Source organism: Haemaphysalis longicornis, unplaced genomic scaffold (genome assembly GCF_048455015.1).
Source record: "Haemaphysalis longicornis isolate Haplotype H1 unplaced genomic scaffold, Haemaphysalis longicornis Haplotype H1 scaffold_12, whole genome shotgun sequence".
Classification (NCBI taxonomy): domain Eukaryota; kingdom Metazoa; phylum Arthropoda; class Arachnida; order Ixodida; family Ixodidae; genus Haemaphysalis; species Haemaphysalis longicornis.
Window position 1 is genome coordinate 21,098,157 of NW_027526225.1, and position 71,629 is coordinate 21,169,785.

Sequence of the window (71,629 nt, forward strand, 5' to 3'; positions counted from 1 at the left end):
GGTGAGAGCTTTTTTTCACTTTCGTTGTTTGTTTGCATACAATCATACGTCTAGCAAACGCTCAGCGCTTTTAAAGCATTACCCGGCGCGGTGGCTCAGTGGCTAAGGCGTTGCGCTGCTGAGCACGAGGTCGCGGGTTCGATTCCCGGCAGCGGCGGCCGCTTTTCTGATGGAGGCGAAAAGCAAAAACGCCCGTGTGTGCGAGATTTCGGCGCACGTTAAAGATCCCCAGGTGGTCAAAATTAATCCGGAGCCCTCCACTACGGCGCGCCTCATCGCCTGCGTTGCGTCGGCGCGTTAAACCCTACAATCAATCAGCTTTTAAAGCATTTCAGACTCGTAAGTGCTGTAAGCACTCATTTAGGAAATAAATGCAGAAAAATTGGGAACTTGTCAGATGAGTTCCAGAAAGGTATAAACCAGGATATAATTATTCCGTTGTTGCCTGTCCATAAAGTAATGCGTGTAGGATGAGCCAACGTTGGATGAACTACGTCAAATCGGGCCTGGGCGTATGCTTTGAGCCAATCAGGACTTGCTAGAAACGAACACGAAATGGACATCCCGCCTCGGAGCAGCTATCTTTTTGTCCATGTTTTTGCCAGAATGAGCAGTTCCTCGTAATGGTTTTAATTTAGTGCATGTTGTGTCGTTTTCACTCGTACCGCCCATTGGCGCTAGCAACAAATTGAGGACTAGAATGTGGCGCCATCAAGCGATAGTGGCGGACCGACGCAACAAAATAACCAAAAAAAGGCAGTCATCAAGGTAATAGAGGCAATGGTCGAACTCGAGACTGCTCGAGATTGCGAGATCGACGTGAAGACGTGAATCGCGTGCGCTTGGTGCGTTTGTGCGACTGCTCCGTGAGTTGCTCAGTTGCTTTGGCCATAGCTTTGGCACACGATAATAGAACGGCTGGATCTCCATTCTTCCTAGACTCCTTTCTCCGCACACTCGTCAGTCAGCAGTTTGCAATTGTTCGCGTATAGTTGCGCGCGGTAATTTATGCTGCGCTAACTAGGGTATTTGCGAGTATTTAGAGGAAGATAGGGAGGACAATGACTTCCGAAGACGCCGAAAGCAAAGGTAAGCCGATGTGAACTTGTAATCAAGTCGTGACACTGACTTTTAGGTTTAGTCTCTCGCACATCGCTAGTCTGCGCAGTGGTGTTGCCGCGCGTCTGTGCATCGAACGACCTATCATCGCCTGGACACTTTTGTTGTTAGTTCATCTATGCAATTATACATTGAGCTGTGTCTCGACTACCTGGGCTTTAATTAACTATCCCTCAGGGCCCGAAAACGAACCCCAGGCGCGCTTCGGCCGGGAGGGGTTTTCGGCAGCGCTTTGTGTTGCAGTCGTTGACCATCTTTGCTCCTTGCCCACCGAAGCAGTGCTGTTTGGCGTGCGCCGCTGTGTTCGATGCTTGCCTAAATCTACTTGAAAAATTAACACCGTGGCGTTGGAATTCCGGGGGAATTTTTTTCTAAAAGTGCCAGTGCTGCCCCCCAAACGATCAGTTGTGGTGCTGCATTGTGTATCATATATTGCGTCCTGCTACTGTTTCATGCTTTCGAACGCCTCGAAGACTTGGAAGTCAACGTCTTGGACGAACTTCTCGAGAACGCCGACGACGACGATTTGGCGGCGGAGTTAAACAATGAAGAGAAGAAAGTTGGTGGGTACCGCTTTTTTCGCTGATCTGGCCTTGCAAACAACCACCGGTAGTCGTTATTTTTTATTTTTATTTTTCACGTGCCTAATCGCGTGTCAGTTTAAAAAATTTAACATTTCTGTTTACATACAAGCGAGGCATTATTTACCTTCACGACGAGGACGATGAACCCATTCTGAGCTACTGATCAGTTCCGGTGCATCGTTCATTACACAGACCTGAAAATTCTCGGCCATCACGGCCACATCTCAAAGCCTTCAATGGAGTTTGTAAGGGTGACGGCGTTGGGCATGCACTGTCGTTTGAGGCGCCTATTTTAATTCACGGTTTACATCACAGCCCAACCTTATTACTGACCATTCGTCTCTACTTGAGCTGGAACGCGAGCGCGCATTACAGAAGCCTTGTGGAAGCGTGCTCGTTTTAATGGAGGCAAAATAAAAGTCTAGAGCAAGCTTTTGGAGAGGTAATTTACATTTTCCCAGAAACTATTCTCCACTATTTGTTGTCGTGTGCAAGAAAGAGATCATTGTTTACATAACCACCTTGTAGGTAGCTCAGGGGGGGATTTGTAAAGAAAGCAAAATCAGCTGGTTTTAAGAATGCTGTCTTGCTACCTTGTTTGGCTGTGGCAGGGTTTTTGTCATTTTTGTTTGTTTCCATGCCCTGTGCTCAACATTACTGAATGGCAGGACAGAGACGCAAGTTTCCGTTGAAAACAACTACAGCCCATGTTGAAAACAACACTAGCAGCGAACAATGCCTTTACGGGTACTGAGGGTTCCAATGTAATATGTCGAAATGTGTGGGTGCACTTTCACTTGCATATGCGTGTGCGCACAGGTGTCAGCCAGCAAGAGTGTGCAGTGATGATTTTTGATCACTTACTCAGCATCTCGCGACATTTGCCTTTTTTTTTTTTTACTTTTCTGCCCACAGGAAAAGCAGTGATTTTGGGTTGTCAAGCGAACAATATTTTCCCTTTCTAAAAAAATATGCAAAGTATAAGTGTATGGTATCGAATTGTGGAAGAGTAAATTTCTTTTGCGCTGGTAATTGTTTTGAAAAGGAATTTTTATTTGAAAAAGTGGGGTGAACACAAAAGAAAGGAGCAAAAAACATCAGTGTTGCTCCACAGAAACAATACACGAACTTTATGACATACATTTTGTACATATGCTGTTAGTGCAAACTTTCTGCTATTATCAAATGCCTAGCTGTAAACTTTCTTGACTTACGGAAAAGTGTTAGCACTGGTGTGCTTTGTGCCCTTGGGCAAAACAGTTCCTCGAAGCATAGGTTGGCCGCACACGCATCGCAGAAGACATTGGTTTTCTGATCCACTCTTTTTTGTTTGTCGCACGATTTACAGTTTCGATACTTTTGCATTTTCTGAGGCTTGCGTGCTGCTAGAGAATTAAAAAAAAAAAAAGAGGCCATTTTGTGGCAACTTGCCTGCTACTATCCCTTGTGATATCACGGTGCGTTAGCTGGGGAATTATCCTGCACCAATGAAAGCAATCCAAAGCTAGAAAGGATTGTAGACTTTCAAAATGAACTTATTCTGGTGGAAATTTTGAGTGTAGCTTTATCATTGATATCGCGATTCCATCATTGGTCTGGATGCTACAGACATCGAGACTGCAGTCAAGGTATTCGTCCTCATGCAAGTCTAGAACGTACAGGCATTCTTACCTTTATATATACCGCAACACCACCCACTTGGAAGTCCGCACACTTGTCGCATGTTCCCAGTGTAACTACCGACTTGAAACAGTGCGTTTGTCGGCGTTTCCGAGAGACACAACATGAGTATCTCTTAAAGCAGCGTACCATGCCCATCCACCATCCTGTTGTGCCCTGGACGCTGCGAGCTGTTGGAACCTCATAATAAATGATATGCAATCAAGGACATTGTCCTGCTGCTACAAATATACCGCGGGAAGTTTTTGCACATGGACATGAAAATCCCACCGTACCGTGGCCATATACAGCTTCGCTGTAAAATTAACATTAAACCAATGAGCATTTGCAGTGCGCCTGGAGGGTGAATGCCACCTCTCGAAGGATAGTTTCACTGCGGTCGCTAGGAAATTTCACTCATTGCCTGGAGCCTATTTACCATTAGGCTGTGGCTGACCATGCTGGCTGAAGTATTGGCCAATGAAGTGAGTCTGGGTTGTCAAATTTTAGCCCGTGATCTCCTGCGTTAAGGCTGCTGCGTTGACTTGTGGAAGAAAGAAACTTTTGGGTGTGTTGCTGCGTAAGGGAAGGGCCTTACTAGCTTTTATGGAGTCACTATGAGCCCCACTTCCTATTCCTGTGGGGCTATGCCTTTCGTCTTGAGAGTCGCCGTAACCCACGTCCCACTTTTGGCCCCAGAAGTCGGGTTACTGGAGGTTTGAAGTTCACTCATGTAATTGAAAACAACTCGGCCTAGCATTTTCATTTCCTGTTCCGACTGTTGGGAGCAAGCAAAGCAGCATGTGTTCATTGTGGCCCCCTCGTAGTTCAAGATCTTGAATGCCAGACAAAACAGTAATCTTGACGAGCTTTGTCTGGGCGGCCTTGTTTCCACTTGCAGGGAAGAAGGTGCCTCCCACCCCAAGCACTCCACCGTCTGCCAAGACGGCTGCTGCTCAGGCGGCCAAGAAAAAGCCGGCTGCCAAGCCTGCGAAGAAGCCGGCTGGAACGGACGGGGTGCAGAAGAAGCCCGTGCCAGTCGCTGCAAAGGCCTCGGTGGCCAAGCCTCCGGCAGCTCCCAAGAAGAAGCCAGCTTCCAGCACGGCTGTCGTAGCGTCCGCTCCCGTCCAGGCCCCGGCGACAACATTGACTGGCTCGGCTACAAGCGCCACAGCAGTTCAAGCCAAGGCAGGCACGCAGCCAAAGCTGGTCAAAAAGATACCTGTAAGTGAACCCCCAAGGGCTGAGCTAGCAAATCCCTGGTGGGGACAAAACAGTGCAACAAACAGGCAGGTAGAGGGCAGAATAGTCAGGCACTGCCTTTTCTGCTCTTTCGTTTGGCAGTGTCTAGAGTGGCTCGCAGCGACGCTTTAGCTCGGTGCGAAAGGCATGGCTGAAGTGCTGTCCGATGGCATTTGAATTTTTAAGGCTGGGTCAAGGTAGTCCACAGCGACGTCCCTAGTGGCATAGAGGTTCCGTCCTAGCGCAGTGACATGAAGGGGGTTGGTTTGAAACTGGCGCTTGGCAGTTCTTTGTTCCTTCGTTTTAGTTTCTACTATAACCTTAATGGCTTGTGTTACTTTCCGGGTTTCTAGACTATTGCTTTCTGTTCGTTTGGTTAGGGAGAGTGCATATGCACCAAATGCACTTTGTACTTGTGTGGCCTTGGCATACTGTAGTCTTGCAGCCAGATGTCCTTGTAACCAACTGCTGGCGGCACTGCAAATCATGTAATGTAGTTGAACCCTCATGTAACAAATTTCCAGCGATGAATTTGCTATGTGTAGGGTTATTTCCAAACACTGATTCATTGTATGGAACTCCTGTCAACTGTGATGAATGGGTCGTTCACTTTGCACCTTGTCTTTAGCAGCTGGTATACATCTCTGGTAAATGCCACTTATTCTTGACAAAACAGCCAGTGCGCCCTTTTACGATATGCCATCAGTGCATGTGTCATTGGTACAGTAAAACCTTGCTACACGGGACACTTGGTTATAAGAGACATTTGAATGGAGACTGGTTATTTTTCCCATGTTCACCATGTTAGCAACATTGCATACAAGGAACCTTGGTTAACAAGAGACGTTTCCTGGATCCCTTGAGTGTCTCTTGTAACGAGGTTTTGACTGTTCAGCAAGCACAAGAAGACGTGCTTGTTGAACAGTCGTGGCCTTTGGACGAGTTTTGACGCACGCAGGCACTTTGTTTTCCAAGCATAATGTACTCGTGGTGGGGGCGGTTGAATGCATGCAAAAGTCTTCTTTCGGTTATTCGAGTAGCGAGGATATTTTGCAACAGAATGTGATGCATGCATGGTTCCCAGCTGCTCGGGCAGGCATTCTTTGTGCCCGAAAGCAATCATGATCTCGCCTCCTTGAAAGATTGGTGAGTCATGCCATTTCTTGTGTTAACGAGAACTCGGGTAGCAGTGTTCTTTTTTGAGAGTCAGTCCATGTAGTGGCCACACGCCTAAAACTCTTCAACGGGTACCCCTTTCCCTCCTGAACCACTTTTCCCCTGTTAGGCCCAGGAGCCGTCCTACTACAAATACTTCTCATTCGTTCAGGTGCGGTAGTAACACTCCCAGCTCCAGAGCACTTCACAATCCGCATTCCCCCCCCCCCCCCTTAATTCTCTAAAAGAGAGAGGCTGTTTTTTTTTTTTGTTTTTTTTTTTTATGATAAGTCACGTGTTTATTTATGACCTGCCTCATTTCGTATTCTGTCATGAAGCCCAAATTGATGTGCAGACTGGTCAACTGCACCTTTGTGCCTGTTTCATAATTCTTGTTCTGGTGAAACCAAAGGGAGTGTGGCATTCTGGACGAAATTAATGCCCCTTGGTCGCCCCACCACGTTGAAGGGAAAGAGGTGTTGATGTCTGCGTGCGTTTGCCTTCCAACCCAGGCCAAGGTAGCTGCCAAGGCCGCTCCCACGGCTGCCGAGCGAGTCACCGTGATGAAGGCCAAGCCGGTGGTGTCGGCAACGGGGGAGCCCAGGGGGTCCAACGAGGACTTGCTGGCGGCCGAGCAAACCACGCAGAAAGGTACTGGCAGTTATTCATCAACCACTGAAGGCTGTAATTGATTCCCGGTTGGCAGAAACCAGCTGTTAAGTATTTTGTACCTTTTGCTCTCTATGTAATCTCTTCTCTGCCTTAAAGGGAAGGTGAAGCAGTTTTAGAATTAAAAGAAAAGTTGACTAGCAGCAAGTACACATTGAATAGTTCCCGCGTACGAAATATTTTCGCAATACATGCGATAGAAGCGGCGCAATGCGCAAACAAAAGTGGCCCGATGCCCCGCCCCCATCTCGCCGGACGATGCCAGAAGACCGAGAAGCGCGGGCGAAAACCGGCTGAAAAACGTCATACCTGGACTTCCGGCCGGATCGGCCGCCTCTGCCATGCTCTTTTCGCCATGTTTCCTTGTGAATGATACTTGTTGTTGTGGTTGATAGCACTTATTTGTAGAATTTTCGTGTTCAAAAAGTATGCATGAACACCAAACGAGGCATACGTTATTATGCCGTATTCCTAAGCAGGATAATGCCACGCCGGATGTTAGATAACATACGGAAGCGACAACCGAGATGGCTGTGCTTGATGACAGAGAATATACTACAGTCGAACACGGATATATCGAACACAGGTATATCGAATTCTCGTCTATATCGAACTCATGAATTATCCCCTTGAAAATTCTGTGTAAAAGTATAGGAATTCGTACGTTTATATCGAACCGTATTTTTCCCTACATTGGGTATATCGAACGCCGCGGGAGCTGGAAGGTGCGCTTCGGCGGTCGCTGCACCCCCGATTAAGGTTGAGGAGGATGTGGAGCATGCGCGGGCATGCGCGGGTATGGCGAAGACTGGCTCGCGGAACTAAACCCCCCTACCGGAACGAATTTGCGCTTGCCCGGATTGAATTTGCGCTTGCGCTTACCGGCCGCCGTAGCGTTAGCGGACGGAGCCTGGTATGCTGAATCTCTCTAGGCCCAGAAGCCCGAACGCTGGGAAAATGTGGCAGTGCGAGTTAGGGATGCCCCGATTGGGGCCATACATATGATGAGAGGCGCTTGGAGCGCATGAAGAAGGAGACCGGGGCTAACTGCTTCCGGAATGCAGGCTTTATGATGGCCCAACTTTCCGAAGCTTGCGAAGACGGCGACGACGACGACGGATGCATGGGCGACACGTTTCGTGAGTTGTCATCCCTTTTCCCGGCTGCTGTTCCAGCCGGAGTGTCTGCCGACAACTTCGTGAACGCTGACACCAATGTTCAGGCTGTTGCGAGCCTCGGTGACGAGGATATCGTAGCTGCGGTCGCATGAGCCCAGGCCGATAGCTCGAGGGGCGAAGATCGTCCGGACGAGGAGGCGGCTACACGATCGTACTCAGCGGGTGAAGTGGCCACTGCGTTCAGCTTCATTCGCCGTTGTTGCGATGACATGGAAGGACCTGGGCTGTCGCACCTGGACAGGCTCGAGAAGATCGAGACCAGCGTCTTTAATTTCATTTCGAGGACGAAGAAGCAGGCCAAGATCAGCGATTTTTTTTCACGGAAATAAAGCGTCCGGTTGCGTCGTGAGTGCGGAAATAGTTGTCATTTATGAATGCGCCGATCGGTAAGTGATCGCCCGCCATAGGTGAGGTCTCAGAGCCCATATTTTTTATATCGAATTTTTCATATATCGAACTATTTCGCGATCCCCTTGGAGTTCGATATATCCGTGTTCGACTGTACACTACGTTAGATACTTTGTAAAACGCTCCAGTGCATTTTTCTTATCTTTTCTTCTCTTTTTTTATGCGATGGACGTGAATGTTCAAATTAGATGCTAGGTTTAGGAAGGATGGTGAATAGTCCTGTACTTTGGCCTGGGATGTTTCTGTTTCATTCAATTCCAGAACCAAAGTCACATTTGTTCAGGAACTACCTGTTTCGTCAAACGCGTTGGTTTTCTTTCCTTATGGGCTTAGAACAGTGTTCAAAACCCCAAGCCGATAATGCTGCGGAGGCACCAGTATGCTACAATGTTTTCAGAATAAGTGCAACTCAAGCAGTAAGACGCCACTCATCGAAGTGCAGCTAGCGATCGTGGAGGCGCCTTAGCGCTGCTGCCCAAATGGCGCGCGCACGCGCGGGCGCGCATGTGGGTCTGTGTATGGGTATAAGTAACGGGGCTGGGGTGGGCAACAACGAACAAAAGAAATTCGGAAGCAGAGTCCGCTTGTTGGTTTATGCGTTCACCGGCGACATATGTCTCGCATATGAGTTTACAGCGCATGAACGCTATTTTTTCGCGCAGTGCACGTACGTGCTTTTTGCTGGTAGATTGTTTATAAAACGCCGCTTATTCTTCGGCATAAATGGTTTCGTATATAGTAACAAACAGTTCAGGCAGTACCTAATATTAACATAAGGAATAGAAACCCCCTATGCTGGTTGCCTAATTAAGTATTTTTACAGAACCCTCTAGCCGACGCCGACGCCACAGTCACTGCTTCGGGGTTCTCGGTCGTGTAAAGCAAATTTAAGCTCCAAGATAATTTGACCAACAGCACGGGAAGTTATAAAATAAACTTGCAGTCATGGGCGAACAATAAAATGCGAGCTAAATTGCCGAAAAGGCAAGCACCGCTGCCGTGCGATCGTTCCCAATGCTTCCGACAACCCGCGCGGCCGAAGGGTGTTTTCCTTTGACGTCATGACGGGCGCAACCAATCAGGGGCGTCAGAAGACGAAAAGCGCGCGTCTTTCAAACGGGACCGCGCGTTTTGAAAAATAAATGCTGGTTCGACTCGTGCGATAAAATTCAATGTGATATTCGGATTCAGCGCGCAAGAAACTATATAAACGTGCCTGTAACTCAATTTTTTTGGAAAGCGCTTCAGCTTCCCTTTAATGCTGTGTAGGGCCCTGCACTGCCCTCTCAACTAGAACTTCCAGAAATGCAGGCCAGTTTCTTCATTATTGCCGAGAGTAATGTGGCATCCTACCCATGTTCATCTAGGACCACTGAAGCACAGTGGCTTTGAGGAATATCAGGGGCGTGCAGTAAAGGCAATACAAAGAAAAAACCCTTCTGCCTCCAGGGACAGAACAGCAGTCAGCTCCTTCCAGAGAGAAAGAAAACTTGTTATAGTCAACCATAGTGGTGGCATGGTTGTGTGGTGGCATGGTTGGAGGCACGTAGCCGTGCGTATTTTTGTTTGTCAAGCTTCTAATTTCTACTCGGGTTAGCAGTGCTGAGCAGCGTGGGAATGCAGGTCGAAACAAGATTTCTGATGTGGTGGGAACTGTTACAATGTTCACAGCAATTGCAAAATGTTTCTTAAAGGGGCCCTGAAAGGCATTTTGAGCACACTAAATGAACTAGCGCAATCGTTAGATTGGGTCGTCAACGTCAGCTGTGCCAAGTATTACCCTTTTACGCGCAACGGAAAGCTCACACTTTTGTTGCAAAGTTTGTCGCTTTTTTCTCACCCTTCCCTTCGTGTTTTTGGACGCCGCCATCTTCACATGTCTACATCATCGATTCCCATATGTTCGTCATGAGCTAGACATCCTGCTATTGGGCGGCTTTTTCACGCACTTCCGGCAAAGAGATGAGTCGTCTGCTCAGCGTCAGCTCGCCGGCTGATCTGCCAGCGGAGTGGAGTGCTTTGACATTTTACGACAAACGAAACAAGTGTAAACAAACGCTTAACCGTTCGTATTGAATGCAACACGGCCATAACACGACATGGATATTCTCTTACCAGAGTACGTTCCCTAAAGAAAGCGTTGAAGCCCCGTGGCACTTCTTTCGTGCAATTGCAGATAACGCCCTGAGCCGAATGCCCGGGTTTGACGGATACATTTTATTCAACTTCAAAACAAACCAGAGATGCGTTTCAAACGAACACAACGTGCTGCAAGTCTGAACCGCGATTGACAGACGATCGGTTGCTTCCTCCTGCCCGTCGTAAATTCGGCACTCACCTCGCGCCTTGTTTGCGGAGACGAACAGCAAGTCACTGAACTCTGGCATGCAAGCGAGAAGGCTTTTAGCCAGGCACACTACACATACCCCATGCGAGGTTGAGTCGTTCGTCGTTCGAGAAAGATAATCCAGACCATGGGAAGCACTATCCACCCGCAGAAGTACAACATCGCATTTCATCGTGAAACGAACGCTACACACAGGAGGCGATGCACGCATACACACAGCTTCGGTCGCTGCATTGTCTTAGCTGCAAGCTTCGTTCGGACAGTCAGCAATGCTACGACGATACAGAGCTGCGTGAGGGCGACGTGCTAACCACTTCACGTATTTAAAAACACAGGGGCAAAGAACTTGGTTCATCGGAAGCAAAAGATCTTTCCTCCGTTATTGTGCCTGAAATATACTGGCTAGTGTTGCTAGTGTGCCGAGGGCGGGCCCCAGGCGGGCGCCGGGAGCGATGTACGCGGCCGGCTGCCGCTTGGGACACTGCCATGCAGGAGTGTGCGCGTTCGTCCGGCCCGAGCAGATCGCGCGGTTGCCTCCGCGCTGCGTAGCAGACGGCAGGGGCATAACTTTCCAATCCCGCTTGCGACGAAAGCGAGCGAAAGCGACGGGAATTCTGTCGCGCGACGAAAATTTCTCCCGACAATTCGACAAACACGATCGTCGCGCGACAAAGCGACGAAATTCCCATCGCTTTCGCTCGCTTTCGTCGCAAGTGCGAACGGGCCTTTATGCGCAATCTCCGTCCCACATAAAATAAGCTCTTGCTTGTCGCCTGAGCATACGGTTGATATGTGACTACGTTACACTGTGCTTGCGAGTGTATTTAAACGATGTCACTAGGTTTGAAACGTAAGCGCTCGGCGTGCAGCTTTGTAAACGCAAGCAGCCTCACGTACGCACGCTATTTTGCTGCTAATAGAGAGTTTTAGTACAGCGTTTGTGCCTTTGCATACGCTAAACGCTAAATTTTTGCGTCCCGCTACGTAAACATCGCGAGGGGAGTTTTAGTAGAACCGGTAGAACGTCTCATCAGTTTTGCGTTGCGACATGCTAATGCATATGGCGCCATCTGTTAAATGTTTTCCGAAATGACTCGGCGGCTGATCTGCTAGCGGAGTGCCGGAGTGCCTGAACATTTTACGACTATCAAAACAAGTTCAAACAACGCTTTCCCATCAGTATTGAATGCAACACACGGGTGCAGCTTGGCAGAACACGGATGCTCGCTGCTCGAGTGCGGCGTTGGTTTGCTCTGCGCCTTCCCATTCATCGCCACTGATAAAGCAATCCGATCCGGCGCGTTTTGTGCACGGGTTCTGTGTCGGTTTAAAATGTCTTTTTTTCACATGCCGCCGGTAGTAGGAATTATAACCGCCGCAAAATAAGACCCGGCACCAGCGGGCCCACATCTGAGACCGCGCTTTTTGGATAAACAGTGCGCGGTGCACCAAAGGGAACGAGCGCACGATTCTCCCTGCGCGGCTGCGAGTTCGCCGCCGATACCAACTGCAGCTACGTACACCGCGAAAGGGCAAGGCCAGGCCGCACACATGCGGCCAGGTCTTTCGTTTGCTTTTCCAGCCTTTAGAGGAGTGTCCATGGTGTCAACAAAGACGAAAAAGCCGAAAGAGCTGGCCCGTAGCAGACGGCAGCCTGTGGGAGCGCAATAGCGGAAGTACGTCACCGCTGAGCAGCGAAGCATCATGGGAGGGGAGGCCAACAGAGAAGAAACAGTTGAAAGGAGGAGGAAATACGGCGTGGCGATAATGCGCGGTTTTCGATTTACGGTTTCTCAGCTAATACTCATCGCTTTAACAAAATTCTTGCAGGAGGAGATTGCTAATACATTGCTTTATTTGGTTACATGTACATCCATGCATCGGCGGAAGGCATTTCAGGACCCCTTTAAAGGAACCCTGAGGACAAAATACGAGTTTGTTTTATTCGAAAGATTGCGTGTTTTATAGTGCCCCCAGCGCTTGTCCGGCAGCAAATGATGCCATATTCACTGAGAAATTAATCAATTTAGGTAAAAATTTTGATTCTCCCTCTAAATCAAGCGTTTTCGGGACGTCAGCAATGAAGTTATAAGCGCATGTATACAAACGAACTTGCACTGCGTAATTCGGCTGCAGCGCTGCTTGCCGTCATTCTTCCCAGATGGCGCTACCGTACTCGTGCACGGACCGTTGTCTGCCATTGTTTTTTTTGACCATATTTGCACCGGGCTTGTTTTTGCTACTGTAGAAAATAATCATTTCGTGAAATACGGAATATCCTTGATAAACAGGGTCATGTAAGACGTCGCTTACACCAGTCGGCAAGTGCGTGTAAGACAACTTGAAAGTGGCGGACTGCTGTGCGGCTAAAACAAGCATGGTGTGCGCAGTACCAACAACAGTACGCATCGGCACTTCTATGTTTAGGTGTGCTTTCGTAACTACCACTGTTTATCCCCCAATATTTACTGCTATTAAAAGAATGTGCCCTAAATTTAAGCGCAAATAGCTCGTTTGGCAAACTTCTAAGCTCTGCCTAATTTGCGTTTGCTTTCGCCGGCATCCGCCAATTGCAGAGCTGGCTGGTAAGCCGTCATTGGTTCTGTTGCAGGAAATGAGCTAGTGGGTCGCATGGCCATTTCTTTTTTTCCTAATTGTATTGCTTATTTGAGCGGAGTGTGTGTTAAAAGTGGTGTCAGTATGATTGTAACGAGGCAATCTTTCGAATGAACCAAACATGTGTTTTGTCTTCATGGCTCCTTTAAAGGTGTTGTGCCACCAAATTTTAACTCTGTAAAAAGCCTGCTGTAGGCTTCCTCTGCATGCAACGACCCTCAACACGAAGTACTGGGTACAGCAAGCACTTAATATATATTTTAATTCGCTTCTAAAAATTACCTAGATGCTCTTCTGGAAATCGGGACCCATCGCTAGCGCCACTAACCATGACGTCAGTGAATTGCCAGCATAGCAAAGTTTGTGACGTAATACAACGTTAGCGACTCGAGCGACGTCAACGTGAGCTCCAGTTACCACAGTTTGTTTGGTCGCTTGGTCGTATCGATACACTATGCCGATACGACGGCGACGACGACGCGACGCCGTCGAGTCGCCAAAACATCGGCCAACTGCCGAATTGCCAGACCGCGTTGTCACACTACGCCGACGGCGACACTAACACGTCGGCCGATGGAAAGTCGCCGTAGTGTGACTGACTCGCCGACCGAAGACGCCAACAAAACCGGTCGCCTCACTGGTCGCACGACGCATCGTCAATTGACCGAGAAGCGAAAACTGCGCCCCGACAACATTCGTGCCGCAATGAACGCGGCTGTATTTTGTTAGTTTCTGGAGGGTAATAAACTCAGTAAGTTCCATGAAGCTCATACAACTCAACACTAGCGCTAATACGATCCGTATTTTGGCGTTTGACGCTTCGGCTATGCTCTTTGGCGACGCCGCTACCCCGGAATGCGTGTGCGATCGGCTCACCTGTAGAAAATATAAGGTCAGTTTCGTGCAGAACAGTTACGTAGGGTAATTTGGGTAATAAGAGATCAGTATCGGCAAAGGTTTTTAACGTAAAACGTAAAACCAAAGTACGGCAAGCACTATATCCCTTCCGTGCAAAATCGCAGTCGCAGCCGGGCACACTTATTTTTGCGAACGCTTTCGCAGAAGAGCAGAGTTGATGGCGACAAGCTGTCGCGGGGGCTTCGCGGAACCTTGCTGCGTAAGCGCTATTTAAGAAATTTGAGTTTAAAAGCCAGGAATTCTGTAAACTAGCTAGTAAACACCGACGTACGACTCCAAGGATGGGCCTCCATCTAGCACACCGGCATATCGCGGTGTGAAACCGTTTGTTCGCTGGCTAAGTGGTCTCGCGCGTTCCACCCGCCCGCTCAACAATGCGGGTTCGATTCGCGGCAGGGGCTTTTTTCATTTTTATGGTTTGCATATCCATGGTTTTCATTTGTCTGCATCCGAGGATGCAGACAAAGAATCCACGTCGGAGCTGTCGCGGCTTGACGTGACGAGTTGGCGTGTTTACTTCCGTGGTGAAGCACGTATATGTGGGGGAGCGGACGCCGTAGTAAAGTCGCAATGTACCGCAGCGCCGCATGGTAGACACACGTGGCAGAGCCTCCTCGCAACACTGTGACGTCACTGCTTGAATCGGCGCCCAGAAACCGAAACCGAATCCTGTTCACATGAATCGTGCGATAATAAATTTTTTACTCAGAATATGTGCATGTGAGAGCATGTATCATGCTTTCTAACGAATTATAAAACGTTTGTAACAAAGAATGCACAAGCAACAAATTTGGTGGCACAACACCTTTAGGGATTAAAAAAAATGCATTAAGATTGGTAACAGATGTTAGGGAGTGGATTACTGGTGGTAAAGCTCAGAAAATTGCGAAATTCGCATTTTTTCACACTGGGATTCAGCTGTGAGAAACGAAAGCATTGTGACATAGGAAGCGCGGACAATGTTTGCGATGAAGACGTGCCCCCCTTCCACACACACACACACAACACGTACACTATTTTTTGTCTCTTTTGCATTTTTGCATGAAAGACTGCCTTCCTTACTGCACTTTTTATGAATACTGACAAGGCAGTGCTGATCTATGGACAGGGGTGGTGATCAAGAAGACGGTGGCCAGAAAGATACCGACAACATCGCAGTCCCCGAACAAGACTGTGAAAGTACAAGTGGCAGCTCCCAAGGCCACGGCTCAAAGAGTTCCGGAGGTTTCCGTTGGGGTCAAGGTCAAGACGGAGAAGGCGGCCACGACAGGTGAGTGGCAACTGTTAGAAATGCAAGTTTCTTGCATGGCGTGCAACCCAGTGGAAGCTGCACTAGTGGTCTGCAGCGAAAAATAAAAAAGGATATCACTTCACCTCACATTGTGGCTCAGTTGCGTGCGCCAGGGAATTGCACGCATCTGAGCCCGAAATGCAGCCCGAGATCATTTTTTGGGTGGATTTTTTTTATAAAAGCAATGTTAAATATAAGGAAACAAAATAAGCACAGACAAATTTTGCTTTCTTCATGCCTGCAAGTAGAAGCAGGGGTGGCGAAATAGTTCACGTCGTCTGCTGGAAGTTCAGACACACCCGTCTCGCAGCGTTTTGCTTTGACACGTGTGACCATCTCAATACTGAAAGCGAAATACCATCACATGTTGCGGCAGTAAACGTACACAAACCTTGTCTGTTCATATAACGCTAGCCTAAATTGTTATAATAATTCGGTGCAGAGTACTTGCAAGTTGATTGCTTTGCAGGAAGCGCCTAGTTACGCGCTCCAGCCTTGGCAGCATTGCACACTGTATGAAACGGAGTAGGGAGACGGAAGTGCTGGTCCTTCAATTCCCCACTCCCTCCGCCCTGAAATGGCATGCCAGGAGATCGCGCAGGAAACCACGCTTTACTAACCGGTTTTGTGCTTTGGGCTGCGACTAATTCTATTTGGATGTCTTGTAGATTGTTTTCTATTAGGGCTGAAACGGTAATCATTAAGAACTCCATTATGTTCTGTCCCCTGCTATAAGTTGTTATAACGATAATACTGTCAAACCTCGATGTAACGAACTTCAAGTGTACGCACACCACGTATTTTCACCCTGTGTGTAAAGAAGTTTAATGGACAACTAGGCACTAAATTTTGGTTGTAGAAGTAGATTTTGGGAGACGCAAGCGCCAAAATGGGGTCTCGATAAAACGCGAATGGCGACGCAAACCGCCGAATGCCACGGATGCAGCGAGCCACGAAGTCGGTGAGCGAGCTCCTTGCTCACAAGCTGCTTGCCTACAAACTGCGTATGGCATCGTCGCTGCCGCTTGCCGCCGCTTTGCCCTTCGTTCGAGTTCGCTCATGCTTTTCTGGTTCCATCGTTCCAGCAAGTGTGTCGCAAAGCATTTGTGGGTCTTTATAAGCCTTGCGTGCATGTTTTTTTCACACCTGCGTCCACGATTTTGCGCCACCAGTGTCTACTGCCTCAGCCAGAAAGCGGCTCGTGCCACGCGCTGCACCGGGACGAGCCTGAACACTTTTACCATTGAGGAGGCACGCACCCTATGGCGGGAGCTTCGAAGCGCTCGGAGGTCGCGGGTTCGATTCCCGGCCGCGGCGGCCGCTTTTCTGATGGAGGCGAAAAGCAAAAACGCCCGTGTGTACGAGATTTCGGCGCACGTTAAAGATCCCCAGGTGGTCAAAATTAATCCGGAGCCCTCCACTACGGCCCGCCTCATCGCCTGCGTTGCGTCAGCGCGTTAAACCCCGCAATCAATCAATCATTCGAAGCGCTCGGAGATGCCGGCTGGCCCCACCAGAGATTATTAGGCGTAGCACCGCAGAGGATATTTGAGGGGTGCTTTCGTAAGTGGCACGTTTGATGTGTTACAGCGAAAATATCGCCCACATGATCAGCTTTTTTCCTACATGAACAACTTCGTTTGCCCCTCGTGTTGCAGTTCAGCAGTCACTGGAGCTACCCGCATTGTGCGGGCGGTCTCCGCGGTTGCGTCGGCGTGCCTGGGGCTCGCGAGGCGCGTTTTTGCTTGGAGAAGCACTTTCACACTTATGCCCACATGGATGAGTAAGCCCCGACAGGAACAAACAGTGCGCCAGCTGTCTATGCACGCCGTGTTTTCGTTTGCAGAACTGCTTCATTATAACCGTGAATTTCAATGTAGCAAAATGCAAGGAAGCAAAATGTGAATATTTCCAACTTTGTTACATCAAGGTTTGACTGTATTGTACAGTTGTTACTGCTGTGTTGTTGATAATGACAGTATTATTTTCTTGTTTATTCGTCTACTTGTTCTCTACAAACCTGGACACCTTTCTTTTTTTGGTAAATGGGAAAAGAACCGGATGGAGGTCGTCCTGCGGGTGACAATATCATTTCCATTCCTTGTTTTGTTAGTAACGACTCTTGTTGGCTGCAGAAGAACGAGTAGTTTGAACGTATCGGATACAAACCCTGCCTGGCCCCCTTCCGACAGCCCCCAGGCCAGTGCCAGTCTTGCCTGTCGTCGCGGCGACCCCGAACAAGGTGCAGCCACTGCCAGACGACGACCCCGACAGACTGCACGTGACACCCACGGCGGAAGAGCTGCAGGTCGCGGAGGAGCTGCCCATCGTCCCTCCGGCGCCGTCCTCTCTTCGCTCCGTGCAAGGCGGCGCCGGCTTCGTCGCGGGTGGCCCAAGTCACGTGGCCGGTGGTGTCGCGGGCGGGAACGGGACGGGGAAGCCGGAGTACAACTCCCGGAGCGAGGGGTCTTCCTCGAGTCACGAGAGCTGCTCGTGCAGTTTCGACTCCAGCAGTTCCAGGTCACGGTCAAGGTCGCGTTCAAGGTCGCCTTCGTACACGGGATCGTCGTCGGGGGTGTCTGAACCAGGTGAGCTTTTTTGGTGTGTGGGGGATGAACTAAGCAGTCGGTGCTTTGTCAACGACGGAGTGGCTGGCAAGCCGTGGATTTTCGTAAATGATCCCGGGGGTGACAAAAGCAAAGCAGAGCTGACCAGCAAGTCCTGTTTGCAGGAAAGGACAATGCATGCAGAATTCGATGACGGCAAGGAAGCTACTTGGTAAAGGGAAAAAAGAAGCGAGTGTTACAGGTTAGGAAACAAATGACAAAAACAGTAAACCTTGAAATTGATACATGCAGGAATTGGAAAGGCCTAGTGGTGCTGAATGCAATGCTAGGCTACCTAGTGAAGTTGCTATACCTGTGTGTGCATCTTTGTCCTACGTTCAGAGCTTCGTCATGGCACTTGTTTACTCTGCGTCTGCCATGCACCTACGTTGCTTTTGCAGGCAACACTGAGCAAGTGCGTTCATGAAACACCCATGACCAGGGGACACTTTCTGGAGGTGCTAGGTTGTGAAGGCGCTTCTTCCAAACTTACTAGAAAACATCTCTTAACATAAATTTCCCTAATGGTATGGCTTGCGATCCAGCTCTTCTTGCAACTATTTGCACTCATTACAGAATGCCTCAGCCTGCAGAGCAGGGCTGGTTGGTAGACAGATCCTCAACATATCGTAAAAAATAAATAACCATAACGCCTTGCATAATTTAGAGCAAAGCAGTGCATTGTTCATTGTCTGGTCATGGAGTCTGGAGCGTCTAAATTAACCTTAACTTGTGGTGTTCACTCCACAGGTTCACCCAGGCACCACGTCTCGCGCAAGAGGCGCCACTCCCCGATCGTCTATGACCGCAAGAACAGGAGTGTGGAGAGTACGTCTATTTTCCTTCTCACTACTTTAGCTTCTTTCGACAATATAGATGAGTGGGCAGGTGGGCATAAGGTGGCTTACAAAACTTGAAGCGGTGCCAACAATGATTTTGGGAGGGGGGGGGGGGGGGGATGTTGAACAGTTTTGATACAAATCCGTTTCCCTGCGCCAAGCTGCTCCAAAACAGTCTGGAAAACAGATTTTGTCACTCACGTCATTTTCAGTGGGGAAAAGTGATTACAGTCTACGCCCGTTACAACGAACCCTCTGAATCCGAAAAAAAACGTCCGCTATAGCCGAAGTATGCAGTATCCAGCGGGGGGGTATGAGCTCTACAGTGGGTACTTTGACCGATATTGCATGCACAGTACATACACTTTGTTCTTTCTACACGCCTGCAGCACTTCTGCACAGTGTTCGCGCGAGTGCAAAGAATAGCGTAAACACCGTTTCCAAAGCTTAGCACCGGCACTTCGAAAAGGCCTAGCGCGTGCGGTCAAGCGCGTAAAGCCGCAAGATAAGCTGAGCAAATAAAGCAAGAATATAACTAGGCGCAATTATAAACCAGCTATAAAACATCAGTCGTGCCCATCAACATTAGCTAGGCTCTTTTAATTCCCCTCATGACGAGGCAGGTTGTCCCAAAACCGTTCGTCAAACAAATCAGATCGCTGCCTGACGTTCCCTCAATGTAGCTCCCACATTTTTGGCAATTTTATTCTGGTCATTGAAACAGCTGTAATAAAATAATCTGATGACGGATGACGGCTGTAAAATCGACCAGTTGGACTGCGCACGGTTACCGGCAGATTGCACACAATGGATGGGGAACAACCCCTACTTGAGGCATTTCTTACCTTTTTCACCGAACGGAACAAGAAAGGTGCATGTGTGGGAATAATAAAAGCCGAACTTCACTGGACCCGAGTTTTTTATTACATAAAAAAACTGACGAGGGCAGACGCGCCTCCGAGTGCACCACTTCGAGTATTCGATAGCCCTGTTTTCAATCTCACCGGAGTCACGTTTATCGGCAGCGGCCTTGTTCTTGACGGTAGAGCGGACACTCTGCTTAGACAGGCCTGTACTTCTGGCGATGTCAGCCTGTTTTTCCCCATGTTAAACACCGTTAATTACGCTTAATTTATCCGACAGTGAAATCAGCTACCCTGTCACTCATGCCGCTGGTCGCACAAAAAAAAAAAAGCCACTGGCACTGGCTTGGCTTGGCTGCGCCAACGACCAGGCTGCCAGCAACATTGCCAGACATAATAGTTTTCTTGCCAAAATAAACAAAGAAAAAGCACATCAGGTGCCGGCCCCGCGGAAGTCCGCTATAAACGTTCAGTCGAAACAATTTTCGCCTAAAATTAAGTCTGTTGTAGCCGATAGACTGCTCTAGCCGGGTCCGTTGTGAGCAGAGTGGACTCCATTTAAAATGCATGGGGACCGGACAAACCAACAGAAATGGTCTGTTGTAACCAAAAGTCCGTTGTTGCCAGATCCGCTGTAACGAGCGTAGACTGTACTCTACAACATAATTTTGCGGCACCTACAAGGCGACGCTGTTTTTAACGGTTTCGTTGATTAATTTACCAATCAGTCTGAAATAAACACACGTCAAACAATATCCCAGAAATAGTTTGTCGAAACTCACATTGGTGGGTTGCACACGTTATACAGTTAAACCTTGATGTAACAAACCTCTGTGTGATGAATTCCTGGATTTATGAAGTTTTCCATTTCCCCATTTCCACCTTCATTGAAGTCCATGTGTTTGCGACCTCTATGCAACGAAGGAGTTGGGACGGTTAACCTGAATGTGACAAATTCGCTACGCTGATGAGTCAAATGTTTTTTTGGCCTTTTCCTGAATAATCGGCTCGTTAAATGCACTAATTTAGTGAATTTCGCCTGCACCGCAATCTCCCGTGTGTTTTCCACGTGTGAGTGCGGTGTCAGCTACGTGCTTGGCTGCCTGTCGCCGTGTCGTCTGAACTGATATCTTTTGTCTTTTCAAGACAAGCTCGCAATTTTAATTCCAACAGTTTTGAGTGCAGAAAGAAGCATCAAGTTCGCGAAAAGGCACCCTTTCAGCATAAGTTAGGTTCTCGAAACGCGTTAAGGCACCAAAAAGTATCGAGAAGCAAAAGCGATACTTTGTTACGTTTGCGAATTCGGGGGCCGTGTAGTAGCAGTTTTTCAGTGTGAAATGCATCCTTTAACAAGGGTGAGTTCAGCATCACTGACGTCTAGCATTTTGGTTTCGTTTCTGCTTCATTCGTGCGAGCTTTAACTCTAAACCTGCTGGTAACGAAAACCTGGATGTAACGAAAAAATGCGAACTTTCGTTTACTTCGTTATATCCGGGTTTAACTGTATTATGCGTGTTTCTAAAGTTTTCCCATCAAAGACCATTGCAAAGTTTCGTATAAAAATACTTGTCATCTGAGGCGACCAACACTTTGTGAAAGTTGTTGGAAAAAAAAAAACAATATTCCGAGCGCTGTATCGGAAGTCAAGTGGGTTGCTGCGTTTTCATTTATAACGTTTGGGAGCACTGCAATCAAGACGCGCGAGCCCGCATGTCACGTGGTATTTTTTTTTTTATTTCGCGGGGATCTTCGGTACACTTTAAAGCACTAATACCGAATGGATAGAACGACAGAAAGTGTTTATTCTGAGGTTTTGAATACCACTCTGCAACTTTCTAATTGGGATTTTTGGCCTAGCTTCATTGGTTCGAAAGTTGGCTAATTAAAATTGACTACAGTGGAATCTCGATGATACGATTCTGAGTGATACGAATTTCGGTATGATACGAATTTCTAATAAGTCCCGGCGAAATTGCATTGTTTACAATGGGAAAAATTTCGGCTGTTACGAACAGACCTGCGCGGCCCGGCAGATGATAGGAACGAGCCGGCGAGGCGCCCGACTGCCGACCAAGCAAGCGACGGCGACGTACGAGCACTCGCGCCCCTCTTTGTCACTGTTTCTCCAGAAACGGCCGGGTTGTTGTTTTCTGCTCGCGAAACGCGCACATACTCCGCAGGCGCGCTGGCGCCGCTGCGAAACCACCCACACGCTGCGCGGGACGCTGCCGGCCGCGGCAACATGGCAGCGGCTTCGGTCGCAAAGTGTTGCGGGGCGCTGGAGCGACCGCTTCTAACCGCGCTTTTAAATGCCACTCAAAGCATTCACGAAGTTTCTTGTGCGGTAAATGAGCTAATAATGCTGGCAAAAACAATGCTATAGAACATCATCCGCGTCGCTAGTTAAAGCACCCATGAAATATCTGCCGGGGTGCTAAGCCTAAACATCTCCAGCGGAGCCAGCCGGCTGTCACGAGCGCTTCGAAACTGCCGCCATTGGGCGCACACCTTCCCATTGGTGCGGGCGCGGAATCACCGACGCGGGCGTGAAAATATCGCACGCGCAACGCTGACGCACACGAATCTCGTGCTGAAATGCTCCTGTAGTGAGCTTGGGCACCGCCATGCGAGGAGACGAAAGTCCAGAAAGGACCGCTCAGCGACATGGAGGTTAAAAAAAAAAACCAGATAAACGTCATGGATTTCTTCACGAGAAGTAAGAAAAGAAATATAAACGAAAACTTTTTTTAGTGCTCAATTTTTTGGTCTGTTGGTTCATACGAATTTCAGATGATACGAATATTTGTCGCGGTCCCGCATTCGTATCATCGATATTTTACTGTAATTATCCAATTAAGCAACATACAAAAAAGCAACTTGAACTACATACATGCATTCTGTTGTTGCATCATTTTAGAGTGCACAGAAATATTTTTAAACTCTGCCTAAAGTTGGTGAAACACCCTGTGTGTGTGCAGAGTTACTGGATAGAGGAGTTGCGAAACTCCCCATAGGCCCCACGTATCAAAAAGTGGCCCTGAGATTGGTCCACTGCTTTGGATCTTGTTTTACAGTGGCACCATCTTTTGGTGACAAAACAAACTATACAACTTGCTTCGCCGCTCGATGACCTGGACGAAAAATGGTATTTGACTGCTTACGTAAATTTGTTATGCCAAAGGAGCCCAATGTGTTGAACTATGCAAGTGTTTTATATGCATACGGAGCAAAAGTAGTAAACAGAAATGCGACCATGGGGTCAACCGTCGCTTCCGCACTGTCGTCTGCTGCGCGTCCTCTTCGGTCTTCTGGCCACAAAAAAATTAAGTCGCTTCGACGGCTTTATGCCACCTGAAACTGATTATTTAGAGCCGCTTGATCGGCTACTGGATTATTTTTTGGCATACAATGAGCTGTAGGTCAAAGGATAACTCCGAATTTGGTACTTCAGTTCGGACCTATGTTGTGCCGGAGTGCCCGCACAAGCGTCGAGGCAGATGCGCGGGCGCAGAAACAATCACCACCTAAAAACCGGAGTTAAGATAGCAATGAATAACTTAAGAAAGCACAAAAATAAAGAATTATGCACTTTAAAACAAAATTTAACCTTAAATTGTCAGTTTGAATAATTCTTTTGTTTTTTGGATAGTGCATGCGGCGGCCGCAGTGGCGCCATGGTACGCACGATCCAGGCACGGACCGTTTTTTGATGCGGAGTTTCGCAACTGCCTACATTGAAGAGCTCTGGTGTGTGTGTGTGTGTGTGTGTGCGCACGCGCCTGCTCTCTATTATGGCTTATCTTATAGCTCAAGTGGTTCACGATCATGTGAACGTGGAATTTCAATCTCTGATCTCGGTTGCCTGTGAGCATGAAGCCTTTTGCATTTGTGCAGCGTAGTCGTGTGAGTAAAGCGTCGTAACTGGTGGTCCTGACATAGTCTTGCACATGGAGATATTAGGTTGCCTTGAACTTTGAAGATCTGACTGAAAACGGCTTGCCTGGTGCGTTTTGCAGGGACGCCAAAGCGGCCGCGGGTCTCTTCATCTGTCGGGAGGCGCGGTAAGTTGATGCACTGCAAAAACCTCTCTAGACTGGATTTTCTCTGGTCACATCAGGTGTGCGGGCAGTGTTGTACGTTTTCACTATGTATACAACACTGAGCCGACTTTCTGCGAGTCTTATGAGCTGGCTTTGCCTCAGCTTAGCATTACTTTGTTAATTAAGCATCAGGTTAGGAGTTACTGAGCTGTATCGAATGAGCAACTTTTCAGATATGAGCTGGCTGCTTCGAACGTAATATCAAGAGTGATAAAAATATTTTGCGGCGGTTGTTGCCTGCGTTTTGGTAATTTTTTAAAATTATTCATGTTTGGTATTTGCTTTCTTGCTCAAAGTGATATGAATATGATATGATATGATATGATATGATATGAACCAGTACAAACAGAGTGCACCCAAAACTGTTGCACTCGCTCAATCTGTAAATGTCTGCCTTTTTTTTTTTTTTTTAGAGCGTCGTTCTTTCTATTACTTTGAGCACGTGATGCTCAAAAAGTTTGTTCATCATTTTAGTATTTGGCGTAAGTACGCAAGCAATGTGTTTGTACATTTGCATGAATCTCAGTCACGCTACCTAGTGTAGTTTTCCCTAGATTCAGGGACCTCTACTTTTGTTAAGGGATTTGCAAGCTTGAAGCTTGCAATCGGAACTTATAGACTTATCAGAACTTGCAGTGAAGTACGCCTGAGGCGTGGTTGCTTCAGTCTGTTTTACTAAAACCACGTTGTATGTGATCTTATCTCAGTGCCACATCTTGGCGAGAGAAAAAGTTATCACTGCTGCCTTCTTTGTCCAATGCCTGTCTTGCCTTGCAATGCAAAAAGCTTCCAGCCAGACACATGCTGTATAGGCCAGAGCAAATTACTTCTTGCGTCATCCAAACAAGCAGTCCATAAGTTGTTCCTAACTCGTTCTCTCTCTCTCTCTCTCTCTCTCTCTCTCTCTCTCTCTCTCTCTCTCTCTCTCTCTCTCTCTCTCTCTCTCTCTCTCTCTCTCTCTCTCTCTCTCTCTCTCTCTCTCTCTCTCTCACTTCTCTCACACACAGAAGAAGGTAAGCAGTAGGTGCTTGGCAGTGTTATTTTTGCACGAGGACAACAATAACCGTAATTAACATACTTCATTATCTCAAGTGCTGTTTGGTTTCCCCTTCCATTGCTCTAAAGATCTACGTTGCCTAGGAATGCAGCTGTTGTTAGCATTACTCAAATTAAACAGCTGAGCTGATGTTTGAACGGGGAATTCAGCCAGAGTCTGGTGCCAGGCGCTGCACTATCCTTTTTTTTTTTTTTTATTAACGTTCTAGTGCACAAAATTTGCCAGCACTTCAATATCAAAATACGGCTACTAAACCTCGTTTAAATAAAATACGTTATAAGTCTAATAAACATACAAAGGTTATTGTAGTTTTCATTTACAATACTGGCTGTATATGGCGAATGGTTAAAAAAAAGTAATTTTGGCTCCCACTTCAACTTTGTTCAAACAAAATTTTGCTGCATCTAGTTCAGCCAAGAAATGGCTACAGTACTGCTAGTTCAGTGACTCCAAATATGCTAGCAGCAGAAGTCGTATTTACGTTTTCCTTGGATGCATGTTTGTCTTTTCCAGAACGCTCCGAGCACGCGGACGGGCACCTGATGAAGTATTTCTTCCGCAATGCCCGTTTCTTCCTCGTCAAGAGCAACAACCACGAGAACGTTGCGCTGTCGAAGGCCAAGGTGATTGACTGAAGAGGGTGACCTCTGTTTATTCTTGTGGGAGGCATGATTGCAGCCCCAGCACATAGTAATCAAGGAAGACACAGGCATCCACTGGAGCACGTTTTAAGTTTTTTTGCACGCTGTCTTCCTTCCTCAGGGTGTGTGGTCGACCCCATTCCAGAATGAAGCCAAGTTTAACCAGGCCTTCAAGGTGAGTAGCTTGGCTGTGGTATCGTTTGGTGACTGCTTTGTCGCAACTTTATAGGACTGCTGGCTAGTTGAATCGTGGCAGATGAAGACGTGAATGCCACGCAAAAGACAAGGATGAAGATAAACAAGAGGGGGGACAGGACAAGTGCTTGTCCTGTCCTGTCCTGTCTAGCCTACGTGCTCGTGTTTCGCGCAATGTCTTTGCTTTCTTGTGTTCTTCACGCTGACGTGCCTTTTTTTTTTTTTTTTTTTTTTTTTTTTTTCACTCCCTCTCGACAGGAGTGCAAAAATGTCATTCTCATCTACTCTGTGAAGGAAAGCGGCAAGTTCCAAGGTGGGTGGCTTGTTCTACATCGCACAACTTAACCTTCCTTGCCACGTCTTGATTTCTGGGTCATCTATCGAGCATAGTTCTGGAGGTGAATTCCATTGGTCGAGCCAGATTGGAAAACCAAATCCTCATGTAGAAACAACGTCCTACACGGAGACATAATATCTGTGTCAAGTGAAACGAAGTTACGCTTAAACAAAAGGCCTAGTGAAACAGCAAAAAAAAAAAAAAAAGCATGCCACCAAATCTGGTGCACTAAACAAAATCTAGTGGGCAGTGCTGTGCTAGCATACGACTCTGACAGTCATGCCTACGCTGCTTGAAAATAATTTGCTGCTCCAACAGCGACCGCTCCACATTTGATTTCACATTTGTTAGTGAACCCAGTTTTGTAACCAGCGTTCATTCCCCGTAAAATGATGGGAAGTGATTTTGGAGATCCCCCCACCCAGCATGTTCTGCATGCATGACTCGCATGACGCGTGGTTTTGGTAATTAGAGTGGCATAGCTTTATAGTCAACCTTTGAGACTTCTGAAACCATCTAGAAATGCTTTTTAAAGCTAGCGCAATTGGCGTGGCACAGCATGCTTCGACCGGCAAAGGTGCACGAAAAATGGTGGAGAAAAAATGAGAGGGCAGTCATAAGCATTAGTCTGTCTGGCTAGTATTAGAGCTACCAGTGATGCTTCCTTAAAAGTTTTGGTGAAATTCAACCTCTTAGTCTGGGTGGCTTGGTTCTAATTGACCGGTGAAACACGGATTTGCACCAGATAAATACGCATTTTTCTTTGCTGAGCAGACACAGCCGTTTCAGAATGACGAATAAGGATCACCGGTAGTTTTTTAACCGTGCAGCTGTTGGCGCTGGCCGTAATGTGTGCAACGTCTACAAAAATTTGTGGGTCATAGTTACTCCCCCCGTTTACCACATGTGTAAGCACGCGCCTCGCGTGGAGCGTCCGGTGTCATCCAGGCTTGCATGTGTCCCGCATAAAATATTAAGAAAACAGTTCACGTGCGTTCGTGCCTCAAAAGGAGAGCACAAGACACTCGCTATAGACTCCCAGTTCACAGAGCCAGTTGCCGCCGGTTGTAGCGTGTACTGACTCATTCCACTTTGGGAGAAATGTGAAGGCGTGCGGACAAAACGATCCGGGCTCTCCAGTCATGCGTGAGGATGACTGCCACTACCACTGTGAAAAGCGATGACAGAATGTTTAAATAAACAATTTCTTGTTCTGTGCTTTGGTGTGACAATCGCTTTGTGCTAAGGGTTCAGGCTTCCATTTTAAAGTTCAAATTAAGAACCGTGCACTAGTTGGTCGTAGTTTTCGTCGCCACGTCGAGCGTCTTGCAAAAGCTGTGACGGGGACTTTGTCACGGGTTTCCAGCTTCGTTAATCCAGCATTTGGATTGACTCGTACCTGTATTGGCTCTGTTGTGTTTTGTGATGTTGGTCACTCACCCTGACGAACCCCCACGTAATTTAAATGCAGTAGCATGTGCATGCTGAAGATGTGATCTCGGCTCTCGTTTGCTGAATTGAGAACAGAGTGCGTGCAGTTCACCTCCATATCAATGGCTTCCAAGCTCTGACTGTGCACTTTAAAAGTGTCCGACTCCAGGGTGGGCTGGAAGGCGAGATTAGGCATTTGCGTTGTGCGTGGTTAAGGGGGTACACTGGTCTTGAGGACATTTTTGTTATTTTTTAACCTATGTGCTTGAGATTTACACATTGAGTGTGTTTCAACATCCTGAGCACGAATATGCAGTCAGTTTTCGTCTATGCGGTGTAAGTTTAGAGTTGTGCAACATGTTATGCCACTCCGTTTCGGGCAATTTTTTCATTAGTGGTATCTACCTGTGAAGTACTCAAATAGCTTTTATACCTTTGTGCTCTAGAAGGGCCAGGGAGTGCAACTATACCACAGCAGTAATTTTAGCATTCTTACTGCAAACGCGGTAAAATTCGTAAATGTCGGGTCATCAATTCACAATGTTTTTGTAAAGCTAACTGCATAAAATCTTGTGCCAGCAAAAAGAAATTCTGTACTTTTGTGGCTTTATTGCACTGTTCAGTTCATAAGCTTTCGAACGCAGCAAAAATGATGTAAATCGGACCAGTACACCCCAAGACATTGTACCCAACAGCTGACCATGTGGGAAACAAATTGGTTCTGAGAAAACAGGGCACGAAGTTTGCAAGCATAGGCAAAAATGGTCATTTAGGTGACTTGAAAGTTCGACAGCTTTGTGAATACTTATGATACAGCTATGATATTTTGCAGGTACATTCTTTGGGACCTGAAGACTGCAAATAAAATTAATACAGAGAATTTATTTTTTGGCAAATTTTCGGTCCTGAAGACCAGTGTTCCCCCTTAAGAGGAGGACGGAGGAGAAAGAGAGGTCTTGTGCTGAGAAGGGTTGGCCTGCACGGCTTGGAAGGAAGTCCGTGGTCCTCTGAGCCAGTGCTACCGTATAGTACGACCGACTGCTTTCTTGCTGCCGTATTTGCACGGGGAAACTTAGGGAGGTGCTCCCTCCGTGCAGGCTTTGCTCGGCTGGCGTCGGAGTCCAGCCACAGCTGCCCTCCAATCCAGTGGGTGCTTCCACCGGGCCTGAGTGCCAGGGCCCTGGGTGGGGTCTTCCAGGTGGACTGGATCTGCAGGTGAGGGAGGACCACTGCCCCTGGACTCGGTTACCACTGGCAAGGTTCGCTGTTGCGTCGTAGCTTGCGTCAAAGGGAAGTAAATGCAAATCAGCGCACCCAATTTGACCCACAGCATGGCTGGAACATTGCTGAGTGAATTTTAAAGGCAGAGCACTTTAGGGGCTTGCCTTTGTCGTCGTGGCTCGCTGTAACGGTCGATGTCGGGCGACTGCCAGAATCGGGTGGTGCAGCGAGATAACGGACCCGAGTAGAGTCCGGCGTACCGGCGTAGGGCATTCCGCAGAGGCTTCGAAAACCAAGCGGTTTAAATAGTCCTCTAACTGTTTGAAACTCGTGAACTGCTGGCGCCCGTTGTTTAGCTCAAAGAAAACTGCAGGTACATTTGAGGTAAAATATACGTAACTAACTGGCAGCACCTGCGTTCGTTTAGTTAGGAACGCTCGTTGGGTTGGTTTTTACGATAGTAAGTAAAAAAAAAGTGGGAGTGCAATGCCGGCACCTGCGGGAGGAAAAGCAAGCACAAAAAGAACAGAACTCCCGCTGGCACAGTTTCAGGCAGGGGGTGTGCGAGCACTGCGAAGGCGGGAAGTTCGAAATGCTGTGGGTGGCAGCAGTGAGTGGATAACGGTGCTGCAGCCCATTATGGCGAATCGCTGCTCTGCTCTTCCGACAGCTTTCACATTGAGTGGAATGGCTTTAATTTTTTTCTCGATGGGGATTCTGTGAGGGCACAGATTTTAAATGCTAATTGTGTGCGTGTGTGGGTAGATCAAATGGGGGTCCACCATGCTTCATTGCTGTCCGTAGTTTTTTGACTAGACACTAGGAGAGGAATTTAGTTTTAATGAGGACCTCTGAGGAATCCTTCTCAAGAGTTACCGCTAGTACTACTAGTTGTGTCGTGATCTGAAAGGGGGAAATTTCAAGGCAAGTCCAGGCACATGGACATGGTTTAGGGAGCTTCCTTCCGGGAAAGCAGTAATGTCAGTCTATTGCCAGGATGCTTTCCACAGCTGTTGTACACCCTGTGTTATGCCTCCGTGCATGTGGATTGCTGACTGCCTCTCTCCCTCTCTTTTTGGAGGCATGAGCTTCCGTTCACGCAGACGGCCCACCTGTACAACCCGTGGAACGACGGCAAGCAGGTCAAGATTGGCCGCGATGGACAGGTGAGCACAGATTCTATTGTGCCTGCCAGTTTCCCAAACTGCTCTCATTGCCCTGCTGACGAAATTTCACTAGCCAAATGCTGGTTCGACTTTGTTTGTTTGTGCTTTTTTTTTAACCAAGGTAGTCAGAAGAACGTGACATCTATGCGATCTGTGAGTCGGAATTGTAAATGTGAGAAAGGAGAAACGTACTGTGCTGGCTTGTTTTTTATGGACTCGCTTTTCTTTGGCACGAAATTGGTTCGATTGTGTTCGACAACACTGTACAGCCCACGACTACTAAGGTAAGCTGTGGGGTGAGGGGCTCCGTCCCTGCAAAGTAACAAAATACCAGCAGGCCCTTAATTAAGGAATTCATCATGCTGGAGGCATTTGTCGTGTTCCAGTAAGGAAGTACCGTTCTATGTTGTGAAGGATTCATCCTCCATACTATTGTTATAAGTGGGACTGGTCATACTGCTTGGGGAAAAGAGTGGCACTTCATCTACCCTCATCACCACAGGGAGGGAGGATCGTTGGGAGGAGCATCGTCATCCCACCGCCAAATTCCGTGACAAATATCCTCTACTGTTTCCAGCACCAAGATGTAGGCCACTTCGTAATCAGTGGCAAGATGCGCGAGATTCAGTGCTATGTCACGAGCAAAGGTTGTTCCGCGCCGATTGTTCAAGAATCTCGTGGCAAGTCCGTTAGCCGCTCGGTGCATGCCATTTTTCGTGTCCTCGTTTCCAACTGCTCTTATTCTTCATTCTGTACGGGGTGCATGCGTGCTGACCCTGCGGTTGTTTCTTCCTTCCCGATTCTCCCTCCCACAGGAGATTGAGCCCCAGGTGGCGGAACAGCTGTGCCGGTTGTTTCCACCTGACGAGCTGATCGACCTGCGCGGCATCCTGCACCGTAGCAGCCGCTCGTCGCACCGCGCCCACTCCACCCACCACCGCCGCCGCTCTCCGTCCCTTCGCTCGGTGTCCCCTGCGCGTCGCCACCACCACCGCTCCAGCGGGGGAAGAGGGGGAGGAGCAAGAGGAGGAAGGGAAGAGGCCCACTTGCGTCCGGAGAGGTTAGGCCCACCGCCCGGACGCTGCTTGTTGCTGCGCCGGACTGTGCTGTGTGGTGGCCTCCCCTGCTGCGGTGGGACTGCTGCGGTGGAGGGCGGCTGAGCGGAGAAAGCCGGACTACGGTGGCTGCTGTGCGCGTGTTTGCCGAAGCCTCGAGTGGCTTGCGCGGGGGGAAACGAGAGGCCCCGGTGAGAGGGAGGGGTGTGCGACGACGGGGGCAACCTTCAAGGTCTGAGACCCGGCCCAAAGGTTGGAGCTACGTGGCCACGGAGGAGCGAGAGGCCCTGTTGTTGGATACTTAGCCTGGAAGGGATCGGCATGGAAAAGTCTCGGAGAGTAACGTCGGGAGCAGTGGGAGCTTAGGACATCTGTAAACAAGCTGTTGGCCTCCTAGTGCAGGCTGTTTCGTGCTAGATCCAGGTTATAACTGTGTGTTTTGAAAGCAACAAACAAGGAAGTGTCGCTTAGGGATTCCTATGGCCAACTGTCACAGTATCGGCTGTCGTAAGCTTAAATGCGACACTGCATTGTGTAAGGTTAGCTAAACTGGAACGACGAGGGTAGCGTGGGACATTTTGTAGTGGCTAGTACGAGGATCACTGTTTGCTCCTTTTTCTCTTCCTCTCCTTTAAAGAGCTGGTGTGTTGCTCTGCCTGCATAGCCTGGACTGTAGGGGCAGCGAGCGGATTGGCACAAGCCCTCGCCCAAGCTGCTGGGACTCTTTACCAGCGACCAGTGCGGTCTTCAGAGCAGCGCGGCGAGGCGGGATGGCAGTGCGTGCGGGGCGGGGGTGGTGGGGTGTGGTGCATGGACTCTCAACATCGTGTGGCTCCACATCGAGCAAAGATTGGAGCAGCTCTATTTCCGGACTTCCGCGGTGTGCGCATCAGCGAAGGGATTACCGGGGCCATTGTGTGTTCTCGTGCTGGTGAAATGCGCTCAAATCTGGGACTTAAGGAGAACTGTTTTGTGTTTCTGGGGGGAGGTGGGAGTTCTAAGTTGCGAGTAGCAAGATGCAAGAATGCCATCCGGTGCAGCATTTGTGGAAAACGGAGGCGGGCAAGCGCGTGTTGAACTTTTTTTGTTCTCAAAGGGGACGTCCATAGTTGATCCGCACCTCCTTTGGGTTGGGAGGCTGGGAAAAAAAGGGAGAGGCCCTCCCTTTTCCTGTGTGTGCCGCCCTTGGTTGGAACTGTTTAGAGCACCCACTATGGGACTGTTCTCTGTCGAGGTGTGTGCGCGTGGGTGAGACGCCCCGAATCTGCGGAACTTTGCGCAGTTTGTTTTTTGCAGTACGCGTGAGTACTCTCTCTGCCTTGCTTCGCTTACTTGAACTCTTTGTTTCGTTGCCTTTTTTATGCGTATGCGTCCTTGCCTGGTAAATGTTTCTGGACACCCTTTGCTCTGACGTAGGTTTGAACGCATGCGAGAAACTTTCTGCTATTTGAATAACACGGTTTAAAACGTGTAGTGTCTGTTAGGAAAAATTAGTGCTATCTGAATAATGTAGCCTAAACTATGTAGTACCTGTGAAGGCCCAACCACATGTACGCGTATAACTGATGACTCGTGCAACGACGCAGACCAGCGTAAGTGCGTAAGGAGCCAGCATACTACGGCGTACGCCGAACACATTGCTACGCATGCACCTCTTACGCCCAAGTCAGAGCCAGCCAGACATCGATGCAAACTTTCGGGCGCACAGTGTTGACATCGAACTCTGCCGGTGATGTTATCTGGCGGTCAGGTCACATGAAGCCCGTTCTACATGGTGCGATTTTTCCTGCGAATTCACAGCGGCAAAATGACCTTTTTTCGTTGCTGTGGCAAAATGCCAAATGTTTGGAACGGTCGCGCATCCCCCGCGAACACCGCTCATGTGACTCGTATGGCGCAGAGGGGCCGGACCTGCAGCCAATAGGGACACAGCCAGGTGAACATCACTGTGGTGGCTGTACCATAACATCATGGCATCATCATCTGCACACTTGGCAACCAGATGGCGTTGCTTGTATACGCGCAGCGTAAGCGTGGGTGCACCGAAACAAACGCACGCGCGTTCACAACACACACGATGTCGCACGCCGTTTTCATCGAATGCTTAATCAGTATTCGCTCAAGTGGCGGACATCACAGCAGGGAACAAGTACAGAAGAACCCGAGAAGAACCGACCGAGGTAAACAGAGGTGTGCTAGGTGCGCACACCAAGCGAACCCAGGGTTGCCTGCTGTGTTTGTTGTCTTCTCTGCTATGTGTGCGTATATTGATAAATAACTGGCGATTGTTGTATGAAACCGCAGATAAACTCATATTTATTGTATAATGGTGTGAAAGAAATTGCCCAGAAAGTAAAATAAAACCTTTTTTTTTTAATCGGAACAAGCTTTGCTCGCGACAGACTTAATTCGGTCTGCAAACAATGTGCCTTTCAAATGCGAAGACCGTGACGTTCGCAGGCCATGTAGACGACATTTCCAGGCATTGCGAACTTCGCAAGTGCGAATGTTCGTTCCACCGAATTCGCAGACGAAAAGCGTACCATGTAGAATGGGCTTGACACGAAAGTAATTGGTAAATAAGCCAACTTAACTATTATGTGATAAAATTAAGTAAAGTAATTTGTAAAAAATGGAGAGCAGACAACAGGAGAAAACGCAAAGAAACAGGCAACTTGGGAGCAAGGGAGTTTACGCTAAATGTTACTCGCCCTCTCCGGTGTCGTCGGTCGGCGTAAAGATAGCGGCGGATGTCGCCGCAGGCGTGCGTCGTTGCACACGTACATCGATTTCACGCGTGCGTGTGTTTGGGCCTCCAGTACTGACAGCTGAAAAAACACGGGGGGGTGAAGCGGGTGTAAAATCTGCAGCTTGTACAATAACCTTTGCGGTCCGCTGCGGGGTGCACCCGACTTAGATGTTCAACGTTAAATTTCGCGGTTTTTCTCACAAGGCCGTTCTGGTCCGGACATTTTAACCCACTTTGCAGACCAGAACGGCCGGAAAGTGGGTACAAGGTCTGGACCGCGAAGGGTCAAAGGGGTTCATGCAGACAAAATACAAGTTTGTTTTATTCGAAATATTTTGTGTTTTATGAAATCTTCACTGAGAAATTACACATTTTAAGCCAAAACTCCAGCTCTCCCGCTAAATCGTGTGTTTTCATGACGTTGACAATGATGTACCCAGAGCAGGGCCTGAAAACTAAAGATAGCCTGCCGACCAGGGCTGCTACCATCTCACAGACAGCCGTTTGGTATCTTGTATATCGCCCACTTTCATAGATGGCGCTGCAATACCACTGAAGTACTGCTGTTCACACTTTGCTTCTGGGCAGACTTTTATACCTGCCGTTTTTTTATTGGGGTTCACACTAATTTCGGCTCAAAACATAAGCTATGACTCGGCAAACATGGTCATGTAAGGGGACGGGCCGCTTATGTCAGTTGGTCAGCGTTGTGGCAGACAAGTCCAACTCGTCTGACGGCGTGTAGGCAGTTTCAGCTGGCAAAGTGCCGCACTAGCTGCTTCGGTGTCTTTGTGTTCGTTTGTAATTTTCATTGTTTACCCAACCATTCTTGCTGCTGTAAAATGAATATGCATTACATTTAAGCGCAAATCGCTTGTTCGGCTAGCTTGTTAGCCCTGCATAATTTGCGTTTGCTTTTGCCGGCCTCCGCCAATCGCAGAGCTGGGCACACGACATCATAGGTTCTGTTGTGGGAAATGAGCTAGTGGGTCACGTGGCTTTTCTCTTTTTTCTTAATTATATAGCCTATTTGAGTAAAGTTTACGTTAAAAGTGGTGTCAGTATGATTCTAACGAGGCAATCTTTTGAATGAACCAAACTTGTGTTTCGTCTGCGTGGCCCCTTAAAGCACTTCAGGGTGCCTTGAGACTCAATGATCTGTGTTTAGCTTTCGTGTGTGACAGAAAGGCCGTGAAAGTATATGCCGGTGCAAATCACCGTTTAATTTGTGTAGTCAAACATCGTTAATACAGTAAAAGCTCGTTCATTCGAACTCGGTTAATTCGAACTTGCGTATAATTCGAACTGACGCCCTGGTCCCGGCACAGCCCTGTGTATTTCAATGGGGGAAAAACTCGTAATTCAAACGCGTTGGTATCCACAACGGTTTATTCAAACTGGGATCCTCTGGTTTCTATCGCTCTTCGCGGAACAAGTTGGCCCAGAGTGATCACAATGAGATGCAAATTCAAAACAAACCAAACTTACTAGAAATGAAAAACAACCGAGTAGCGCACACGCTACACTGCTGCGACGGGTTATTTTGCTTCCGCAGTGGGTTATACGCTGGCAGCGCCAGTGCTCCGGCGCATGCTGTTGCAAGTTTTCTTTGAGCCACGGTCGCTGGTCTGGGCATACGGTCATGTGGCGTGCGCAGCAAACGTGTAGTAGCACCTGATTCTAGCGCCCGCCCGCTAATTCAAACTCCGCTTAATTCGAACAGTTTTATGGTCCCCTTCGAGTTCAAATTAACAAGCTTTTACTGTATTTTGTGTGGAAAAAACGAAACTGTTAAAACTAAAAATAAACAGATGAGACAGAAGACAAAATGTAGGACAGGACAAGCAAACTTTCGAAAAAATTGTGTCTACAGCAGTGAGATTAATGTATGTGGCTGAATTAACGAGAAGACAGGGAGGAAGAATAGGGCTCATAAAGACGAGGTTGTCACGGTTAAGCAAGAAAGTCAGGCTACTGGTTGTGTACCAAACTTCCTAAGGTTGAAGTTTAGGCTGGTGGGTTGAACAAGATCATGACTATAGTGCACAAATAACGAACCCAATACCAAGAAAGGGTACGTGTCCCCTCTCTTGGTATGGTGTATATTTTTTGTGTGCTATAGTCATTACCATGCTAAACGCCACTGTTGAACACCATTTCTTGTCTTTCCTCTTTGCCTTAATAACCACGTTGAAGTTTAGTGGACACACAAACTAGCCGCAATACTTAAGCTGCTAAGCATGGTTTGGTACATTGTGCAACAGTTACATTGTGTGACAGGTACATAGTGCGGCACAAACTAGCCGCAATACTTTAGTTGCTAAGCATGGTTTGGTACATTGTGCGACAGTTTAGTAACAAAGCCGTTTTCGGCAGTTCATTTACGTACTCTCTTGTGCCAAGTTATCCCTAGCATTGCCCCTAGAATCTTTGTGCATTTCAAAGCAATAAGTCGGATTTAGCACGCTTGTGGCAAAAGTTGGCTGCATATCTCAACCCCCCTTGTCACTAGGCTACCGAAAACACCGCTACAGAAAGTACGAATACAAATTTGAGAGACCACGTTTGCAACTCCTGAACATTAACCAGAAAAGTGCGTCAGCTATACTGAGCAGCAACATATGTTCTCTAATCCTTTATAGCTTTATAATTCGTTTTTCGAGGCTACAAAAGAATAAAATAGCTGCTCAGACTGAATGGAGAAAACCCTAGTATGAGAAACTAGCTAAATCGGTCACGTTTGGTGCAACTTTCGTTGAAGCGAGCTGTGGGACCGTGTGTCGTTGGGAGAAAGCCACATAAAGAATACGGAAAGCGGCAGTTTCCATATTTATTTTAATGAAATCCACAAAGAAATGGTCTGCATTACAACCACTATGAATTTAGGCCCCTGGTAATTTATCCGCGAATTTTTCAGCGGGTCTTTATTTTTTTTTATCTGTACCCCAGTGATGCTGCGTTGTTGCAGCATTGCTAGGGAGCTGCTTCTTGCAGAATTTTTCAATGTGGCAGGACTAGGACCAAATTTTTGAGAGATGGTGGTTTAATGCCAACCTTTACATCGGCTCGCTAAGGACAGTTGTGGCTATCATGTGCGTGCAAACGGAACACACGAACTAAAGGGTGCCTATTTTTTTCTTTTCTATGTCAAAGTTAGAGGGTAGCAAGGAATGCGCTCTGCGTGGAATGGCTGATTCCGTCTTATTTTCTTTCTTGCAACCCTAAAACAACGCCTAAGCTACGCCAATCAGCGGACCCACCAAAAAACCGCACTATAAGCGGTAAGCTTGTGCATTGACTTGTGTGGGAGGCCTACGGGTGGCCAAGAAAACCCCAGTTATATCTGGTCCCGCACTATAAGCGGTTACGTTATAAATGGCCTACACTGTAACTAGCTTTTCACAAAAGCAGGGAACGGGATGAAATGCCATTTGCATCAAGGATTTCATCCCTTTGCATATCATTTAATGCTTGGTAATGCTTATAGCCAACGTAACTACGGTTTAGCTAGTTTCTCATACAAAGGCTGCTTCTTCTTCTTCTTTTTCTTCTGTCTTTGGCTGTGGTGATCTCTGCCCTTTTTGCAGGTTCACGCAACATCCCGAGCGAGCGGTTCTAGCGCTGTTGGGATTTGTAAGACACTTTTGAGCGGCTCGACAGCTCCCCCTGCTGTGCGACCGCTCTCGCATTCCCAGTCTCGGCACCAGACCGACCGTCTTCGGTGACCGTGCCTGTGTTTGACCGTCTCTTTCCTTGTCATTTTCCAGAGTGCATAGCCGACGGCCCCACAGTGGCCACAGGTCACGCTCACCTCGCCCGAGACACCGTAGGGAGAGTTCCGACGACGGTAAAGTCCGTTTTTCACCTTGCGAAAATTGTGAACCCGACCCAAGTCTAACGTAACCTAACCTAGCCTAACCAACTCCTAATCCTGATGATATGCTGCAGCAGAATGGCGAGTTGGGCTAGTTGGTGAAATAGCATTTTGAAACCTTCAGAAAGCACAAGACTGAAAAAACGCGAGACGAAGAAAGGGAACACAGGACGTGTCTCGCGAAGAAAGGGAACACATCCTGTGTTCCCTTTCTTTGTCTCACGTTGTTTCAGTGCTGCGCTTTCTGAAGGTTTCAAAATGTCCTAACCCTGACCTGACCTGACCCAGTCCAACGCCAACCACACCCTGGCGCAAAAGTCTGGGCTGCTCTGCCACTATGGCAGGGCCTCCAGTTGTAGCCATGTCTTTGTTGACACTTTGCGGGTTGCTTGTGGAGCGGTAATTCGTTCTACGTACCTGCTTTTTTCAATCGTTGTGATGTTAAAGGGAAGTTTAAAACCTGATTCACACATCCCAACTTTCTAAGCACCAAACCTGTATTGTCGTTTTGTGTGTAATATTGCTTCCTCCTCGCAAGATTGTTCTGTTGGCACCATCAGAAGGAGTCTCCTGTTTAGGTTTTCAGGGGCGAAGCGCCTTAAAGGCCAACTGCACTCAAATTTCACCCTGGCTAAATGCCTTCGAAATGTGTAGTAGGTAGCATGAGAACTACTGTGACGCGACCGGTAGCTCTGTGCAATGCGTGGTTATTCAGTTTCAGGCACTCAAAATAACGCCCTTGCAGACGACAAAGCACCTGCCGGCGTGTCGCGCAAACAGCCATTTAGCGGAAGTGACATGCCAGCCATCCAGGCCGATCGGCCTGCCTCGCAGCGGGAGAATCCAGGAAACTCTTATTTCGCGCCGGTACGCCTGGCCTTCATGGCTCCGAACAGGCTTCGTTAGCCGTACGGTTCTCTCCTTTTCGAGTGTCGTTGCGACATCATGCCTGCGCGGTGTGCTGCTGTCCGGGCGCACGAATAGTGTCGTGCTTGCGGGACAAGCCCTCGCTTTTCCACGCGCCTCCCACACCCCCGCACGCGCAAGCTCACACTCTCCTCCTGGCTGGCCGAGCCGGCCGCGTCAGGCCGCGTCGGCTGGTCCGCACAGCTCGCGCCATCAGGCCAGGCCGTGTGGTCGCTCGCGCCGACGGCTGATACGTCGTTTCCGCCTGCCCGTAATGGCCGCATTTTGCCCAGTTTCGTTTCCAAAATAGTTGATTTTTGCTGGTTGCTTGCGGCGTAATTACGCACATTTTAGGCGTCATACTTTGTACATCGCGGTCTTTTTAGTCATATTATGCAGGAACAGTGATTTTGTTGGGTCGAAATTTTGAGTGCAGTTGGCCTTTAAGGCCGAGGCTTGTCCGGCGTCTGTGCTCACAGCACAGCACCGTGTAAATCGAAACATCTGTGAACAAAAGGCTCACAAAAGGTTAACAAGAACAAAATTAAATGAAGGGTTTACAAAAGGTTAGAGAGAGAGAGAGACGCACAGCACCGTGTAAATCAAAACATCCGTGAACAAAACGTTCACAAAAGGTTAGAGAGGGGGAGAGAGAGAGAGAGAGAGAGACTCACCGCACCGTGTAAATCGAAGCATCTGTGAACAAAAGGTTCACAAACGCTTAGAGAGAGAGGTTGAGCAGTTTCGCGCGACTCCTGGAGAGAGCTGAGCTGTGCTGTGCATATGTGAGGGGCATTGGATTGGATTGGATTGGATTGGAATTGTATGTACTGTACACCCGCATTGCCACCCATTTGCATGCGCGAGTGGGCAATGTCACGGGTGATTGAACGGTAAGAACGATCCCCAGTGCTTCGCCCACTCGTCATGGTTCACTTCATGGAGATGCGTGAATTTTTCTTTTTCCCTGCTCCATCTGTGTGACCTGCACTTGCCGAGGAAATGATAGTATGATGGCATGTTCAACAACTGTTAATGCCACCTCACCTGCTTTGAAACCAACCTGTTCATGCCTGGTTCACTAAAGAAAGGGCTTTTTTTTGTGCCTTGAAAGGGCCACCTAGCTTAGCGCCGATGTGCTGACCCAGTGTTTGCAGGCTAGAAACGCAGTAAACAGACTTCACCCTCTTATTTTTTCTGCTGTATTTAACTTCATATACAGGAACACTCCCCATTATTCACTGCATGCTCCTTTTTTGCTGCTAGTACTGGCAAAAAATGGATTCAGGTCGTGCAAGATAGAAACGGTCGGATGTTTATGGGAGAGGCTTTCGTAGTGGGCATAAACAAGCTGATGCCAATGATGATAACTACTGCATGGATTCTTTCTTTCAGTGCAAGTGTTACTCCTTCCGGCTGTTGTTCAAAGTGTGTTCTTGGCTCCCCTCCCTCTCTCTTAGGTTACCGCTTGGCTCGCCGGGGGAGGTACGGACCTGATCACGAGTTAGTATTCCCCACCTGCCTATCTCTGCTCCACGATTTTTGTGGTAGTCTCTTTTTTGTAGTCTCTTTTGGGGTAGTCACCTGAAAAGTGTAGAGTGCAGTGGGTGGCAGCCATCGAGTTTGTTTGTTGGGTGACTGGCCAAGCGTATTTGTTGATAACTGGTGTTGAATCTTTTGCTAGGAACTTTGGCAGCAGGTGGAGTTTTGAACGTAAATTCTGCAAGCGTAGGTACAACAGTCCGCAGGATTCTTTACGGACAGTTGTGCATGATCAGGAAAGGGGGGATCTTGACCGGTAATTTCAACAAAATCATTCCAAAATCTGCATTCACTGAGGCTTTTTTTTTAGAATGAACTAGTTTCACTAGCTCCTGTGCATCTCTTTGCCGAATGGGGGATAGTACCCAGGCATTGGGGGTGTGCCTGTCTTTGACTCTGTAGTTATTGCGTGCTGTGTGCCGGGAATTTCATTAAAATGTTGTCTGTGTCACAGGATGCCCATGGAAAGGTTCCCCATGAGGAGAGAGTCATCACTGAACGGGGTACGTGCACACTTGAGCTTTGTTCAAAAGGGCATGAATTGATTGATTGATTGATTGTGGGGTTTAATGCGCCGACGCAACGCAGGCGATGAGGCGCGCCGTAGTGGAGGGCTCCGGATTAATTTTGACCACCTGGGGATCTGTAACGTGCGCCGAAATCTCGTACACACGGGCTTTTTTGCTTTTCGCCTCCATCAGAAAAGCGGCCGCCGCGGCCGGGAATCGAACCCGCGACCTCGTGCTCTGCAGCGCAACGCCTTAGCCACTGAGCCACCGCGGCGGGTAAAAGGGTATGAATTGTTGCTTCAAGGAGGGTAAAACAAAATCAATAAAGCTGTCCTGTGTTTGGAATAGACTCTAGCTTCGTATCAAGGCAAATGCAGTACTGCAACCACCGTGGCATTGTGGTCACAAAGTAAATCTATATTCTTCGAGAAAACTGCCTGTACAGTGCTCATAATGAGAGCTAGTTACCCAATCGAAGGGTTGGCAACCACAGTTACTGCATTGAAAACGTGATGTACAACAGTACAAGCAGCATTGGCCCTGTTGCGAGCAAACTACTCATTTAAAAAAAAAAATTGCTTGCTTATAGTAGTTTTCCTTTTTGCCATAGTATCAACTTCAGGGAAAGTTTCGGTATCCTGAATGAGAGAAGTACTGGGGAATCGTTTTAGTGTAGTAATTCTTACAAGTTCTGAAGGGGGCACATGTTGAATATGTATTTGCCAACGTGTTGCCTTCGTAAATTTTCTGAATGAACATTGCTGCTCAGACTTTTTTACCTCCTCAGACTTTTTTATCCTCAGCAGCAACTGTCGATAAAGTGAGTCTGCATTGAATTGTGATCAAAGATACAAGGCGTGCGCTAAAAGAACTAGTAATTGACAATTTATTCTTCCAGGAGTTTTTACGAAACAGCAACAGTGTGGCCGAATAATGCTCCCAGTGCTGTGTTATTCAAAGACATTGATTAGCGAACCATAGCGTCACACTAGGTGATTTGCAAAGTTTATGGGAGGCCAGCTATGCAGCTGCTGTTTTCACCTTGAATTCTGCTGGAGCAAAGGAAATCCAGCTCTTTGGCGTGTTTGTGTTTCACTTGGCGGCAGGCCTTTCTTGAATTATCCCTAAGTTGTGCCTGTAAGAGGGACACAGCTGTGCAGTACTTAGTTCGCTTGCAGTTAAATGGCCACAGCTCTCAAAATGCACATAAATCACGTAGGCTCTATCGCAGTATTTGATTGTTTAAACCAACCTTTGTTGCGCTGAATTGTGTGGAGTTTCATTAAGGTGCACAGTGTTTTTTTTTTTTTTTTTTTTTTTTCTTCCCACATGTGATGTTGGCCTTGTTTTTAGCGTTACCTCGTGTTAATTGGGGTGACGTGGCTTCGTGTGTTTTCAATATAGCACTCGTTCTGGTCATACTGGGAGACCCAACAGCAAGTATGAATGCAATGCTTTTCAGCAGCAGAATTTTTTTCTCTGAGGGGGATGCCTTCGTTTGCGTATTCTGAGGAGCTCGTTCTCGAACCCCTTCGCTGCCTGCCCTGCGATAACTCGCGCAAAAATAAAAATTATTAGTTAGGCGGCAGTTTTGTTTGTAATCAATACAACTTTTGATTACGCGAGATATTCCTCTATAAAAATGTTTGCATGACCTACAAACCGTCGTAGTGCATTGATAGCATAGAGTTTTCACGAAAGTAACGAGGAAAAAAAAACAGCAAAAACAAATGCAGTAATGAAAGAGTTAACGATACTATTTAACTACTTCTTGAAGAGGGTTACTAGGTGTCACTAGGTAGAAAGAGGGTTGATTAGTAAAAGTTGCTCCGTTTGTCATTAGTGTATATTCATTGAGAGGGCTATTACTTAATTAACAGCTATCAGTATGGCTTTCAAAATCGAACACCTCAGACGGTGTTGTTTTGTTCAAACAGCTATTCTGCTTAAGTTTTTATTAATGGAAGTTTTGGGTACTCGCAAAATCTGTTGGCTGCTGGTTTAGTGCCAATGTTATATTGTGCATCTGCTTCAAAAAAGCATCTTTGTGTACTTATCGGCAACACAGTTTTCTAAAGTTGTGGAATTTCTGAAGCCTGAGCTAATCAGAGGAAGATGTGTACGTGTAGGACACTTTGAACAGCGATGCATTTTGTACAATAGAAACTATCGGTAAGGTGTTAAATTTGCACTCCAAATAAGTATCCAGTGCGTGGTTTCGGGAAGAATAATAATAATTGAGTGGGGTAAGACTTGCTCAAAATTGGATTGCAATTTTTCACCCTGCATGCAACAAAGAGGCAAAATTTGAGAAACTTCAATTATGTCCCAAACACCTTTTGTAAAATACACGCCAAATCCACGGATTTTTGTCAGCACCAAACGGAAAAGTCCTGAAAAAAATGAGCATGTGAAGAGCACGTGCCAACAGCAAGTGCCAGTGTGTCTATTTTACTTTAGAAAGGATGCATAAGAAGTATTTTCTTCTTTTTCGTGGTCCACTGGAAATGAGTTAACAGTACGAAGTATGGAGGAACACTTCATATCCCCATGCTGTGTGTGTTGTTAACAAGCTTGTAGATATTTGCAGTTGAAATATTCATCATGGCAAGTAAGCCACCGCTGTGTTGCTTTAGCAGCTTCTCAAAGTATATCTTATACCCGTGCCACACGTGCACGCAAAATGCCATAGAGTGCTTAAGGCCTTAAGAAACCAAATGGCATTATTTGGGTGGTCCGTGCTACACGCCAAAACGCAAAGGCATTAAGTGTGCTACGCATGATGGTGATAATGACAAAAAAAAATTCCCCCGCATTTCCCCGAGGGGGAGAATGTGAAAGTGCGAATGCACGGTTGTCGGCCCGCTTGCGGCGCTTGCGCTCGGCCCCCGCAGCCCACCGCCTCGCCGCCTTCTCTTCCATCTCTTCCATCGGGTTTGTAGTATCACGTGTACACCACACAGTTATCAAGCCGCTATAACGCCGCTGAGTCGCCAACGCACGCCGCTGACGACGTAGTTTGAATGCGTTAAAGATATAAGGCGCGTCACTAACACTGATATCAGCGTCGCGTCCGTGGCTTAGTCGGTAAAGCGTCGCGCTGCGGCCGCAAAGTCCTCGGATCGAAACCTGGCGCCGGATGCTGTTTTTTTTTATATATAGAGAGGAGGACTGCGGACGCCACCGCCGGCGGTGGATGGTTTGGGGTCGCTTATAAAGTGCATTCGCACTTAAAAAAGAGAAAAGCACTCGTGTTTTAGAGGTCTTCAAAGCAGAGAAAAACTTCTTGGAAGGGTTAAAAATGGTTTTGTGAAAGAAAAAGAGTGTTTTCTAAACTAATTGTGTGAGCCATTTCTAAAAGGGGCTTCAGCAGCTGCCGTCGCCTGCCAGCGGTTGTGAAATCTGAAATATTCAGAACAACAAGTAACATGACATTCTGCCTTTTGCCACTGTTTCGTCGTCTTCAGAACGTCGCCACAAAGAGGGCACAAAAAAAACGTCTTCTTTCGAAGTTAGCCACGTTTCCGCATCAATACCCTGGTGCTGAGAGTTTCATGGTGTTCCATTTCGTGCCCATTGTGTTTTAGAGTAGCCAGATTTAAGGCGTTCGTGAAGGCGAATGAGTTGTGCGGAAATTCTTGAAAACCAAAAATGACATTCGAACGAATGGCATTGGATTTTTGCGTGCAGCAGAAGTGGCTTCATCAGCTGCCATCGCCTGCCAATGGTAGCCAAATCCAAAAACTTGTGACACGATGTTTTGTTTTTTGCCGCTGTTTTAGTGAACTTTGTCTTCTTCAAAACTTCGGCACTAAGGGTGCACAAAAAATCGCCTTGTTTCGAAGTTCAGGTACGCTTCCACGTCAACAGTCTGGTGCTGAGAGTTTCATTGGTTTCATTTGGTGTTCATTGCGTTCGAGGGTAGGCAGATTTAAGGTGTTCGTGAAGGTAAATGAGTTGTGCGGAACTCCTGCCCGTTGTTTTGTGGGACATTAGAGCGAATGGCATTAGATTTTTGCGTGTAGCAGCGAATTAATGGCATTAAAAGTTAAGGCATTAAGCACTTAATGTCATTTTTCATCTACGTGTGGCACAGGTATAATGGCTATAAATGTTAAGGCATTAAGCCCTTCATGTCATTTTTCATGTACGTGTGGCACGTGTATTATATAGGTGCAAATGGCGTAGGCTAGAGCACAGCTACTGGCCATAAATTCTGGTCCTAATCATCGTGAAGGCTCTTCACTTGCCTGGCATCTCACAGGAAGTTTGTTGTTTTTAATTGCAGCGGCGTAGGCAGCTGCTTACAATTTTTCAGCAATGCTACGAAAATGTTGCATACAATGGCTCCCCACTGTAATACCAAGGGCTACAGTGTTACATAGGATCACCGTGCAAAGCCTGGTTCCTGGTCAGTGCAGTGATGTGCGAATGTGGTGTGGAGGTCGCCAGACTTGTTGAGATACTTTACTGATTTAGGCGCTGCTTGGTAGCTCAGCTAGAAGTCACTCTAACCTGAATACAGCAGGGCTGTCATTTTTCTTACAAATGTTTCGAATTTTGCTGAAACTCCTTTTGTCCAAAGCAGAGAAACTTTCCCAATCTTTAGGTTGTGCAGCCACAAACAGCTAAGACAAACAATTACATCACACTATCTGAATTGGTTGTAGCTGGTTAATGTAGCAGTTTTCTCAAAGTAAATGACGTCTGATCTAAAGTAGCTTTCTGGTTTTTTATTTCGCTGATGAAAGTTCAGAGGTGTCGTCTGGCAACCTAAATCTCCGATGACTCATCCTAATTTCTGCGGGAGACTCTTTGGTTCAGTGAAATGATGATAGAAAAATTAAAATAAACCTTGATATTTGGAAAAAGAGTGGGTGGTAGAATGAAGCTGCACGAAGCTGTGATTAAGAGTGCAGTGACGCGGGGTTTTTACCACCCTTCAGGTTGCCTGTTTTTGTTTGCTGGCACTCTGTGTACTTAAGAGACGTTCACATTCTCATTGTAGGCTTATCAGGACTACCTGAGGGAGTACCACCGCCATCAGAGGCTACCAATGCCACCCATGCCGTACGGGCCGCCGGTATGTTTCCCACCGTTCCGTATTTCCATCAGTGATTGTGATGTTTTACCCCATATCAGCCTACAGTGAGCTAGTCAACAAAAACATATGGTTACTGTAAAGTTCTGAAAGAACGCCCACCCCCGAAACAACGCTCACCCTCTCAAATCGACGGCTATAGCACCTATGAGGAAGCAAAATAAACACGAATCATCTATTCATCTGCTGATGCCGTCACTTATTTGTCCTTTCCGCACCTAACCCAAACGTTCACCGATCTCTCTTCTTCTTTTTTTTTTTTGTCACTGGTTGATGGTGCGGCTACTTTTTTTGGTTTTTCGCACCTGACCCGAAAGTTCACCCATCCTGTATTTTTCACTTGATATCTCTGTACTTCAGGTTCGCGTGTTCTTTCGAAAGTTTACAGTAGGTTTATAAATAAAATAACACCCAACTGCCTCTTGAGAAAGTGAAGACTTGTTTTGCCAAAGTTCATTGTTTTTGTTTCTTAGCGTATTGCATGTATATAAGACTTTTATAAATTTTTAAAATTTTTCTCCCTGCCCTCTTTATTCCCAAAGCCGCCTTTCCCAGTGGATGCCATGTCTTATCACCGCTACGACCGCCCCATCGATCACCACATTGACTACAACCACGGCGTCCCCGCACGGTCTTCGAGGCCACTGGAGAAGCGATCGGTAAACCACTCTTGGCTTTTGCTTTACTCTCTGGCTGCCATAATTTACTGCTTGCCAGGCTCTCCTATTTAGTATCAACATGCATGCCTGGTGCATTTGTTAATGTCGGCCGTCTGAGATTGCCCTCATTTGGCCATCTAAGTAGACCACCTTTTTAGGTGTTTACGAATAAAAATGCACAGCATAATGTGCGAGCCTCCAGTTCTATTCTGCTACGTCGTTAATCAGGCTCTGTTCCAAGCTGGCCAAGAAGTTAAGTGGCTTGGCTTGGCTCGGCTACTAGTGGACCTCTTGCCTCTTCTGCCCCACAGTACGAGATGACCGTGGATGACTTCATCAGGAGAACGGCGCGCCCCCCGCCAAGCCGTGTCGAGCGCCGGTACCGCGAGCGACGGTGAATCGGATGCCCGGTTGATCTCCTCGAAGAAGGCCACTGCAAACAGATCTCATCTGACCACCCATCAGTCTGTTTCACTTGCGACATCCCGGGTTCCAGCCCTGAAAGCATCTGCCCGTTGTTTTGTGGGATGCAAAGCCGACAGATTCCCCGCGTTCTGTCATGCATAACCCCCCCTTCCCCCTTGTACATAGAGCCGAAAGTGTTTTATGTGTGCAACGTATCAAAAGAAGTTGCACACACACTAAGTGTGTTGTTGTCAGGGTCCCCTGCTGTCCCCCACCACCTTTATTTTCTTTTCTCTGTGTGCGTGTGAAAGGTAAAGTAACGTTGAAGTGTTCTTATTTCCTGTTATTTTTGTATGGTACTGAAAAGCATGTCCAGAAAAATAAAAAAAAACTTGTGGACCCTAAAAAACGAGTTTATTATAACTTCTCTTCTAGTCTAAAACAGTAACATGGCGGAGTGTGTGGACTGTTCAATGCTCTTGTGAAGTGAGTAATGTGGTCGTGACTTAGTTGACATGGACTTTGTCCCTGACATTTTCGATTGAACACATTTAACAGCAAATAACGTGTCGGATGCAAGATCATACTCTAAATTGCGACGTCGGGGGAGAAGATTGAAAATTCATTACAAATGGTGCCGTGGTCACCAGCGTGGTCATCGTGCTGCATTTGTGCTCGAAGGGCACTTAGCTGAGAATGAAAAGAATACATGCAGGCTTTGTATTGTGTACCCCTTTGTGCCACAGACCTAGTAGAACACGCAAAACCCTCATTGAGTGGCAAAGCTAGCACATATACACTGGAGCACGTTGTTCGAGATAAAATTGGTATCATTACTGGGACAGAGTAGTCTTTTTAATAACGCAGTGTCTAGAGTTACGTCCGACGGAACCCAAAATTGAAAACTAGAGTTACGTCCGACGGAACTTTAACGCGGTGTCTAGAGTTACGTCCGACGGAACCCAAAATTGAAAACTAGAGTTACGTCCGACGGAACTTTAAGCCAGTTTCTAGGGTTACGTCCGGCGGAAAACTAGAGTTATATGTCCGACGGACGTTTAGGCCAATGTTTTCGGACGTAACTCTAGTTTTCAATTTTGGGTTCCGTCGGACGTAACTCTAGACACTGCGTTTTAATAAACCAAACTTGCATTTCATCTTCATGGCCTCTTTAAGGTGGTGGCGGTTGCAAGCTTTAATAGAAAGCAAAGCCCGAAGCCAGCGAAAAAGAGGGGAGCCCCAGTCCATATGGAAATTGTCTTGAAAAAGAATCGTTCATAAATTGTGTAGACCACCCCTAAATTGCCCGTGCTTGGCCACTTTTCGTGGCATAAGGGATAATGTCGCAGGCAGTGTCATGTGACAGTGATGTGGGCTCAATGTATGTTGTGGTGCCATGGTATGGAGGAGTGATTGTACAGGAGCGAGAAAATGTGGCGCAGTGCCTGACGAGGTGGTGAAGATCGGCTTTCAGTAGGGGACGTCAGCGGAAGGGGGTTCTGTGGTTAATAGCCGCCTTCTAATCATCTCTGGCGCCGTACAGGGGTTAGTGAAGAACTTGTTCAAGATTTCTTGTGGTCAGGTTTGGGTGGCGGTGTAGTTTCACTGCTTGTATTGGCAGACGCTGATTGTGGGTGCAAGAGTTTGGTCATCATCAAGGCAGTTAGGCCTGAGACGGCCACCAGAGGATGTCGAGAGAAGGGCTTTCTGTGCAGCCTTGGGAGCTGCTTGGTTCCCAGGAGATGTTGGTTCGTTACCAGGGGTCCATTCAATGCGGACCTGACAGCCTCGTGTTTGCAGGGCAGTTTGCAGTGACTGAAGAGTGGGTGGACCTTGGATGAAAAGGCTCTTGGAAAGTTTCATAGGAGTCGGGATGTGAAGTTTCGGTGAATAGGGGGGGTAACTGTACTTGGAAGTAGTCGAGAGTGTCATGGACGCTGATGAGTTCCCCGGTCATTGAAGTAATAGTGGGGATACAGTGAAGTTGGGCGCCCCAGGCTGTGCCGCTATTGGGGTTGATATGGCTAGCGTCTGTGTAGATGTTTATTTCGCCGAGCCGCTTATTTATGGCAATGGGTTGGCATCATTAACGTCGAAAGTTGGGCTCCGTGTGTGCAACAGGCTGTGAGGTGACGGGACAAGTGAAGTGCCCCTGTTGCAAGGGGAGCGGTGGGGCTGGCAGATTGGGCAGGAAAATGTTATCGTGTTGATCCCGCGCTGTGAGGAGACTGCCTTGGTGGGTGAGTTGTCTTCTGAAGTTTTGAAGTGGCACTGCTCCTCTTGTTCCTGAATGATGCAGCTGCTGCTTTTAGGGTTGAAGTTTTTTGTATGGTTGGGAAGGCCGGTGATGGTGTGCACAGTCAAATTATGAAGAACTTGAACTGTGCGTTGTCTGGTGCAGTTGAGGTCATTTTGTGTCCCTCCCAAGGAGGTTGGTCCCTCCCCATGAAGCAGGGGTCTGTGGACTTGTTCGTGCATGAGTCCACTCACTCAGAGTCATTTAGGCTCAAGTTTGAGTGAGCATGAGACTAGTGTGGCATCATGAGTTTGAGCCCGAGTAGGTTTGAGCATAGAGTTTCTGCACGACTGAGTTTGCATGCCTGAGCCCAAGTGATCCTGACCTCGGAGACGAATGGCAAAGCATGCTTACCGCACTGGACAAACAGAGGAGAAGCATGGGCCTGAAAATTAATATGCAGAAAACTAAACTAATGATCAATAACCTCGTGACAGCACAGCGGTTTGAGATAGGTGGCGAGGCAGTGGAAGTGGTAAGCAAGTATATCAACTTAGGCCAAGTTGTGACCCCGGATCCCAGCCATGAGGCAGAGATAATCAGGATAAAAAATCTGGTGGAGTGCGTTCAGCAGGCATTCTCAGATAATTAATGGCAGCCTACCATTGTCCCTGAAGAATACGACAGCTGCATCTCACCGGTACTCACCTGCGGGGCAGAAACTTGGAGGCTCACTAAGAGGGTTCAACTTGAAGATGATAGGTGTAACGTTAAGGAACAAAAAGAGATCGGAGTGGGTCAGGGAACAAACGCGTGTTAAGGACGTATTAGTAGAAATTAACAAGAAATGGACGTGGGCAGGGCATGTAATGCGAAGGCAAGAAGATAATCGTTGGTCATCAGGGGCAATAGAGTGTATCCCTAGAAAAGGCAAGCGTGGCAGGGGGCGGCAGAAAGTTAGATGGGAAGATGAGGCAAGAAGTTTGGGGGGATAAATTGGGCGCAGTTAGCACAGGACCGAGGTGATTGGAGAATAATGGGAGAGGCCTTTGCCCTGCAGTGGGCGTAGATAGGCTGGTGATGATAATGATGATGAAAACTACCAGTTAAAATGAGCCAATTAGATTACTACGTAGCCCATGGCGAGCTGCTGGGTGCCTCGAAGGTGTAAAGTTCTTGCTTCTTCCAAGGAAGGGCACGTCCATAACATGTTTTCTGAATCTGCATCTTTCGCAGTGCGCGACAAATAAACTTTTCATAAATGGACTCGCACTAAGACGAGAAGAACGGCAGCGTAGATGTAAGCCGCGAAACGCCGCATGCACAACAGCCCGAGCTGGCAAGGGGCTGGACGGTTATGATGATGATTAGTGGCACTCCCTTTGAACCGGTTTGTCGGTTGTCGGCAACCGACTTGCCTGATATGTTCTCTACTCTCAGCAAACCTGACAGATTAACCTCCTCCCCTCTCCAACTCCTCACACTCCTGTTTTAAACTCCCATCCCTCCCTCCCCGTTTTCTCTCCCCCCCTCCCTTCCCCCGCGGATCTAAATTCTCATCCGTATGATTACTCACTCCCCCTTCGTGCCCATCTCTTCCCTAGTTTTCCTCTACCACCATTCTCGCCGCCTCCGGCGTGCAAAGACTACGTCATACAACACATGGCCGTCCAGCAAGTGTCGGACGCCCTCGAGCTTCAACGCCCGAAAGTGTCACCCCCACCCGGGGGTAGGCAAGAGTAGGTGACGGTTAGAGGTGTGCGCCGTGTCGGTTTTGACCGGCGGCGGCGTGGTGGTCGTTTTTTGTCGGCGGCGTCGGCGGCGCGGCGCCGGGTATTCATCGGCGGCGGCGCACGGCCAATTTTTGTTGGCGGCGGCGGCGGCGCCGAAACCGGAACCGCAAATTAAAAAAAGGCCAGCCATTAAAAAAATCGTTCCGCTACATCCAACGCGATTTGGACAACATTCAGCTGTGGTGTCACAAGCGGCACATGTCATTAAACCTGAAAAAAACCTGTACACGTGTTTTACGAAGAAAAGAAATGCCTCGAAAAATTTTTACGCTATAGACGGGTACTCGTTGCAAACTGTTGGTGAATTTAAGTATCTAGGTGTTTTCCTTACTCCGGCACTGTGCTGGCATCTGCATGTTGATTTTTATAGCTTCAAAAGCCTGTCGCATGTTTTCATTTCATTCTGAACTGAGAAGTCTGTCGAAATGTTCACTTTCAAGTTTTCATTTCTGCGTAGAAACACCAAAGAGTTCCCCCAAACCTACGTGAGAACGGTATTGATGACCAAGTTGTGTAGGCCGTGCCCAACACACAGGTGATGTTCCGTGCATGCGAGACTCGCTGCGCGCTTCATGTTCGAGCCGGCGTCAGTGACTGCACAAACTTCCTTTCCCACCATGTTGAATTCTTCGAGGCACCTTTGAAACACATTCATGATGGCAGCGCCTGTATGCCTCTTGGTCATGTGTCTCGTGCTCAGGGTCAACGATACGAGCTCGAAGTTCTCTGAAATAAAAACAGCAACCATGACAACCTAAAACAGCGTGGTCAGAAAAAGATCTAAGAAATCTAAATCAGGATACTTACATGAATTATTCTGTTCTCGCTAAATCACTCCCTGGCTATAACCTCTCACCTCCTCAACAAAACTGAACACATTTCAGGGTTCGCTGCACTCGCCCAGTATTAATGGGATCATTTAATGCTTTCATGACACAATACATGTATTTTTCAAGATACAAAACAAACAAAACCGAAGCATGTGGGGTTTTTTCGCCTTGTTGTCTGAAAGCTCAGGTAAGTATAACGTAAATTAAAACTTTCAAAAAGTATTTTGGAAGTACGCGCCATAAGTTACTACATGGGTTGAGGCATGCGCTTATTGGTACCTGCACTGAAAACATGCTAAACCTACCGTCAATATGGTGACAGGTGAACGTTATGTAGGATCGCCGCCTGGAGTTGTCGGTCCACAGATCGTATGTGACGGCACAGAACCTAGACCCCTCAGCCACCATCTTCTTCACCTGTCCGTGCATGGCACGGTAAACATCATCCAAGGCGGATCTCGACAAGGTCGTCCGGTCAGGGAGCTCTTGGGGCACTCTGATCACTTCATACTTTATGAGGAAGTCCTACAGAGGAGAAATGAAGTAACTTTTGTTCAGACCTATATTATATCATAAAATGAACATCAATGCACAGAGTGTGTTATATTTGTCACCAACCTGTAATCCTTCGCCATTCACCATGTTGAAAGGCAGCAGGTCCCTGGCGATCAAAAGGACCAAGTCTCTAGCAAGCAAGTTCTTTCTTGATGGCGTTGTCGCATTGCGCCTGGGAACCATTCGGAAATAATCTTTGACTGTCGCCGCCTTCTTGCAGTCGTCTTGCAGTTTATGGACATCCATCAAGTGTCTCTGCATGTTCGACGTGCTTACGGTGCTCGCGTAGCGTTTCACGTTGCAGCTGCGGAGGAAACAGGCGATTATCTAAACTCTCACAACTAAACGATTAGGCTGCTCACAACAAACGGTTTGGCAGGCGCCTTGGTAGGCGTTATGAAATTCCGCCCCCCCCCCACCCCCGGCCCCCTCACCCGAACCCGAAACTATGCTAATTCCTGCGAGGTGATATGCGCGCATTTCACCGTCAATTTCAACGTATGTGAACTCTGAACTCTAGACGGGCGTCCTGATGTACGGTCGCGAAAACGGCAGCCGGTCTCGCGAGCACAACAGCTGAGGAGCGCACTGCACGGTATTAAGTCTCACAAATTTCACAATTCCTACGAGGCGCCAGCCAACGGTTCAGTTACTTAGAGAAACAAAGGAGCGCTACTTACGATTCGAAAGGCTTTGAGTCTTCCTTCTTTGAGGAGTTGGTCAAGCAGCTCTTGCAGTAGTAGTCCGTTCCAACTGTCTTCTGCTTTCCCCCCGTGATGTATGCTAGGCGTCCAAAATGTTTCCACACAAAACTAGACTTCCCCTTCGAATGCAAAGGAACAATCCGAAAACTTCCAATCGGCATCTTAAACACATCGGGGCCAGGAATTTCTTCCTCGCAACAAGTTGCAGATATGTCGCCGATTCCATCCGCAACCTCAGTACACGCGACCGTCAAGCCGTCATTCCGGCGTTTCGAGGCCGTGGCTACCGTAGCAGAGGCCGCTGCTTCTCGTTGCGCCATTTTGCCACAGAACAGGGAGGATTTTGCGCGCGAAAGAGACCTGACGTTCAGGAACGGTGGACGAGCCCTCCTGCGCATGCGCCAACTAGACATCAAAAAACAAAGAAAGCGACTTTTTTTTTTTGCCGGACGTGACGTCATCGTTTTAAAAAAATGGCAGCTGTTGTACGGTTACCTCGCTGCGATCTTCTCGCCGTGATTTTTGTCTGCCGTTGCAGCGGTGCATAGGTGTTCGGCTTGCGATTGTGATAAGGGCCCTCTCGAAGAACTTCTGGAGAGCACTCACGGTGGTGTGTAGCGTGTGATTGAGACGCTGAGTGTGTGCGGCCGCCTTATTTGCGCGTTGTGCGTTACGACGGTGAACACGGGCGTTCTGCATCAGTTGTGCCGCCTCGATTTGCGAGAGTGATGAGTGCGCTCGCGACAAGCTTCTGCGCTGCATTTCATTAGAGCACCGTGTTGAGGCCGCTGGGCGTTTCGTCTCCGACGTGCGAGTGCGCGTAGGCCTTCAACTTCAAACGGCGGTGCTATCATGGCCAGCCGCGAACGATCGTTCGCACGAAACCCTTGTCGCTCACCACACCACACGGTCATTGAATAAGAAATATCAAGACAAGACTATTGCGACCTACAAAGGTGATTCCTGCGCGTCGCTTTGGTTCGTCGAACCCCGTGTCTTGTAATCGCTGCGTGCTGTCATAAGCTCCGGGACATTATATTCAGGAGGTCATGGTCCTGCTGCATATTCTTGTTAAATCATTGCAGAGGACTCTTGGCGCGCAGAAATGAAAAGTTTGTAATTGTAATTATCCGCGTTAGTTTCGTTGGTCTCCAGAGGGTTGCTTTCCTGACGAGCGTATTGATGCGTATATCGCGGTATGGGAGCTGTACAAATGTGTTGACGGATGTGGAGGGGCACACTTTGTTGCTGTTCTTGGGGCGCTGGATATACGAGGAGTTCAAGGGTGTCTCGTCTGGTAGGTGGTTGAGGCGGGAGGTTTGGGAGTGATGGTAAGCTTCGTGCAGTTTATCTAAGGTATTATGTACTTCCAGTTCGACCAACTTGCACGTGGGTGTCGAGAGGGCACTGTTCGGTCTGTGAAAATATTTATTTCGCCTACCACCATATTTGGTGCCCGTTTGTGCTTCTGCTATCAGCCTTCGTCGTGTTCTGCTTGATCCTACACAGTGACAAAGTTTGATAACCGTAGCGGGACCCCGCACGACATGCGGCAGTGGGCCAAATTAACATTCTCAAATGCTATTTCCATAACACTGTTGGACACGAATTCTTGTAACTTTGTTCCTCCTGTGGCTACACAGCCCGTCACCATGATGCACAGCATATACTGAAAGTCACATGGTTTGTTGTTCCTATTTCAATGTATCTTGATGGTACATAGGGCAGACAAGGCCCTAACAGGCGGTGGTGGGAGCATGCCGCATTGCTGACGACTTGAACATAAACTGATTTGGTGCTCCACTCCAAGACTCAATGCACGCCAGGTGGCTGCATGCCAGAATTTGATATGACGAGAGTGCTGAAGTTGTATGGCACAAAACAGGAACGAGAAATCTTTGAGGCCTATGTGATAAAGGCGGGAGACAGATGCACTATAGAATACTGAATAATTAGTGTGAAGTGTGCAGCAGCTGTAATTGCTTTTTACATGTGGTGTTAAAGCAGTGTCACATAAGGGTTTTGTTTACTTTGTAATCACTCTCAGAGGGAAATGAAGCTTCGTTGATGAAGCTCATTCCTGTCTCTATCCTTTCCTTGAGTCATGCCTGACATTTGACCAAAATTTCCAAGATGAAGTCTCAACTAGCCTGCGTAGCCACCTTCATTCAGTTCACTGTTTTGATGCATATTTAAGCACAAAACCCTGGGACGTCTGCCATTAATCATGAAACCCTTGATGCCCACCACACTCACCACTACCACTTCCACAACTTTGCAAAAAACAGATGCAAGCATAGCCATGACAGATTCCACCGTGCTTCCCTGTAAGCATGTCCCTTTATCAAGAAGGATGCATCACACCTCAAATACACTACGACGCATACGAAAGCTAGTGATCATCTACCTCATCTGGACATCACGCCTTTCTACAAGGGAATGAGGCGGCACGCACTGCTGCCCTCAAATTTACAAGCCACGGATTCGTAGAAAGCAGAAAAGACCTGCCAGATTCCCTCACCAACCTCTAAGTCCAAAGCCGTTTTACAGATGCCTACAAACCCACACATACTATAACACAACATATTACCCAACACGTGCCCCTATGAATGCCCACCCTGTAAAGGAAGGAAGGAGAGAGAGAGAGAGAGAACAAACACTTATTTATAAGTCCAGGTCCTAATTTGAAAGTTAAATTTACCGGATCTGCGTAGTACTCCTGAATGCCTGGTCCTAATTTGAAAGTTCAATTCACTGGATCCACGTAGTACTCCTGAATGCCCGTGCGGACCCGGTGCACGTATTTGTAGAGAGCTTCCTGGGCAGCCTGATGTTTACTGTCGGTGGGGGAGACAGCCAGAGCTCCCAGGAAGTGATGAAAGTGAGGAATTGGGTAAGAGATGATGGGGTGAAGTCCCAATTAGAATGAGGGATGGATGGATAGGAAGACCACCTGGGGCAGGAAGGATGGCCAGGGCGCTGATAGATGCGGTGAAGAATGTGATGGGAGGGGAGTGAAGAGGTTTGAGCCTGTCGAATGAGGCACGCAGCCTCACGAGTTAGGCGGGAACTGGGGGATGGGTACAGGGTGCGTGATAGGTGTTGAGTGTGTAATTTGTAATGGCGGGAAGCGCGGTGTTGAGTACAAACCGTCGGCGGGTGGTACAAGGTTGGCCAGGACATGGACGAACCCGGGAAAGGTACTCGGGTAAGCGCGTCTGCTAAGGCATTTCCGCACATGCCAGCGTGGCCAGGAACCCAAACCAGTGTGAAGCGTGGCCGAGGATTCGATGCAAGTATCGGAGTGATGAAATCAGTGGTGTGTGGGTGGGTCTCATGGTTAGCGAAATTACGAAGGGCTGACTGAAAGTCGCAGAAGATATATACTGGCGTGGTGGTAGGAACATTAAGAGTAGCGTGCTCTATTGCAAGGGCAATGGCGTATTCTTCGAGGGAGGTCGAATCCGGTGGAGAAATAAAGGAAAGCATAGCAGTGTCTAAAGAAGGGAGTAGGAGAAATGAAGCCATGCCCGTTGAGTTTGAGGGGATGTAGGAGATAGTACAGGGAAGATCCAATCAACTGCACCCAATGCTTATCAGCGATTTCAAATAAATGCGTCAAACTTGCATGAAACACATTACTGCATTTTTAACTCCCATTCATGAAATTATTTGTGTAAATTATACACTTATACTGTAGCGTCCAGGCAGTATATTTGAAGGTGTGTGAACATTCGCAACTTAGAATACTGTGCGAGTACTTTTTGATATTCGATTTGCAGCTCTGTTTCAAATATTTGAAATTTACAAATAGTAGAGGAACGAATGTTTGCTCTATTTGAAGGCGTGCAAACTTTAAAGCTTCACTACATGGTAAGACCTTGCGGGTTGGTTTTTCTGCATGACACCGAAGCCGTGCCAGAAGCCTAATGCAGAAGCCTTGCACCAAGCAAGTGTTCGCTAACTGTGGTGTATGTTAGGTCAAGTGCAACACTACGAAAGCAAAATTTATAATCTAAAATAGATTTCCTATAAACATAATAGCAGAAGTGAGAAATAAAACGTTATTCCTGGCTTATTGATGAGGTCCCACGGGCAACTAGCATGCCCAGCCTCCTTCCAATCATTGAGGAGACTGGGGGGGGGGGGGGGGGGGGGACTGCTGCCTATCATATTAAATATACCTAATATGCTTAGTGTGTTCACAGTATTTTGAGGAACCCATACTTCTTTATGACAATGTATGCAAAATTCTTTTTGCACTGATTTGCATGTCTATGTTTTATTTTCTCTGTTACATTAAATTTTTTGTGTGTCAAGCGCAAGTACCTGAACAGAGATGTGTCTAGATCTGACTGCCTAAGCTGTCTTTTTTGGTGTAGTTATGTTTTATACACTCTAGAAACACCAAAAAAAAGATAGTGTGGTTTGAAAATATTCAAGTCGCAGCCAGCTTTTACTGTTCGTATTCAAAAATATTTTATTGAATTTACAGCCAAGTTTAACTTGTATTCAATTCACAGACGCAAAGTTGATAATCACACACCTCTAAATATATATACAAAAGGTAAGTTGTCATTTGTAGTGACAAAAAACTCTCAGCTGCAGTGGCGTCGCTAAGGGGGGGGGGGGGGGTCCCTGGGCCCCGGGTACCAGCCCCTCGGTTAAGTGCCACTTGTGCCCCTACAATGTGTAATGCTGACGTCGAAAACTGGAAGACAACTGTAACGAGACCGCAGCTTTGGCCTGTTCAATTTACGTCCCCACCAGTCTATTGAAATTTGTTTCCTGGTACAATGGAAGAAAGCGAGGAGAATTTTGGCATCCAGGAATGTCGCAGTAGTCGAGGATGGGTGCGACTTGAGGAGTTAATTGGCTGCAGGGTGAGTGGAGGCGAACAAGGAACGATTCCTGGAGAGGGGGTGCGTCGGTATACGACTGTGACGCTCGGAGGGGTGTAGCGAGCGAGCGAGCTTGCTTTTCAATGGGACGACAGGGGCCTAACAAAGCCCCTTCATCACGTCCAGAGCCACTGTTGGGGTGGCAGACGAGATCAGTAGGGAAGAGAAGTGAAGGGGGAGGCATCCAAGCCTACGAGACTTTGGTCATGTGTCCTCAGCGGTTATTTATCTGGCTTTTTTTACGCACATGAGATGTTGTGTACGGGTCATGGTGAATGTTTAGCATTTTCTGGAGTCTTCGCAGTGACGCGTCGGCGACCGTGTACCCCGGTCCGGTTGTCATATTTTCAGAAGGAAACCAAGGTGAAAATGACCTGAAAAAAAAAAATATGGGGAAGATTGAATCTTGAGGAAGCGGGGACTGATAATTAAAACGAAATGAAATAAGTGTGAAACATGCAATGAAGGTTGGTGCGGGGGAGCTAACTGTACAAATTAAGCCTGTGTTGGGAGGAGGGGCGCAAGTGGAAGAGGAGGGGTGGGAGCTCAGTTGTCCAACATTAGGCGAGACAAATGGGTTGTCGCGATTTCCCCTTGGTTGCACCAGATTCCTTCAGTGCTTGCACTAACCAACCAATTTGCGATTTAAGCAATCGCGAAGGATCTGATATCGGGTGTTGATAGCTCATATTTTTTATGTCGTTGACTTTCCTTCATCGTGCCCAGTGACGCAGCCAGCACATGGCAATTGTACGAAGATGGCATTATATGGAAGGGGCGTATCCCATGCGGCCCCGTGTAATTAAACTAAAAGAACAACGGACGAGTAGCTTGTCGAACAAATTATGCAAGAAATAGAACAGTTATGTAGGCATTTATTTTATTTACCTAACTTTTAATCAGGTAAATCTACGTTTTTTTATTTCATTCCCCTGTAAGTTAAGAGCAATATAAATGAGTATCTGCGTTGCGCACATAAATAAAGCAGATAGCCGTGTGTTCATCTTCTTTCCATTTTATCATGGTTTTCGTGTGGCCGTCCCAAGGAGTTCTAAGTGAAGAAATATTTGAAGCTGATGACCTAAATATTTTGCTCTGGTAGGTTCATCTTTCAAGGTGGAGGGTGAGAAAAAAAAGGACAGGACAACGAATTAAGTGCATAACAAAAAGATAAACACCAGGCACGTCACCCACTTTCCATCATTAGGCATTCGATCCGCTGAGTGCTCCCATCCCGGAATATGGTCGGGAGACCCCACCATAATTGAGGTGGGAGTGAGGGGCAGTTTCTGTGTTAGTGAAAGCGTTCTGCTGAGTGCTTTGTGAACATTACTAGAAAAAAAATGTTGCAGACTGTGCGACAAAGGACAGGACGCCCGGTGTTGTATACACGATTTTTGAGCTGAGTGCCCCTCCCCATGCATTGGGGAGGAAAAATCTACTGGAACGACTCAGGCAGCACAACAACGACGTCCGGCTGCAAAACCGTCGCCCAGTACTGCAAAACATCAGACCGCAAAAGAGACTTCGGTGAAACGCTCCAGAAGCGTGACCAACTGGCGGAAAAGATGCAAAGAACATAAATCCTTCCCTCCGAACCCTCCCACTTGTGTACATGCGGGCACCGCACTCCACAGCGAGGCACTTTGTGAGTGACCGGCGCTACGACGCGACCCCAGTCACCCCTGAAAGAAGAGGGAATTTAGATGGGTCCCAAACGTCTTGTTCTTGGTTGTTACTTTTGGTTGGAGAGGGCGATATTATTTCCTCAGCTACTGGGAAAAGGTTGTTTCATCTAGGATCTGTCTTGAGTTACTCGACTGTACAATGACGTCAATGAAATCATCAACACATCGGGATGGGCGCGACCGAACGGTTGTGAGCCAGCGTGTGGCGCTGATACACTCGGGCCCGTACGAATCTGATATTTTACTCAAGAGTTCTTTTTTTATTGCTTCGTAACCTCCTTCAATTCAGATTTCCTCCTCTGGCTGAATCACTGGTAAGCCCGAACCTCACATTTTATACTTTATACTGTGTTCGTTTTCCCAAGACGCCAATGTCAATTAACTTATTTGCAAATGTGTGGTGGAATCTTTTTACAACGTACGAAAGGAAACGACAACATTGTCGCAGACAAACATCCACACGACTAGCCGTGCACTGGCCGCTTAGACGACTCATGTACGGCCAGTCGTCTCTTTCAACGCTAAAAGTACCCTTTCTATCTGCTTCCATTCTCAGTAATGACATAACCATAGAAATAAAGAGACCCGACAATGTATTTATTTCAAACGTACTGAAATTCTCACTTAGAGAAATTTCCAGCAGTTGCATGCTGCCACAGAGGCTGCCTTTAGTGACAAACGGGCAGGCGCAGGCAGTTATTCCCAATTTGTGGGGCGGCCGTTTCTTTCACATTGTATACCACTTTTCCTGCACAAACTTGGAAATAGCTTTTTTTATGTTCGGCTGTTGTTTATTTGCTGGGACAACTTCTATTTCTCCCCCAGCCTTCTTTCACCAGGCTCCGCCTGTAATCCTTCAAGCATAACTTGTTCAAGGTGTGTTCCTAGACACAGGAAAATTAATGCGAATGAAGCGACTATTTGTCTTGCATGTGTTGCCTTTAAACAGCCCTATCATTGCTGGCCACCCTCCTCCATGCCCACGGGACGTCTGCATGATTTAGTCGGCACAGCGGACTGCAAAGCTTTCTGAACGCCTCTGGCGACCACCTTATAGTGTCGTTTTCTGACGAGGCCCGAGACTCTATCACACCTCCATTGCTCTTGCAGGCATCCATTTGCTTGGTATCGACTGTAAGATGTGGTACTCTCACACTGCTGCATATCAGCCTTCACCTTTCCCCTACCCTACTTTGGTTTGGCGCATTACACCCTGTGCTGCTGCAAGTAGCTCTTGGCCACTCCTTTCTCGGCTGCTAATGGTGTTTTCGTGCTCGCGAGTGACACACCATGATGCTCCTTACTGTTAGGATTTTTATCGATGCCTAATTCAATGAAAAGGTCGGTGTTGTGTATCAAGATCTGCACCAGAGTCGTCGTCTGGGGTTCTCTAAACCAAGCTCGTGTAGCTATTATTGCCTAAATAACACACGGCTTCTTATTTTGCTGCTTACTTTTCTAATACTATATTGCCAGTTCTTTATAAATAACTACACATCAAGTATCCTGTGGCTTCATTTCGCATTGCATGTCACATATTATGCATGCTTGCATCGACGTTTCGAAGCCCATGCATTAAGTAGCTGTAAAAAGTTTTTTTTACATTGGTATCCAAATGAAAGACACAAAATTTGTCGAGACCAATTGCTCTTGTTGCGCGATGAGAGCAATGCCGAGTGACAAGAGTGACAGAAATCGCTTTTGGTAGCTCCAGTCGCAAGTGTGAACCAGCCTTCATATGCTAACAATAGAAGACATTAACATTATCAATAATAACAATAACACTAGTTTTATTATTAATAATTGTTTTGTATATGTGAGGGGGAGACAAATTTTCTGGGCCCTGGGTGCAAGTTTACCCAGCAACGTCACTGCTCAGCTGCCATTGCCATCACTGCTAGAGAGAGAAAACTGACAAGCAAAACCTCATCCCTGACTAATTTCAGTTTTAAGTTGTAGTGGTACTTTTGTGCTGTTCAACAAGCAATAACTTATTTGCGGTAAGATTGCTGCAGACAAGTCCTCAGTCACGCTAAACACTGAAGAAATGAACTTGAAAGCATTGCACATCATAAGATCTGTTCCTAAAAGTACCAACTGAAGTACCATATTGTTCTTCGGCATGTGACAGCAGACATCAAGGACATAATGGGTGAACTGTCCAGCATCTGTTGAATGCATGGCATTATACCAGCTTGAACGTGCCTTAGAAGGGATAATTTTAAAACGGTAACTTGAGAGGGCCCACGAAAAAAAAAATGCTTTGGCACCAGGGCTAAGTGCAACTAGTTAATATTTTCTCATTCACTACTTGAGGCCTGGATGTATATTATTAAGGCTTGGTTCCTGGTAACAACAACAAAAAAAAAAACCTTTGTCCTGTGCGCAGCCCTACCTCCCACCGGGCTGCATGTCCTATTATCATCAACAAAGGGATTAGCAGACAGATCATGGTAGTTACTACACCTTCGCAATGGTGAACATTACCTGCCTGCCTCACGACTCCCAACACACAATTATACCTTCGCACAGGTTAACTCCGTTGTACTGGGACAAAAACACAGCCCTGTGGTCTACGTAGAAGTGGTCTACGTTTGCAGTGGCTAGCTTGGTTACGCTGGGAGCGGTCATGCGCCATCCAAGGAGGTTGGCGCCATCCCAGTGCCCTCGTCTGACCAGCGTTGCTGCCTCTCGCCACGGCACGTAGGCGGCGAAACGCCCAGCGGCCTCAACACGGCGCTCTAATAAAACACAGTGCAGAAGTTCGACGGGAACGCACTCATCACTGTCGTAAATCGAGGCGGCAGAACTGATGCAGAGCGCCCGTGGTCACCGTCGCAACACGACGGTCGTGGTCGCAACGTACTACGCGAAAATTAGGCAGTCGCACACACTCAGCGTCCCGATCACACGCTGCACACCACTGTAAGTGCTCTCCAGAAGTTCTTCGAGAGCACCTTCATCACAATCGTGAGTCAAACACCTATGCACCGCTGCAACGGCAGGCAAAAATCACGACGAGAAGAGCGCAGCGAAATGACCGCGCAACAGCTGCCTTTTTTTTAAACCATGACGTCACATCCGGCAAAAAAAAAGTCGCTTTCTTTGTTTTTTGATGTCTAGTTGGCGCATGCGCAGTAATGCTCGTCCACCGTTCCTGAACGTCAGGTGCGAAAGAGTAGTTAGGCAATCCCACGTTGCTCTGGCTAGAGACGACACGCATGCGCAGATGAGCGGAGAGCAGGGTTGCTTTTGTTTTCTGTTGCTTCATTATTCTCCTACGTGACATTGAAAAATGCCCGAGGCATGAAAAAAAATTTGAACAAAACACGAAATCTCAAACAAAGCTGGATTAATTTTTAAAAGTCATTTTTATTCTATATACGTAAATGCCGCGCCGATCACGCCGAAACAATACGTCGGCGGCGGCGGCGGCGGCGCGCCGATCAGTTAGTGTCGGCGGCGGCGGCGCGGCCAGAACAGTCGGCGGCGGCGCGCCGACGTCTCCGCGCACACCTCTAGTGACGGTAGCCGAGTGGCCGGCTGACACGACGTGAGGCCGCGTCGCGTTTGCAGGACAAATAAAGATGTTTTCTCTCTCTCTCTCTTTGTCATAGGACGATGCGTCAGAGCATTCTGTACTACTGCATTAAGGTCTACTGCATAGGTGCGCACTGCCGCCTGGTGGAGTCTGAAGAATCCCGCGCGCTTACTTTTTTTCTGGGGCGCGCGGCGGTGGGGACGGACGGAGCAAAACGCTCGCGGGGTATCTCGGGGGCTTTTATTTAAAAAGGTGATTGCAGTCCTGGTCGGCTTCCTCAGTCCTAGAAGCCGTGGTCTCCACCTGAGAAAAATTATGTCAGCGTGTACTCCCGCGCGCGCCACAGCGCCGCCTCCCTCTCCGCCTCCTTTGCCCGCAGCCGCGGCGCCGCCGCCACCCCGTGACGTCAGCAGTCCTCCAGATTGCAGTCTAGAAGGTAAAGGTCCTACCCGGCGTCTCTCCCCGCCCCATATATGACTCCCGAATCAGTGACGCCGGAACTATATTTTCAGTGGGGGGGCTGAAGCAATTTTTTTATTTTTTTATGTACTTCGAAATTTTTACGCGATTAAAATCAGAGTTTCGCTAGAAAGAAAAAAATCGACTTCTTTTCTATTAACCACGTGCAAAAATCTTTTTTTACCCACTGGTTATTCTTAACTTTAAATTGTGCTTATTATACGTTCATTGAATAAAAAATAAACGGGATGGGGAAGGGGGAAGAAAGAGAATGTGTTGCGAGTGGCCATCTTAGTCAAGATAGGCCGCGTACTATTAAGCAGAAAATAGAGTGAATTTTCAGTGACCACATATTTATTCGCATTTGACATATTATTTAAGCAACAGAATGTTTGGTACGTTTATACAATGGCGCAGAAAACAAGCGTAATACAAATACAAAAATTGCAATACCACAGTACAAACAGCCACGCTATAATACATACATACAATTGGAAATATTGCACACAAGCATCACACTTATCAGTCAGTGGTGTTATTGCTATAGGGGCTTAGGTAAAATTCAAGTAAAATTCATGACCTAGCTAAATAACGTTCGACTTTCTTACCGGGTACCAGCAATGCTCTTTAATGAGAACTTTATATCATAACTTCTTTTCGTTCTCCGTTCACGTCCATCAAGGTATTAGCGCGGATGCATCTTGCTTCTAAAAGCCTACAGTATCTCACCGATCTTTATGTAGTAAACTCGGTCTAAAAGTACTGCCAAAGCCGTTACATGCTGATTGGAGGAAGTAGAACATAAGATCAGAACAGGCTGTCGCGTCTCAAGAATTAAGGGCAACATGTGGATAAATTCATAAGAACGTCCTTTCCAACGCCTAAATGGAAAATGACGACTATTTTGCTCACAAACTGCGCCAACGGGCCTAGTGAATTTGTAGCGTAGCGTGTATAAGTGACTGATTGTCTATGTCCAAAAAAGGAAGACTAAACAGGCCTACCGAACTGATAATAATTGTAAAGGACGGTACATACCGTAGCGAGAGCAGTTTGCCGGTCCGGTAGTAGGGCCGGTCGCCGTCGTGCCTCCTGTGCGAAGGACTAGTGCAGCTTCGCACAAGCTGAACTTGCTTATTTAAACACCTTGTGACCCGCCGCAGGGCCTTTTAATCTGCCCATCGTTTCGTGGTTTCCAACGTCAGAAAGTCTCCGCAAACAATGCTGTCCCATCGGAAAAGTGACAGGTCCCCTCTCTGCTGCACCACCCTCAAAAGAGGGACACGCCTTGGGCGCACTGCAAGACTGCATACCCACAACAAACTTACGCTCGCTCAATGCCCTTGCCGGTTAGAAAAAAACGCAGGAAATAGGTGAGGAAGGGGGGGACACACTGCAGCACCTTACAGGATGTTCAACGCCGCCGCGGCATTGTTCGCGCTATTTTCGCGCTATTCTTTAAAGCTAAAGGACCTGGCCCACGTGCGAGCCCTTCCGCCGCCACAATACGCATGCCGCTGGATGCGTTGAGCTAAAGTGCCGCCATACGCGTTTTACATAGAAACACTCCGTTCCTCCCCATTTCAGAGAGCTAACACGCCGTGCACGAACGTGAGGACTGCACACCTATAATGTACACAGAACGCTCCTGCGGTTTCGACAAAGACGTGGAATAGAGGGGAGAAACGGGTGGCACAGAACAACTGTTGTTGGCGCTTCTGCACGGCGGCGCGGCATCGTTTGGCGGCTTATCTTGCCGCCAAACCACCACACATGCCGGTGGGTGCGTTAACCTAAGGTCTTCCACGTGGCTTTTACGATGACGCGCCGAATTCTCCGTACTTTCGAGAGCTATGGTCATCCATCGCAAGAATGGTCGTCTGTCTGCCGCCTCGGCTTCTGGTGCATGGTAACATTGTCCGCTCCGTCGCCCCTTCCGGTGCAACACAAATACGAAATCCTGCTCGCCGGTTTCTCTTCAGTTTCACCCATCAAAAGCTGGTGTACCTCGCTTGCCGCCGTCACTTACTGACAAGCATTACTGATAAGACAGAAAAAGCTCGGCGTCGCCTTTCAGCCTCGGTAGCACTCCTCAACGATCAATAGCAGTCGTTTCTAGTTTGTCTCCTCCACTCACTCTCAAGCCTTGCTTCCCCCGCCACGGCGTGACGAGTCAATCCCCTTTTCCGACCAGACTGACTTGGAGCTGCGCGCCCCTCTGCCGCTTTCTCGCGCGGGGAGAATGACCCCACCAGGCAATTATCGTCTCTTTGCTGCCGCCTCCTGTGTCTGCGCTACCGTAACCTCGCCACTGGCAGTTAAAGTAAGACACCATTAGCTATTGTATTTCATGCGTTTCCCGCAACACGCCGATGGGGAACGGTGAGTGCTTCTTCGTGGAAAAATACAGAGAAAGAGCCCGGATGGATTTAAATACCCGATTAAAACAGAAAAGCCGCCAGAAGAAGGGGTCAGTTCGCGACCCAAAGGTTCAAACGGCTCGTCTCGTCTCTCTGCTGCCGCCGCCTGTGTCTGCGCTACCGCAGCCTCGCCACTGGCAGGTAAAGTAAGACACAATTAGCCATTGTACTTCATGTTTTCCCTCGACACGCCGTTGGGGAACGGGAGGGCGCTTGTTCGTGGAAAAATACGGAGAAAGAGCGTGGATGGATTTGAATACCGGATTAAAACAGAAAAGCCGCCAGAAGAAGGGGTCAGTTCGCATAGTTATAACCCGACCCGAAGGTTCAATGCACTCGTCTCTTTGCTGCCGCCGCCTCCCTACAAGCAGGTAATGTAAAGCACCATTAGCAGTGGCGCAGCGCACCTACGGGGGGGGGGTTCTTATCCACAAGAAGGGAGATCAGCCTCCTCTCGGCGGTGTGTTGGTTGTTTACCAAGGTAATAGTTAACCGCATAAGCGACAGCCTAGATTTCCAACAACCGAGGGAACAAGCCGGCTTTAGAAAAGGACGACAGATCACATCCATGTCATCAATGAAGCAATTGAAAAATCAGCGGAGTATAATAAACCCCTTCACATGGCATTCATAGACTATGAAAAAGCGTTCGATTCGCTAGACACCGCAGCAGTGCTGGAAGCATTAAAAGACCAGGGAATCGAGGAGACTTACATAAGACTCCTAGACGACATATATAAGGGGTGTACGGGCAGGAAAATCCTCCACACGAAAAGCGAAAAGTTTACGATCAGAAAGGGAGCACCAAAATTGTTCACAGCATGTCTGGAAAATATATTTAGGAAGCTTAACTGGGAAGAGGTGGGATTACGGGCAAACGGAGAATTCTTGAGCCATTTGAGGTTTGCGGACGACATAGTCTTGTTCAGTGAGACTGCAGAACACCTGTAAAAAATGCTTCAAGACCTAGTCAGAAAGCTGGGCCATCGGATTAAAGATAAACATGAATACGTCTAAAGTAATGCTAAATAAACATGCTGGAAGCACTCTCTTCCGCCTAGGTACCGAAATACTAGAAGAAGTAGAAGATTATATCCATCTTGGACAGGTTGTCAGTGCTGACCCTAACCACGAGAAAGAAATCTGGCCCAGATAGGAATGGGACGGGGTGCATTCGGCAAGCACCCCCAAATATTCAAAATTAAGCTACCTCTATCACTAAAAAGAATAGTATACAACCAATGCGTACTACCGGTGTTGACATATGGGGCGGAAACTTGGCGCCTTACTAAACAATTGGAAAGAAAACTTAGGTCGGCTCAACGAGCCATGGAACGAATAATGATAGGAGTAACACTTAGGGACAGGAAACGAAGCCTCCTGGATCAGGGAACACGCTCGAGTAGAAGATATCATAATTCAAAATAAGAAGAAATGGACTTGGGCAGGCCATGTAATGAGACGAAATGACAACCGGTGGACCACCAGGGTAACTGAGTGGCTACCGAGAGACGGGACCAGAAGGAGGGGAAGGCCGGTAACTCGATGGAGGGACGAAATACGAAAGTTCGGAAGCAAAGAATGGACTCGAACAGCGCAGGACAGGAGCGGATGGAAGTCAATGGGAGAAGCCTTCGTCCTGCAGTGGACTTAAATAGGCCGATGATGATGATGATGATGTTGTTGGTAGTGGTGGTGGTGGCAATTATTCCACGTCGCGATGCTGAGTCAGTACAATACCTATATGTAACCCCGCACAAGAAACGTCTGAGACTGCAGGCCTAGGGAGACGAGAAAACAGCTCCCGCTTTTTTTTACCTCAGCGCAAGTTGCAGCCACGCAGACCAGTGTCAGCGTGTCGGTTCGGTAATCCGTGGCTGCAGCTGTCACGTTTTGCGAGTATTATCAACGCAAAATTGGCTACTCTTACGTCAGTGATGGAGCCAAATTTATAGAAACTTGGAGACCGTAAGTTGCGCAAAAAAATGTCAATGAGGCAGGAAGTAGGGGGGGCCGAGCCCTGACATAAAAATGCTTGGGGGGGCTCTGGCCCCCCTTGCCCCCCCGGTTCCGGCGTCCCGAATGCAATACCAACTGGGATATGCCCAATCCGCTTGTGACGAGCACGATCGGGAAACGAAAATTAGTTTGTTATATCCGTTTTTCGCTATATCTGAACATAAAATACATGTATACAAATGGTAACGTTTGTGTGATTTCGTTAAAACCGTGTTCGCTATAAGTGGGCCCAGTGTTCTTACAGCGACCTAGCTCGAGGCTCGGCCGCAAGGCTAGCTCCACTGAACAACGCCACGGACCGCCAATTGGCATAGCGGTAGCGAACAGCAAGGAACACAAGACACAGAAATCGCCAACACCGACGTCCATTGCACTGCAATAAGGACGTCGGACGCGTCGCTCTACCACCGCCAAGACCACCTTGGTCAGGACGGGAGAAACAGGTGCGAGGGCGGACAAAGGAAGGCCAAAAAGGAACAACATGTATCTACGGCCGCTCCCGATGATGGCTGGTATCCAGAGAGAGCCTTCCTCCGTCGGCCGCACCAAACCAGCCCGCGCGGAACTCCTGACAAACCGGTCGCTTGAGGGGCTCGGCTGCTCCCCCGCCCTCACGGGCATCCTCCCGGTACCCTTCTAGCCACCATACTCCCGGGGCGGGAAGCGCGCGGCAGCAGGGGAGAGAGGGACCTCCCCATCTCGCCTCCTCGCCGGGCCGAGAGAGATAGGGAATATCACGGACCTCCGTAATTCCCACAACTGTATGCTGCTAGCGCTGTGTACTTTGGTCTTGCAACCCATTTGAAATCTGGGAGAGCCTGGACATTAAGTTCTCTGTGTGTGTGTGTCTATTTTATCAAAAGAGGCGACATTGTCCACTTTGTAATAGCTTGGACCTAATTAATCCACTCATGAAGGGAGGAAGGAGTACGGTTAACTTTCGTTAAGTCCTCAGCACGGACAACTGACTTCGTTGTAAGCGACACTTCGTTGAAAGCGGGAATGACGTGCTCTCTACACTCTGCGGTGGATAAAATAAAAAAAAAACAGTTCGAATGAAGCGAGATTTTGAATAAAGTGATTTTGTTACAGCTGGCGTTTATAGGAACGCCAAGAGCATAAGATCGAGGTCGCGATAGGAAGGTAGCGACTGTAGAGATGCTACGTCGGGAATCTCTCCAAGGCAACGAGGTATGAATAAAATTTAGTGTCAATGCCCGCTAAAACTGGCGACAGCTTCCCTCGACAGAAGTATGCCAGACACCATAACAGAAGTGCTCTGTACAGGCCGCGTGCGCGAGCATTTGACACAAACCTCGAAACGCATGATCAGCCCTACGCAAAGTCGTTTTACACTTTTACCGTGGTGAAGCCGCTGTTTTAATCCCCATCGTTTTGAAAGAAAAAAGAAAGGAAGGTAGTCATTACGGAGCAGCTCCTCGGAGGTATTCCTTGATTTTCGCGAGACGGGGGAACCGGCATCCGCAGCTGTCCTTGCTGTCTTCGAGTTCCAAGTGGAACGCGGCCACGCAGAAGGACCAGTGGGGCTGGGCAGACAACGCGAGGGCGTGCTTGGCCGTCCGCAGCTTCTCGACTAAGGTCTCGGGAGTGTCGAACGCGTCCACCGTGCTGGCCTCCGTGTCCACCACCACCGCGCCTTCGCCCGAGGGTCGCGTCGTTTCGCCGCTGCTGTTGCGGCAAACGGCGTCGAAGGGAACCACGGAAGCGCTTTCGCAGTTCCCGCCAATTTTGACGTCACCCCGGCTCATGTTGTAACGGTGCACGCTCAGAGTGACGGAGAGGCACACGTCGCTGGGCAGCGGCCGCGGCGAAAAGCGTTTGAGGGCCAAGACCATGGCTTCCACGGAGTCCTGCGACCGAGGTTTTAAAGCAAAGCTTTACTGCTTTTGCAAATGACCTTTTGACCGGAGACCCCGCGGGCGACACACCCCTCGAAGCGCATCGCGTGATTCGCCGGGCCCGCTGTTGGGCGGGCGCCGACAGCGATCGCCACCGCCGCTGCGGCCGACCCAGCCAACCACCCCCGCAGCCTCCCATGCATGCGGCGCTGGGTCGTTTCGGGCAACGTGACTCGTCTCGCGCCCGGCGAAGAGGAGCGGTGCGTTCGCCATGAATGAACGCCGCGTTCGCCCGGCGTCATTCTGTGAGCGTTGCACGGAACCGAACGGCTTTGAGACGTGGTCGGCAATACAGCTAAATCAAAGGTTTAACCAAGCGAAACCACGACTCAACCAGATTAAGCCAAGGTTTTGATTTGCATATGCAAGGTTAGCGGAGCTAAGCCGCCGCCATTTTTTCTCGAGATTCTACCGGCAGAGGGGAGCTGGTGGTACAACGGAAACACCATTGCACACCGCGAAAAATGAGGACGGCTCCAAGAGCACAAGACAGCGCCTTGTTACCTTCTTTCTGCTGTCTTTCACAGTGTGCACCCATGTCTTTCAGTGACCCTTGCGAGTTATCTCGAGGTCCAGGAGCTCGAAACGTGATTGCCGAAGTCTGGCAACGCCGTCCACCCGCCGAGCTTCCGTCCCAGGAGCGCGGTTGCAACTCTCCTTTCAAAACTATATTCAGGATGCCTTGTATGTTCAAACTGCTGTGTGATTGCGAACGTGGGACGCACGTCTGACCTGTCCACTAGAATGATCTACCGACTCGCTTAAGCGGGGTTCACAGTGGGCGCGGAGGCGGACGGTTATGGGACGTCAACAGCACGTGACCGGATTATCCGGCCTGGCGGCGCATCCACATCTGCAGAGCTACACGGAGTGACTAGCAGACGACAGCGCCGTGGAACAGATTCCATTCCCCAGCAAGGGCCACCACCGTCCAGCGAAAACATGCCGAGGCATTTTCTTTCCCGGAGCCTCCACGGGCTATCCCCACCGAGGGGCGGAGCCTAAAACCAGTCACTTGAGCGGGTCCCGCGGGTCTGAAAGGGAGGATTATTTCGTCGTGTGAATCCTACATCTGCTAGCGCCCTAGCAACCGCTAATGGCCCGCAAAAGTAAATTTTAAATCCGTATCGATTTTTTCTGGTGCAATGTTCGCATGCAGTATGCACTAGTCCTGTTAGCATAGGTATACTAAGGACACTGGCTGTCCTTTAGATGTTACTATGCATTATTACGCAGTATCAATGCAAATTACGAACACTTTTCCCAGTAAGAAGAATTTCACCACACGTAACGATGCACACTGCACAAATAAGCAGCCCGACAGCGATAAAGTGAAGATTAAAACAAAACCTTCCGTTTTACCAATTCCCCTGATACAATTAAAGAAGCTGGATTTCGTGCTTCACTAAAGCATCACGATTTTCTCGCGAAGCTGTGGCCAAGCTAAAGTAGTTACAAGCGTCAAAATAAAAAAACTCTCAACCGCTTATTGCGTCACCAACGAGCCGACGTTATACGCGTCATGTCTGTCAATTACCTGAACCGTCTGCTCCCCGGGTACGCTCGGCAGGAACCGAGGGGTCGGGAGCCGAGACTGACATTTCCCGGCGTTGCCCCCTCCGAGCTCAACGTGGTCTTGATAAATGAGCACGTGCACTCGGTTGAAGATGGGCGCGTGTGACTCCCAGAACTTGGCCTCCTCCATGGTGGTCGTGCGGTCCGTGTTCAAGCCGAACACCAGCACCGGTTGGTCGTCCGCGGGCAGCATCTTCCTCGCCGACGCGTTCAGTGCCGTGGCAAACTGGACGTACTTCTTCGACGCGTTCACACTCCACGGCGCGTCCAGCATGCCGAAGGCGCGCACGTTTCTGCCTCGGACAGCCTTCTGGATGAAGTCATCGAAGGAGCACTCATCGACGGGCAGCTGAGAGACGGAGATTGAATAGCCGAACCTGGAGGAGAGTTTTGGCAACCATCACCTTTCCGGGGACGGCCGAGGGCAAAGGAACAATTCGACTCAAAAAGAAAAAAAGCGTTAGAATAAGCGACAATTTGGTTAGTCGGAAATGGCTCTTGAACATCTTTAAATATAGCGCAAAATCTACACGAACACGAGATGTGA

General features: G+C 48.0%; 1 protein-coding gene across 1 annotated transcript; it reads left to right on the forward strand.

The window, feature by feature from the left end:
- Nucleotides 1-760: 760 nt before the first annotated feature.
- LOC144162465 (uncharacterized) lies at nt 761-46,851 on the forward strand. The gene is made up of 20 exons (XM_077693004.1): nt 761-1,089; nt 1,593-1,682; nt 4,264-4,586; nt 6,272-6,410; nt 15,004-15,165; nt 17,379-17,774; nt 18,543-18,620; nt 23,511-23,555; nt 25,165-25,274; nt 25,414-25,467; nt 25,746-25,800; nt 28,353-28,470; nt 29,558-29,642; nt 30,458-30,702; nt 37,214-37,293; nt 39,687-39,729; nt 40,223-40,271; nt 45,286-45,360; nt 45,921-46,037; nt 46,349-46,851. Exons 1-20 carry the CDS (start codon nt 1,062-1,064, stop codon nt 46,433-46,435), a joined length of 2,379 nt encoding a protein of 792 aa, XP_077549130.1. The 5' UTR covers nt 761-1,061; the 3' UTR covers nt 46,436-46,851.
- The last annotated feature ends 24,778 nt before the right edge of the window (nt 46,852-71,629 follow it).

Bases quoted from the DNA above. Each gene is read 5' to 3' on its own strand.
- LOC144162465 (XM_077693004.1), top strand. From the start codon at position 1,062: ATGACTTCCGAAGACGCCGAAAGCAAAG. The intron at 25,801-28,352 runs GTGGGTGGCTTG...CCCTCCGTGCAG, and splicing joins GGAAAGCGGCAAGTTCCAAG to GCTTTGCTCGGCTGGCGTCG. The intron at 29,643-30,457 runs GTGAGCACAGAT...TCCCTCCCACAG, and splicing joins AGATTGGCCGCGATGGACAG to GAGATTGAGCCCCAGGTGGC.